Source organism: Lactuca virosa, chromosome 3, assembly GCF_052849685.1.
Source record: "Lactuca virosa cultivar CGN04683 chromosome 3, Lactuca_virosa_CGN04683_v6, whole genome shotgun sequence".
Lineage (NCBI taxonomy): Eukaryota > Viridiplantae > Streptophyta > Magnoliopsida > Asterales > Asteraceae > Lactuca > Lactuca virosa.
Window position 1 is genome coordinate 152636935 of NC_136428.1, and position 72089 is coordinate 152709023.

Here is a 72089-nt window from a genome sequence, read left to right on the forward strand (position 1 = left end):
AATTAAAGTCCGTTAAAAATTCATAATTTATCTATCCGACATCCTTTTTTGACTGTCTTTATATCGTTGAGCTCCTATTAATGAGATCTTCAATTCTCATTTAGGTTGTGTCGGCTAAAAATCGATCGATCTAAAATTTGACTTCCGGGCTGCATACTGCTATGCCAAATCTTAGAAAAATCATAACTTCCTCAAACGAAGTCAAATTTGGACGTTCTTTTCATGTACGTTCTCGGTTTAACGTATTCTACGACTTTTGTTTAGATTGCTAAGACTAAAAAGTGATTTATCAAAAATTCACTTTTTGCGATTCGCGGCGTCGCGCTTGTTTACTCATAAAACTTCGACGGGTCATAACTTCTTCATTATACGTCGGATTTTAGCGTTCTTATATCCCCGAAATCCTTGTTACGACTACTTCAACTTTCTTTGTAGATATTGGGTCTATCTATTATTTTATTTTTTACGCATATTTTTATTATTATTTTATTAGATCGTTATAAGCATGTATATTGCACATAAATCACACTAATCACATAATACTCATATAATAATTCTTCGTTACTTTAAAATAGGTTACAATTGCTAACTCTAACTATTACATCATTATAGTAATGTTTAGCCTAGAAACACAGACGTTACAGTTCTCTCCTCCTTAGGATGATTCCGTCCCAGAATCATGCATCAGCAAACAGATGTGGATAGCACCTCATCATGTCACTCTCTGTTTCGCAAGTGAGGTTCGGCCCATTCGAATGTTTCCATCGCACGAGCACTAATTCGACCATCTTACGTCACAACTTCTTCATCTTACAGTCAACATTTGCTTCAGACTCTTTGACTAACCAATTTTCTTCATCAATCCTTAACTTTGAAAGTCGAATCACATCGGGAGCTTCTCCCAAAAATTTCCTCAAATAACACACATGGAAAGTGTTATGAATACCATCTAGTTCTTTTGGCAATTCCAGCTTGTAAGCTTGGTTCCCAATGCTCCGAAGAACCTTGAATGGCCCAATAAATCTTGGACTCAACTTTCCTCTCTTTCCAAATCGCATAAGTCCCTTCCATGGTGAGACTTTAAGCAATACCGAATCTCCAACGTCGAATGCCATCGGTCGTCGCTTTTTGTCAGCATAGCTCTTTTGGCGATCTTGAGCTGTAACATCCTTTCTCTAATCACTTTTATCTTTTCAGCAGTCTGATGGACTATTTCGGGGCCCATAAACTGCTTTTCTCCGACCTCAAGCCAACAACATGGCGTACAACACTTCTATCCGTACAAGGCTTGATAAGGTGCCATCTTAATGCTCGAATGGTAACTATTGTTGTAGGAAAACTCTACCAGGGGTAAATGCTCATCCCAGTTACCTTGAAACTATATGGTACAAGATCTTAACATATCTTTCAATGTTTGAATTGTTCTTTTGCTCTGACCACCAGTAGAGCAGATGGTAGGTTGTACTTAAACACAACTTTGTACCCATTTCCTCTTCTAGACTCTTCCAAAATCTTGATGTGAAACGACTGTCACGATCCGATACAATCATTAAGGGAACACGGTGAAGTCGTACTATCTCCTTCACGTAGGAATTTGCAAGCTTATCCATAGACCATTTCTCATTGGCTGCTATGAAGTGTGCACTCTTAGTGAACCGATCCAGGACTACCCAAATCATGTCGTGACCGTTCTCTGTCCTGGGCAGTTTAGTCACAAAATTCATGGTCATGTCTTCCTATTTACCCATAGGTACAGGTAAAGGTTCTAAACTCCCATATGGTTTCTGATGGTGTGTTGTAACTCTCGCACTTGTTACACACTCTACCACATATTTTGCAACATCGAGCTTCATCGTCGGCCACCAATAGTATGGTTTCAGATCCCTATACATCTTAGTTGTAACACCTGTTCCAGGAATTGCTTAATGGATGCAAGTTTTTAGGGTTTTAGTGTCGGGACTCAGCGAGTTGGGAGCCCCAAATCGACGAGTAGAGTCATTTAAAGGATCGCGGGATTTCGACCCTACTCGACGAGTCGGAAGGTTCCGACTCGGCGAGTAGGTGCTGTAAAGGAAACCCTAAATTTTAGGGCTTGGTACCCTATTTAAAGGACTTAAGTCTCATTTGCAGCCTCTCATTAGTACCCTAGAGACTGTTCACGACCGCAAACCCTCTTGTGAGAGAAGTGAGAGCTTTGGTGAGGTGATTTTGTGAATTTTGGGGAGGATTTCAAAGTTGGAAGAAGAATCATCAAGGGAGAAACATTAGATCAAGCATCTACTTTGTTTTGGGCATCTTATTGAGGTATCAATTCATTACATTGACTTATAGACTCTTAGATCTCTCCTCTTTCAAGTAAATGACCATTGTTGGGGCAAATGGAATCCAAATCCAGATCTGGACGTATCTCTAGGAAGAGGTTCCAGATCTGGACCTTCTTAGGTCCCCAATATCATAAAGTTGCATCTTTTTGGTAGCTTAATCCCTCTCCATGCATGAAAACCTTGTTTGAAGGTTAGTTTTGGTGTTACGGCCATGTGAGGCCTTGCATGCACGTAAAGTTTGCAACTTTACGTAACATCTACACTAGGATAATATGGATATGAAGTTTAGGACCCTAAGCCCCACTAGAAAGGACCGAAAACGTAATGGACTAAGGGAACTCGTCTAGTCACTCAAGTAACTCGGCGAGTCGGGAGGGTTCTCTCATTCACGGTCAAGGGTTCACGGCCAAGGGTGTTCGGTTGGGAGTTTATGGCCGTGAACATCAAGGAACTCGACGAGTCTCGTGGGTGACTCGGCGAGTTGACGAGTAAGCAAGGAACCCGATGAGTGGTTGATTGTACTCAACGAGTCAAGGTCAATATGGACTGTTGACCTTGACTATAAACATAGACTTTGACCAGGTTTGACTCGGAGGATAATTAGGGGCTGAGTTAAGATATTTACTTATTGGTTATAGGCAGTTTGGGAGGAGCAGTGTGGGACATAACTGACTTCAGTTTTCCAGTTTAACCGTGAGAGGTGAGTCTTCTCACCATACCAATGGGTCTAAGGCACCAAGGCCGGCCCATTTTATGATAGTTGGTATACTTGCTGAGTAGAGGTGTGTAGTATATTTATGTCGTGATATGTGTAAAGATAGCATGTATGGCTAATGGTAGAGATAGCTTCTACAGCTAATGGTAGAGATAGCCTTTGGGGCTAACGGTAGAGATAGCCTTCGGTGCTAACGGTAGAGATAGCCTTTATGGCTAGGGTAGAGATAGCCTTTGTGGCTAATGGTAGAGATAGATTTATAGCTAATTGATCTGTATTATGTAGTAGGGGTAGCTTTTATAGCTAACTGATATGAGATATGTGGTAGGGGTAGCTTTTATAGCTAATTGACATGTGATATGTGGTAGAGACAGCTTTGACAACTAATATGACATTTGTGGATTGTGTGTTGGGTATGCTCTGGGGGACTCACTAAGCTTCGTGCTTACGGTTTACAGTTTGGTTTTAGGTATCATCGATTTGGAAAAGAAGGGCTTGGATTGATCGCAGTGCACACACCTATGATTTCCGCATGAATGTTTTGGGACGAACTCTGATGAATGTTTTACTTAATGATGATTTAAAACGTTTGAGATAAATGGTATCAATGTTTTAGCTAAATTAAAAATGAAATTTTTACTCTTGATTTTTGGGTCGTTACATTAGTGTTGTTGGGATGAATCGAGTACATGGTCTTGTGAGCTTCTTCCATCAGAAGATCTCTTATTCCTCCCATCTTAGGCACCCAAATCCTATATTGGAATACCTTCAATCCTTGACTATTTGTACCAAATACCAATGTTTTGCCTAAATGTTCTTCCTTTCGGTCATTTTTCTCCAAAGCTTCTTCTTGAGCTTTCTTAATGCTTTCCGCAAGCGTCGAGACAACTTCTATTCTTAACGCCCTTGGCCTTTTTCTTTCTAGGTTTACTTTTTGACTTAGAGCATCGGCTACGGCATTTGGTTTACCAGGGTGATAAAATATCTCACAGTCGTAATCCTTGAGTAACTCTAGCCAGCGCCGTTGTCTCATATTCAATTCCTTTTTATCAAAGAGATACTGGAGACTTTTATCATCAGTGAAGAGTTTTCACTTTGTACCATAAAGATAATGCCTCCATGTCCTTAATGCATATACTACCGCAGCCAACTCTAGATCATGAGTGGGGTAGTTCTTTTCGTGCTCTTTCAATTGTCGAGATGCATATGCTATCACTTTATCTCTCTAGATCAGAATACAACCTAACCAAACTCCAGATGCATCACTATAGATTGCGAAGTATTCAACTCCGTCAGGTAAAGAAAGAATCGGTGCTTCACACAACTTTTTCTTTAATTTATCGAATGCTTCTTCATGTTTCTCACTCCATGTATATGTAGCTCCTTTATGGGTCAAAGCTGTTAATGGAGCAGCTATCATAGAAAAGCCAGGGATAAACCTTCAGTAATATCCGGCTAATCCCAGAAAGCTTCGAATCTCAGTGTGACTTTTTGGTCATTCCCATTTCATCACAGCTTCAATATTTGTTGCGTCAATCATTATTCCTTCCTGGTTAACCATGTGACCCAAGAATTGGACTTCTCGAATCCAAAAATCACATTTGGAGAACTTTGCATACAACTTCTCCTTCTTCAAAACTTCTAGTACTTCTAGTAAGTGCTTGTCATGCTCCTATTGGCTCTTTGGGTAAATTAGAATGTCATCTATGAACATTATCACGGATTTATCGAGGAATGGTCTACAAACCCTGTTCATCAAATCCATAAATGATGTTGGAGAATTGGTTAGTCCAAATGACATAAATAATAACTCATAGTGTCTGTATCTTGTTCTGAATGCGATCTTCTCAATATCTTGCTCTCTCACCTTCAGCTGATAATATCCTAACCTAAGATCGATCTTGGAGAAATAGCCCAAACCTTGCAGTTGATCAAATAGGTCATCAATCCTTGGCAATGGATACTTGTTTTTCACTGTTTCCTTGTTCAGCTCTCTATAGTCTATGCACATCCTCATGCTTCCATCCTTCTTCTTCACAAATAGCACCAGAGCTCCCCACGGTGATGAACTAGATCTAATGAAACCGTTTTCCAACAAATCCTAAAGTTGCATCATAAGCTCCTTCATCTTCGTCGGTGCTAATCGGTATGGTGCTTTCGCTATTGGTGTCGATCCTGGCAAAAAGTCTATTCAAAACTCCATTTGTCTATCAGGGGGAAATTTAGGAAGATCTTCAGGAAAGACTTCTAGATAATCACACACCACTGGTATTCTTTGTATGTCTTTCTTCTCCTTCTTTGCATCGATCACAAATTCCAAGTATGATGTGCATCCTTTGGACAAAGATTTTCTAGTTTTCATCAGGGAAATGATTCTAGAATTTACTCTATGTTTGTCCGCATACACCATATATGACTCTTTTCCAGGTGGGTTTACTCTCACCATCTTCTTTCTGCATAGTATCTCGACATCATTTGCACTAAGCCAATCCATTCCTAGTATGATGTCGAATCCGTTCAACTCAATGGGTAACAACTCCTCGTGGAATTTATTCCTGCTCAAATCGATGACGATGTTTTTAATGCAATCAGTAACAGGCATTAATTTGCCACTAGCAACTTCTACAACTAGAGCATTATCAAGTTTATCTACAGGCAATGCTAGTCTTCCACCAAATTTATGCGACACAAAGGAGAAATTTTCTCCAGAGTCAAACAATATATTGGCAGGCAATCCATTTACAAGAAAGGTACCTGAAGCGACATTTGTTGCATCCTTTGCTGCTTCCAGGGTCATCTGGAATGCTCTTGCCTTTGGCCTCGGCGGAACATTAGGCCTTGCGGCCTCTTTCTTCTTCGAGAAGTCCTTAGAAATGTGCCCTTCTTCGTTACATCCATAACACACCCTCTTGCTGGACGTACACTCATTGGCGTAATGCTCAGTTTTCCTACACTTGTAACAAGTGACTTCCTTGCCGCACTTTCCAAAGTGCTTCTTTTTGCACTTCTCACACCATTTTGCTTCACCTCCTCCTCCTCCAAATTTCTTGGAACCAGACTTCGAAAACTTGCTTTTCTTGTTGGACCTTGAAGATCCATCAAACTTCCTTTTCTCTCCTACCTCAGCTCTCTCCAGACCCTTTTCCCTTATTTGGGACTAAACATTCTTAGCTGCCCAGATGGCGGCTTTCAAGGTGGTCGCTTGTTTGACCATTGGACCAAAGTCTACCGGTAATCCATTGGCAAACGTTTTGACCTTGGAGAGTTCAGTTGAAACTAAATACGGAACAAGCTTCATTTTCCATGTAAAACTTGCAGCATACTCAGTGACGCTCATTCTTCCCTTCTTCAGATTCTGAAACTTGTTGTTGATCTCCAGAAGATCCTGCTCGTAGAAGTACTACATTTTTAGTTGCACCAAAAAGTCTTCCGAAGACATATTGCTAGCTACTCCCTTGGGCATGGTATCAGCTAGTAGCTTCCACCAGCTCAATACCCCTGACTTTAACAGTGTAACCGTGAGAGCGGTCTTCTGTTTGTTGCTGCAGTCGCAACTTTCAAACATCATCTCCATCTCGGAGATCCAATCTATGACTTCCACCGGTGTTCGGCTTCCAGAAAGACTCGGCGGTTTGGATGCCATGAAATCCTTGTACTTGCAACCACATCCATCATTTCTTTATTGGGGTGGTTTCTTCTAACCACTCGTGGCTCAGCTTGACTGACAGTCTAACTATACTTTCCTTCATCCGATTGTTCAATGTTAAGTTCAGGTTGCTCAATAGGAACAGTAGGTTCATCCCTATTCTGTTGAAGTAGACACCTTGTTTCTTCCATCTAACGATCCAACATCATTTGCATCATTGCTTGTACTCCGACCATCGTGATTGGTTCGGGTGCAGCTGCTACCTCTGGTGCATGCTCAATCACAGGTCACTGATTAGAATTAGCATTTCCATTAGCGTTTCCGAATCCGCTTCGGGTTCTAGCCATGTTGATCTATCCACCAAAATCGGTGAATTTAGATCTTTATTTATGACAGACGTTTAATCCTCTTTGTTTATACGAAAAGTTACATGCCAGTTCTAATATCGTAGTCAAATGTTTATAAATCTGAACACATAAAGTTTCCAGATCCGGTTTGCAACAGACCATAGATCCGATCAAATAATATCATATAAGGCATCTTTATAGCTATAACATAAATCATTTAGCACATATAAGCAATTTAGGCATCTTTCCTAAAATAAGTTATTGCTCGTGTCTAAAATATAGCGGACACTCATCTCAAAATCATCGCTTAGCATTCTAAGTTTAAGTCTAGAAATCCTACAAATTCCTACTTCGCTTAAACTAATGCTCTGATACCAACTGTGACATCCCCAATTTCACAGCCAGAAAAGACCGATTTTGTTTATGCTTTATATAAAAATCAGACTACCTTTCTGAAGAAAATGTTGCGGAATTTGTTCCCAAAAATATGATAAAGGTTTTATCAAAGCATTTCGGAAGAAATGTATTTTCATTATATTAAAACGTCGAGATGTCATTGTCAATACAGATCAAAAGCATAAATAGAAACAACATAGGCCATACAACATTTATTTATTTCTACTGGCCTATAATCCATAATCTCTCATCAGATCATCGCATCTATGCTCTTGTGTCACTACCTGTAATACAAGAAACTGAGTGGGTCAAGCGTGGGAGCCTGGTGAGCACATAGGATTTTCAACCCACAATAATTAAGTTTATTAATTTCATCAAATCAATCAACCCGATTACCCGGTCCCGTTATCCTCACTTTCTGCCCTAAAGCAACTAAATTAAGGGACCTATATCATCTACCTATCTTTACCCATCATAATTATAGGTCTAAAATACATATACAGTCTAAATTGAATAAAACATGTATATTTTGTTCATCCAGCATAGATATTAAGAACACAGATAATATGCACACATAGCATGTAATTATATTAAATACTTCATATCTATGTGTAAGATGAAAATAACTATGCACTCACTTGTTAAAGTGATGAATATAAACTCAGGCAGCGCCTCGCTTCTAACAATTTTATTTTCCTTCGACGAAACCTAGTATCATTACCACTAGATTTTAGTCTAATATTTATTGCGACTAATTATTAATCTAGATTTATCATTAACTCAAGGTCTACGAACAATATTGTTTTTCATGTACTATATAAGTGTTAAACAATACTTTTCAACTACTATGTACAGACAGGGGCCAGACATGAAACACCGGGGGGCATGACCATTTTAGCAATTAAGCCATTCTGAAATTCAAGAACCCAAGCGGCCCTTCAAACCAGATTCCCCATACCATGAGCAGTTAAAAGGTATTATAATAACACTTTGTATAATTTATAATACTTAGATCATTTATTGTTTATAGGTTCATAATAGCGATAATGAACTTAAACATAAGTTATGCTTAAAGTAGGGTAAGCATAACTCACTTACAAGGGGGTTTAGCTAGGAGTCGGGCTCTGTAGGGGTACAACTTCTGAGCCGAAAGCACTTCTTCTCGTAGCCTTCTGGCGCTCCGGGACTCGCTAATAAATCCTAAGAAGGGCTAGAGAAAAGCCTTAAGGCTTTGGGGGGATTTGGGAGAGAAGAGTTATAAAGGTGTGGAGAAATGGGGTGATTTGCGCCTCTATTTATAGGCTGGAAACTGATCAACACGACGTGTTAGAGCTCCAACATGTCGTGTTGAGGTACCAAGTGTCACCATCTGGTGGCAAGGCATGGGGAAGAAGCTGTGGCAAGGCATGGTTCTGGAAGTCAAACAATTTCCATATGATATCTTCATCTATCAAAGCAAATATATGCAAGACATGTTGAAGAAATTCTTTTTTAATGAATGTAAACCAGAAAAAACTCTCATGTCCTTTCCTACAAAGATTCATGCTGCTGCTAATGGTATTGATATTATTGGTACCATGTATCGAGTAATGACAAAGTCTTTGCTATATCTTACAACGAGTCGTCCTGACATAATGTTTGACACCAACATGTGTGCTCGCTATCAAGCCAATTCAAAAGAATCACATCTTAAACTAGTCAAGCGCATCTTTAGATACCTAAAGCATTCTCCAAATCTAGGACTTTGGTATTCTCGTGACTCACCGTTTGAATTGGTTGGTTTCACTGATTCTGATTATGCATTTGGTTCTTTAGATCCTAAGAGTACATATGGTGGCTATCTCTAACACCCATAAAAAAATCAGACCAATTTGAAACTTTTTCAAACATCCAAAAGCCATACGTTATTACAAAATGTTTTCAAAATAGTTTAATGTCAGAGTATCCCAGAAACCATAAGTCCAAAACATGAGGATGTGTACGGTCACGCCTTCGCCTTTCCGAGACATCTGAATCACCTGAAACAATAAACTGAAACCGTAAGCATAAAGCTTAGTGAGTTCCCCCAAAATACCCATACCCACAACAATACACATATAATCATAACAGCATACTATGGGTCCAGTCAACCATCGGGTTGGAATACCCTAGGCCCTCAACCATCCGGTTGGAATGTCAACACACTATGGGTCCAATCATCATCGGGATGGAATACCCCAGGCCCACAACCAACAGGTTGGAATGCCCACATACTACGAGTCCAATCATCCTCGGGATAGAATACTCACGGCCCACAACCAACAGGTTGGAATGCTCACATACTACGAGTCCAATCATCCTCGGGATGGAATACTCACGGCCCACAACTAACAGGTTGGAATGCCCAGGTCTATTGGCTTTCACACAAAGCAGATAAGCCTCAACCGCCAAACAAACATGTGTACATATAACAGATAATCACATAACAATCTATAGACAACAACTGATTTAGCGGATCATGCCACATACCACATAATATTATCCTACCCTCTAGGATACCAATCTAACAGATCATACTAACATAACATATATATTATTCTACCCTCTAGGATACCGATCTAGCAGATCATACTAGCATAACATAATTAGATAACAATCCAAAGGGCCGACCTTGGTGCCTTAGACCCTTGAGTATAGTGACGATAACTCACCTGGCACTGCTGAAGTCCCGCAGATACAAATCCAGCTGCCGGTTGACAGATTCCCGAACTGTCAACATCAAACAATACCCTAATTAATAATTAGGTTTTAAGCCCAAGCTCCAAATCACACTCCAAAGGCCCAAAAGTCAAGTAATGGGCCAAAGCCCAATATATGGCCCAATTTTCCAAATTGGGCCCAACCCTTCACATGGGCCTTACCCTTAGGCCCAACCATCTCTCCTGGTCCAGTTGGCATTCTAGTGGCCCAATCTCTCATAATCATAAAGGCCCAATTATGGCCTAATTTTCCAAATTGGGCCCAAGTCTCTCACATGGGCCTTACCCTAAAGTCCATCTAATTATTTTGGTCCATTTACTTGTTCTTGGATAGCCCACCAATAGTCCAACCACCAAGGCCCAATAGGAAGGCCCATAACAAGACCCAAGTGAAATTAGGGTTTTCACATGAAATGACGATTAGGGTTAAGTGTTTCTTACTTAACCCATTAAAGACTTAATCCATTAAGTCCAATATTACCTTAGGTTAATTTGCCAATGATTATTATTTAATATTTCCAGTTTATTAAATAATTCCCGTATGTGTCCCGATCAATTCCCAAAATTAGGGTTTTATGCCATTAGGGTTTTCCAAACCCTAATTAGGGTTTTCCAACCCAATACTAGCCCATTAGTCCATTGGTTGGGCTTTTAGGTCACTTTGGGCCTCATTGGGCCCATTAGGGTTTCTTTGGGTCCACTAGGCTTTCTTTGGGCCCATTCTTGTCCAAGCATCCCAAACGAGTCCAATACACAAACAAGGCACACCGCCACCCAACACGGCGGCTGGTGGCGGCAGGAGGCGGCAGCCACCACCTCACGGTGGTGGTTTGAGTTTTCTTTTCATTATTCGCATCTCTAATTTCATGTTACAATGCTTTAATCAAGAAAATAACACACACACAACCACCTTGTGGTGGCCGGCGGTGGCACGTGGTGGTGGTGGCTTTTTCCAGCGAAATCCGGCTAACAATACATGCAACATAATACATCAACATCCACACACCTAAACTCGTGGCAGAACACGCACACAGCCACCTTCCACGGTGGCTGGTGGTGACAGAAAGTGGCAGGAGTCGGTGGTCATGGCGGTGGTCAAGGCTCAAGGGTAATAGCAACACACGAACACAAATGGTACCTCCAAGCAAGCTATTCACGGGAAGCCGGTGGCCACTTTGTCCTACACGGAACCGGGCAGCGGCGGCGCAACGGAGGCTCACCATGGTCTCGTTTCTCCGGATTCACAGAAACGACTTGCTTCCCTTCACTTCCGACTGGACAACACCCCCACCGACGGTCTTTGACTCCAGCAACAACAGAAACGGCGACAACGGCTATGGCGGCCGACATCGACTACGCAACGATGGTTGCAGCTTCGCTCTTTCACTCGTCACGGCCCCGTCGCCAAGATCTCGACTCGTTGAACCCTCCTTTGCCGGCAGCAAACATGGTGGACATCCGGTGTCTCCGTCGTCGCCTGCTAAACGGAAACGGGAGTGAAAGGGGGGAGGGTGGTGCGGTGCCGGTGATGGGAGACATAAAGTGGCAGCGGGTGCTCTCATTTAGGGTTAGGGTTAGAATGATACTTATGCAACAGTTATACACCGTCTCCTTCAAACTTTCCCCATAATGACACCTTTAGTCCTTCCTTACCCTTTTTCTTTCAATTTCGATCCAAAAATTACCATTTCCACCCTGCCTTCTAAAATCATTACAAAATGAGTCCAATATTTACTCTTTGACCCCTGCTTCCATAATTTCTTTCCAAAATAAATCCCGAAATTACACTTTAACCCCCGGAGATTCAATTCTTGTCATTTGGCTTCCCAAAACCAACAACCCACTAATTGTTAATTAATTTTGGACAATAATAATATAAAACAATAATAAAAATTACTTCTCGGGGTTCCGGGTTTATTATTTAATTATTATATTTTAAATGGGATGTTACAACTCTCCCCCACTTAAATTTGATTTCGTCCTCGAAATCGTTTCTTCTCATTCCTTACACGCCAAACAACTTGGACTACAATCCCGAGCATAACCCTAGCCTTTCAGGGTTCTAAAACCTGAAGATAAACAATTCCTTGCAATATGATCACATTTACCCAATCTGAATTCTGAAGTCTCGAGAGGGTCCGGCCCCCTGACAGACCGCCCCTACTGGATCATTGCAGAATTCATTGCACTTAACTCCCAACTGGCTACTCAACTACTGATAGCCTAAGGTCCCTACTAGAGTACAGAACCACAAATCATACTATACTACCGAGAACTCTTTACTGTAGAAAAGAGACTCGATAATCCTTCTGGAGAAATCTAATTCTGATGACAATATTTCCAAGGATATGATGAACAATGGGAGACAAACTGAGAGGTGAACCCTTAAGTTTCGACAAGACAGTGCTTCCTTTACTCCCGAACCATCATACAGATAACAATCATCTCACAAGCATGAACACTCATAAGTGGCCCAATCAGCCTCGGGCTGGAATACCAGGCATGCCTACAACGGGTCCAGTCATCCCTAGGATGGAATACCCTCGTATCACGCACATGTTTGGTCCAATCAACCCTCGGGTTGGAATACCAAACACGTCAGGTCCACTCAATCGTAGGGTCCGGTCATCCTCACGATGGAATACCCTAGATTGGAATACCACTATACACATAACTCGGGTCTAACCTATAACTTGAAATCCAAGGACCTATCCTTGCATCTCATCCAAAATCCTCTGATTCGTCACAACCGAGTAACACTCATTTGAAATACCGGGTTCCGGCCCGGTCGCGGAGCTAAAGGACTCCCATATAGTTGCCTCACATGACTTCCGAACGAAATCCTTCCCTGGAACTAGTTGCCACTAATTATCATGACACTGCGACTCTAACAACCTCCTGATCTAACCGGTCAGATCCATGCATCGAATCCTGTCATTACCAAATCCACGGCTAAAAGCGATTGCCACATGACCAAAGGTAGCCTTTCATCACAAGTAACCTTAAGCAATCCACCGCTTCCTTGATCTCATAACTATAGTGACGTTCCTACAGTCTTATCACTGGCTTAACCAGGTCTAATCCCTCTGGGGCCCCATAAACCCATCCGTGGACTTCCATATCCTCACTGTCACACCCGAACTGGTGGTTACTATTGTCCCTTCCGCGTCCTAACAACGCGTTCAAGCTATCTACAAACCTAGTGAATGTTGCGGCTACACCCACAGACTTACATCACTCTAGCACTACCTGCTAACATGGTGTATGCTACGGCTACACCCGCAGACTTACAACACTTCCATACTACCTGATCGCTAGTGAATGCTACGGCTACCCCCGCAGTCTTACAACACTTTCCATCCTGGTCGAACATGCACTCGACCTATCACACAACTAAACATAATTCAGGGCTAGAAGCCCAACCGGATTCCCCAAATTCCGCTATCAAGCACCAAGATAACGCGATTCACATGCTAGGGAGTTTTACCGAACTCCCAACTCACACAACCCTCAAACCAAACAGCCACTTGGGTTGTCTTCCTTCCTGACAACGATTTGAAACTTATCCCATTTTCAAAACTGATCCTGCTTCTGCATTCCGGGTCGATTCTGCCCCACTTAGATTCAACTAAGTCTTCACAATACATGAAAATTTGAGAATTCCCAATCCTTCTCACTTTCCAATGATCGATCTGATGACAACCAGGCCTTTCCAACTAGTACTCCCTTACTAGCCAACTACAAGTGATCACACACTTCTATGAACTAGCTGAACACTTCCTGAATCCCAATGAAACCGACAATCCCTAATTCCTAAATGATCCCACACTCAAATATTGAAGTCCAAAAGATAGATGCTCCAACTAACATCTCAGCAACAAGCTACTTCCCTTGGCGTTTTCCTCCGCTAACCAATAACGGTTACTGAACTACTGAATCCTGACAATGCTGAATAACCATCATGTGGGACCCTGTCCGCAGACCTCCCACATAATACCCCTCTTACCAAAGTGCTCCAAACAAATCTCCCGCTCTCGGGCTCTAGAAATCATATCATTCAGGGTCTCGCACCCTGACTCACTCATCAGCTCAGTCGTCCATAGTTGAACTGCAGATGCTGAAGCCCTTCTTCATCAAATCTAACTGTATGATCAGTCTCAATGTCTCTGAATCCCTTCTTCATCAAATACTTCCTTCAGTTTAAAGGTGATGCTCAGTAAGTCTCGCACATCGCATATCACTGTCAACTCAAAATAAGAAAGATCTGTACCCGGACAAAATGATATCTTTGCTCTTAGTGTCACATCAGGGCCCTTCAAATGATGCAACAGAGTGATATGAAGGCAAAGCGTTTAGCATTTCTTACTCTTTTAAACGATATGATACTCTTCATCATCCTCCGTCATGGATGCAAGTATTCATTGTTAATACAATGATTATTGTCTGTCATCTCTTGGCATCAAATCTTTTAACACTACGAGTACCTTGCTGATGACTTTGGCAACTCAAAGGCTTCAACATTACATCCACTTAACTTGTTGGTTACAAACATTGTGATGCTTCAAATCTCTCCTTTTGATAAATTTGTAGCTTGGTATCCATCTGAATGATCTCCACTTCAAAGGATAAGAACATCTCTCTTTTTCTCCATGTCTAGATGCTTAAATCTCTATATTTTGATGTGCTTGGAAGTGTGAAATGTATGATATTTTGTCTCTCTTTTATAGAAAGAGGTTTGTGTGTAGGAAGAAATTGTAAGTTCCCAATTTGCTTGTGTATCAATCAGATCCATTTGATGGTGCGGAATCCCAATCAAACTGATGATGCCAGATCAAATGCAGAAGAAGGAGAAGAAGAATAATATGAATCTTGTGTGATTTGATTATAATGGAATGATGCTCTTTACACAAGATTCACTTTATCTCTCTATAATATGCTCATCAACCACTCCTCACCCCTAACACCTATATATATACTTGGTGAACATGGGCCGTGAAAGGTTCACGGCCGTGAACCAGTTCACGGCCGTAAACACCCATTGGGCCGTAAACACTTTTCGGTCCTAGACGGAAAATTACATTTCCTAGAAAAGCAGTATAAACCAAAATTTTAGACCCAACAATCTCCCCCTTGGTTTATAGCTTTCTTTTCTAATGACCCAACAAACTCCCCCTAAAATGCAGCTGGCTCTTCTTGTCAATCTTCATTGGGAGCTTGGCTTCAGCTTTAATCTTCAAATTCTTCACAACTTCAAGATGAACTTGATGAATCTTCAATGAATGACTTCATCTTGAGTAGTTGGGATTTTCTTCAAAATTTGACTCTGAAGGCACGTTGGGTGAGGAGGCTTCTTGAAAACGAATCTTGAAAGATGGCGCTTTCAGCTTGAGAATCTTCAGAGAGAACAATAGAGAGATCTAATCTTCTGGATCACTTCAGCAGGTACAAAAATAGCAGCAAATTGATTGAGGAGGCTTCAATGCAATCTGTCACATAATCTTCAAGTCAGCTTCACCTTGCTTCTGGGGTAGAAAAATTGAATGTTGAAAGAATAGTCTTCATTTCTTGCTCCTTCGAATGAGAATTCTTCGATGATCACGGACGAAGCCTTGGCTCTGAAAATCTCGATACAGTCTCCATGAGTCTCATCTACATCTGAATTCACTTTTCAAGACAAATCAAAACCTAAAAGAAAACTTAGCACACAATATTTTCTGGATTTTTGATTTTTCTGAGCAAGAAGTAAAACAGAAATAACACTATTTTTGGATTTTATTTAATTTTCTGATTTTTGTTTGATTTTTGAATTTTTTTTAATTTTCTGATTTTTGTTTGATTTTTTGATTTTTTTTTTTTTAAATTCTCCCCCTAAATTTGTGCATAGAGGAAAACTATGAACAAATTTAACAAAAACAAAAATATTTGGGATCAAAGTTGCGAGACAGTCTTAACTTTGTTTATCAGTACCTTCACCTTCATGAATAGATCTGGTCAATTGCTGGTATTGTGGTCCACTTGAACACGAAGGATATCGACAAATTTTTCTAAATAAACCATTTAGCTGACGACGACCACGGGTATTGTTGTCCACTTAAATTAAGCAGCGAGATCTACAGACAACCTCTTAAATGGTTCAATTTTAGTTGCACTAGAACATCTTCCCCACTTTCCAATATACCCTGGTTATCAAGAACTTCCTAAGGACTCCTTACTTTAGGTGAGTAAACAATTATTAACGAGGAAGTCAGATTAAGAAATAGGTGCATATGTTGTGTCCCAGGTCGGATCTCTTTCAATCATGCAGAGGGGACAACATATGACTAACAGAGATAGAGGTATTGAGAGGTAGAATGTTACATATACTGTGTACGAGGTCGGATATTCCGATCACACAGAGGGGACAGCATATGGCTAACAGATAGAAAGAATTTTATAGATAAGGAGGTGTGTAGAATTAGAGTTGCATATGTTGCAATCTAGGTCGGATCTCTTCCAATCACATAGAGGAAGAAACATAATACTGACAGATAGAAATCAAGAAAATAATTTCCTACAGACCTACTTTATCAGAACCCTCTAGCCGCCCTATCAGAACTAGAATTAAGGACATAAGTCTATACATCAAGGAAAATTTGCACCACTGTTCTAGATGCGTATTAATTTAGTGTATCCCATGGGTTCCCATGTTTATCTCACTGCTCAATCTACCCGAGAATCGTATGGTCAGTCCAAACAATCCTATCTAAATCCACACTGTCAAATCCTTCGTGCCTACCAGCACATTGAACACAAAGTTTAGACAATTCAGATTCAGTCCCTTACACATGTTTTAGACTGCCCGTTATCACTTTATCTTGATATCACTTCCCAAAACAACACCTACAAACGAAAAACTATAAGAAAGAAAAGATTGTCTTTGAAAACGAATCAGTTTAAGATAAACTCAGAATTATCGAAAAGAAAACTCAAACCGTAAGTCACCGACTGAATTTGCATCCAGAAGGTCTGAGAACAGCATGTATAATCTCAGAACAGATCCGAAAATTCTTCACATCTGAAGCACAAAACCCATGAATGACCCCTTCCTTTCTTCCTTTCCCGCAAAGGACACATACTCTTAAACAAAGTTCTGAGTGTTGTACAGTTGAGAGATGTCCCCTATCATGTGCATGGAACAACCACTACCAACAAACCGAAGTCTGATGATATGCCTCCATAGCTGCTCCGACACAGAGCGGGATCCGTTGGTCTTTGGAACCCAATCCATTTTGAAACTGGGTTGACCTTTGTCATCTTTGCAAGGTACTCTCTCCCATGACATGTCCTGCTTATCACAAACAGAAGATGTAGAAATATTAGAATCATTAGAAGATTTGGGAGAGTGAACCTTTGGTACCCATCTGTAGTTGGGTTTAACCCATTTCTTGTTCGATCCGATGGGTGCCTCGGTACTTGCTTTTGAACTGGAAGCCGATCGATGAGATGACTTTGACCTGACCGGTCTTGGTTTCACTGGAGCATCTCTTGGACTGGACTTCTTGGCTGACATTCCCTTCTTGCCTTTGGGATTTGGATTCTTGGCCTTAGAAGTTGAACTCTTGCCCTTCGTGGCATTCCAGTTGCCATTTTCTAAACGTGACCTTGAGGGATTTCTTTTGGAAAATCTCCCTCTTGGCGCGTCACGCCACCCTTGTGCATAGTAGGGAACATATGCGCGATTTGGACAGTTTCGGGCAATGTGTCCAGGTGTTCCACAGTGAAAACATGTCTTTTTCTTCACTGGGAAGTTGTTTCTTCCTGCCCATGGTGGCGTGTCCTTGCCTCGTTTCTTATTGTTCCCACAAGCACACTTGCAGCAAGTCGTCGGTTTCGCTTGTTTTAGTGGCTTGTATTTTCCAACAGCAGGTTTAGAAGTAACTGAGTTAGAAGCAGCAGATTCAGAGTTCAAGGAGTCATTGGTTAGACAGTCAACAGAATTTGCAGAACTAGAATTAGTTCTGTTCTCCTTGTCCTCATCCTCTACTACTTTACCTGCACATGAAGTAGAAGCATCAGAAACATTCACCTTAATAACCTCAGTAGGCCCAGATGGTTCAGTCTTAACTGAAACTAGAACAGGGGTTTGGCCAAAATGAGTAGGAATTTCTTCCTCATTTGTCTCAAGGGGTGGGTTATAGTTGTCATTGAAGGGAGGTGGTACACTGTGATACCCTAACCCCTTAGTTTGATTATCTTTGAATGTTAATTGTTTTTCTATCATGAACACAACTACCTCACTTGACACATCAAATTTCTTAAAATTGAATTCAGCATCTTTATATTTGGCTTTTAATCCATCAAGTTCGGTAGTTACAACATCAAAATCTTTCTTAAGATATCTATAATGGACACACTTGTCACTATATTCTGCCTGTAATTTCTTATAATCATTTGTTTTGGCCTCTAATTGATCTTTCAATGGTTTCTCGTCTTTCCTAAGTTGGTACCCTTCGTATTTTAGTTCCTCGTTCTTTCTACGTAGTAATTCATAGTGTTCACGTAAATTCTCCAAGGAAAGTTCATTGACTTTGATTTTTGAAGAACTCATTGTTTACCAAAAATGTCTTTTGACTTGAAACCTCAAAAGTCAAATTTAAAAAGTTAAACTTGAAAAGTCAAACTTAAAAAGTCAAACCGAAAAGCTAAATTTGAAAATTTAAAAGTTAAACGAAAAAGTCAAAGTTTGAAGTCAAAGGTCAAACTTTAAAAGTCAAAGTCAAAATTTTAGGAAAAAGTCAAAAATTAAAAACTAAAATTTTGGGTTAAAAATGGAATTTTTAAAATAAAAGGAATTTGATTTTTGGGCTTAAAGTGTTAAAATGCGAAATTAGGTGCGAAACAACGAAGCTTTATGAATTAAATCGGAAAAGAAGATATCATCTATCAAGCTAGATGAGTTGGAAAGGCGCCTGTTTGATGAATTGGGGGACCTGGGTTCGAATCCAGGCAACCCCAATTTTTTTTTTAATATGAAACTGATGCGAGGACGTGCACGCGTGCGAGGATGCTGGCCGAGATCGTCCGAAGCCGCTGAGCCGTGAACCCGAGGCGAGGCTGGCCGTGAACCTCGGACCGCAAACCCCCGAGCCGTAAACGTCTGTGGGCCGTAAACGAACTTCGGGTCGTGAACCCTTCTTGGGTCGTAAACTATTGATCTTCAAAGGCCGTAAACACTTCGCAGATTACGTGAAAAACAGCTTTTTCACCTCTTGTTGCTCCAAAACTCGATCAAAAACTCGTTTTTATTAAAAATGCAAAGAACAAACCTCCCTATTTTGCCAAGATCTATCCAAAAACGCAGAAATCCTTCAAAAATAAGATCAAATACGCTCCAGATCTGCAAAAATTGATTGATACAATCCAAGCTCTGATACCAATTGTAAGTCCCCAATTTGCTTGTGTATCAATCAGATCCGTTTGATGGTGCGGAATTCCAATCAAACGGATGATGCCAGATCAAATGCAGAAGAAGGAGAAGAAGAATAATGTGAATCTCGTGTGATTTGATTAAAATGGAATGATGCTCTTTACACAAGATTCACTTTCTCTCTCTACAATATGCTCATCAACCACTCCTCACCCCTAACACTTATATATATATATACTTGGGGAACATGGGCCGTGAACAGGTTCACGGCCGTAAACACCCATTGGGCCGTAAACACTTTTCGGTCCTAGACGGAAAATTACAATTTCCTAGAAAAGCAAAGTATAAACCAAAATTTTAGACCCAACAGAAATACTTTATGAGCATTCAATTCAAAAGATACACCATATTAGGTCTTTATATTCTTTTCTGAAAACGCATGTTTCTCCTTTTTCACCATTTCTTTTGATTATTTCTTTTAGTCTTCATTTATTTTCTTTTGTTTCTAATTTTGTCTTGTACCATATTAAAAGAATTGATGGTGAATCATTAATTCTAGACTAAAAATGCAAAACTCTATAAGGCTAGGAGTTGAACCATTCCCTCTTGATGGGTTAGAAATTATCTATAATTCACACTGATTGAACCTCGGTATGATTAAGACATCCTATATCTCTCACTACAAGTATTCTATCATAAAACTTATTGATTCACTATACGATACCATACACTGATAAAAGTTAAATTATGTGTCAATGGTTAAGCTATGTATTGTAGTTTATCACATACACCAACCCTTTTTTGCCCCATTTTCTTCTTACAAGTTTTGTGATTCAGCGTAAGATATCAGGAGCATATTTTGGTAGGAAGGTAAGAAGTTTTTTATATGCATATTTTTTTAGCAAACCAACAAAATGAATCAAAAGTAAGATGATTCATAAGAAAAAATTCCAAAAAAACACCTTCATGATTTGTTTTTCAATAAATGAAACGAAATTTCATTTTTATGATAATTTTAGTAATAACAACAAAATCAAAATAAAAATGAATTATCAAGATATTTTTTCGAGAATATCATCAGTATATATATATATATATATATATATATATATATATATATATATATATATATATATATATATATATATATAATTCCCAAAAAAAACATATTTATGATTCATTTTTAAGTAAATTAAGAAAAAATTCACTTTTATGACAATTTTAGCGAATAACAACAAAATCATTGTATAAATGAATCATCGAGATGTTTTTTTGAGAATTTTTTCTTGTGAATCATCTTACAAATGAATCATCTAATGATTCATTTTGTTTGTTCGCGAAAAAAATATGTAGAAAATAAACTTCTTACCTTCCTACCAAAAATTTCCTTCTTATTTGATTTTGACTATATATATATATATATATATATATATATATATATATATATATATATATATATAATGTTTTTTGTTTTGCCTTAATTAAAGCATTTATGTTATGATGTGTGAGATGATATCTAAAAATAATATTTGAGTGTCACTAGAAAAATAAAAAATCAAAATAATATTAAAATAGAGTTTTATAATATAGTAAAAAAAACAAAAACGATAAGTAGAAGAGGCAAAAAAAAATAATATTAAAGTAGAGTTTTATAATATAATAAAAAAACAAAATGTCACTACAATAAATTAGAGTATTACCGGCGACAGCTGTCACCGCTAAAAATAGTTTTTGTTGCCGCTAATAGCTGCGACGCATAGGTATTAGCGGCGACAACCTGAAGGAAAAAGTTAGTGCTTTTTTCTTATTCCGTTAGAACGCTATGATCGAACGGATGAGACTCGTCTGACGTTGATGGCTATTATGTGACTATTAGCGGCGACGAATGGCATTAGCGGCAACATGTAACGCGTCAATCACATGTCGCCGATAAAGGCGTCTTCGCTGATGCTCCCATTTCTTGTAGTATATTATGTATCATATAATAAGTTAACTATTTGAGGTATAATGGTATGATATAAAAAAACTAAAGCATGATTCTATAAATCATAAATATATTAAAGTATGTTGAATCATCGATCTTTTTTAATAGCAACAAATTCCATTGAAACTAAGGTTCTAAATAACATGAAACGTGGTTTGGTGGAAATGTCAAAATTAAATAATGACAAGCCTTGGCGAGTCATAACGTTTTTCAAGGCGTGACTGTTCTATATACATTAAAAGAGATAAATCATATAATTATTGATTTTTATCATTAATCTTTTTAGAAGTGTTATATTAATATTGTAACATAAAAATGTTAACAAAAACTCAATTATTTTAGGCCCGATAAAAAAACAAAAAAACTCGTGCTTTGAAAAAAAAACTCACCCCATAACACGATAAGGCATGCCTTGACATTTTATTTAAGCGTTACGCTTAACAAACCCGTCTTAGGCGTTTTCATAATGGCTACATCACGCCTCACACTATGGTGCGCTGCTTTTTAGAATCATGATTAAAACTACCCAAGGAGTTAGAGAAAATAGAAAAACGAAGAGTCACATAACATTTACACCTATTTGAGGATTTTTAATCAACTCGATCCACGATACATTTAAACGTCTAAATCTATTAACTATACTTTAATTTGAAAGAAGAAATCACAACATAATCGAAGAGCTCCCCTTGCTTAGGCTTTGCGGCTTGAAAAACAATCAAATTTCTGAACCGTGCGTCCTTGTTGGAACCGAAGCGTTTATTTTGAGATCCAAATCACACGTCGACGAGACAGGTCAAATTAGATGCCCGCATAGAAAATGTGATACCAATAATTTTATACAATCAACAATAATGAAATTTCATATACATCTTTTTTTTTTTGGAAGTGGTGGAGATATATTAACACCTGCCCATAAAGAATTTTGGAAGTGGTGGAGATATATTACCACCTGCCCATAAAGAAACAAGGCAGGGTGAAAAAACATCACAAAACAAACAAATCAAACAACACAAATCAAACAAATTATAGAATGTCAAAAGCATTACAACCCCAATCAATCTATTTAATTAACTGTGATTGAAATTACCCCTATATTTCATCCAATTAAAAACCAAGGTAATGATGTTATCCGACAAATTCACTAAGGACATCCGAGCATTATTGAATGGCTTTAGTGCACGATTATATTAAATGGAAATATCATAGTGAAAGTACAATTCATCCGGTTGTAAACGATGTATATATCAACCATGAACGTTATCGCTGACATCATTTCCCTTTTAAACAATTAAATCGTTGACGTTTCAGATGTGATGATACTATCAGGATGGCTGCACCTTCATGTCGCCATAATTAATCAATATTTTTATTAAATATCTTTTCCTTTTGAGCGGCAAGTGTTTTATAAGCGATTCTGTCGGTTTTCTACAAATTAATCGTCCAGATTAAGAAGCCTTAGTAATTGTCTCCCAATGCTAACCCAAACTTAACTTTTTATCATGCATTAGCATGAACGAAGCATATTGGTAGTATGTTTATGTTTTCATATATCTAGTTCCATGAAACCTACCAAAAAATAGTATTTTATAGAAAACAACCTAAAGTAATTGCCGAAACTGGACCAAATTTCCAGGTACTCTCGACAGTGACCTTTTAAAATATCGACATCATCCACCTGTTCTTTTTCTTACTATATATAGACATCACATCACAAAGATCGTCAGTGTCAGCACTGGATCGTGTTTCTGCATATTCATCATCATCAAGAGAAAACTAACATCAAGGTGATGAAGGGTAGTTCTACCCTCGTTTTGCTATGTGTAGTAACTGTTGCAACCATAACGAAGACCACCACAGGAATGGACATCCATGGAGGACTTTTCATCTTTGGAGATTCTTTACTGGATGTTGGAACTAATAACCACTTCGATGATAGCACAGCGAGGGCTGATCACCCTTACTATGGCATCGATTATCCTGATTCCGTCGCAACAGGGAGATTTAGCAATGGCCTCAACAGTGCCGACTTACTTGGTACGGAAAAAAACAATTAATTTCATGATTTCACATCGGCGAGCGGAGTGCTATATTCATAAATACGGCATTTTCAAAGGGAAACAGTTAACAGTTTTTGTAGGTATATAACGTGTAACGATGTATTCAGGAACCGCAGAGACATGGAATTTTAGGTCATAGTTAATTAGATTTTGGTTTTTCGTTACGCATAACTGATATGATAATAATCTTAATCTTCATGTTTCGGACTGATCAAGCTCTATTTTTATCAAGGAAAAGTGGTAATTTAACTTGGTTTATTGATGTATGCAGCTTGGTACATGAACGGTTATGATTTTAGTCCGCCACCTTTTCTCACTCTGGTTGAGAGTCCGGACACTTTCCTGTTACAGATAATCCGTGGCGCAAACTTTGCTTCAGGAGGATCAGGTATTCTAGGCGACACTGGACGTGAAAAATTCGTAAGTGTATCTACATGCACATGCGTATCAATCGTTCGTTTCTTAAAATTATTGTAGTTTTATGTTGTTTATAATCTATACATATCTATATGGAACTTTATTCACGTAATCGAAAAACCATGCATACTCATGGGTGTGGTACATTCTTCCAATATTATGTTTTGAATCTGCTGCAAACTTAATTAATTAATACTTGGACAGATAAGGGTTGTGCCTCTATGGGAGCAAATTCAACAATTTGCGACAGTTCGTGGGAATATGTCAGAGGTATTAGGGAATGGGACAGCTGATCTTTTCATACGGATGTCCCATTGCATTATTAGCGTCGGAAGCAATGACTTTTTCGAGAAACAAAACTCACTATTTCGGAATGAGACACAACCACAGCAACTCATCGCCAATCTCACCGCATCCTATGCCATCCATTTACAGGTAATTTTCGGAATGAGATAGAAAGCCTAAAATGCTTAGAGAACATCCACGATATTAGAATGGTTAAATGTAGTGGAATTTGAGTGTTCTCTGTGGAACCAAGCATTTCCGATGATAATCACTTTCATTTTCTACTCTACGTAAATATTGGCAGAATTTGTATGATCTTGGAGCTAGAAAATTTGGAATAATAGGAGTTCCACCGCTGGGTTGTTGTCCAAAGGAACGCTACATTAATTTACAGATGGGTGGCAATGGCAGTTGTGTAGAAGCCATGAATGAACTTGCACAAGCTTTCCATGCATCAATTGAATCCCTCTTGCAAAATTTCAGCTCAATAAATCAAGGAGTCGTTTACTCACTGGGAAACACCTATAACATCATCATGGATTTCATTGATAATCGTCGTGCAAGTGGTAACAAACACTCTCTAATAACCTTCAATAAGACCATTTTTCCGATATTGATATGCATATTCAAGAATCTGGTCCTAATGTTTTAGGATTCCAAGTGGTTGAAACAGCTTGCTGCGGAAATGGGACATTTAATGCAGAAACCGGGTGTGAATCGGGATCAAAACTTTGCAGAAATCGTAATCATTACATATTTTGGGATGAGTTTCACCCCACTGAGGCTGCTGCTCGACATGCAGCTCTTACACTGGCTTACGCTGATGGACCAGAGTTTGTGACACCTATGAATTTCAGCAGTTTGGCGAAGGCTTAGACCAACATGTAATTATTTAAAAAACCTGTTTGTTTGATTTTCAGTGAATAGATCGATGTGCAGTCGACTGGATTACTAATTTCACTAGTTTTCTATGGGCAAACGGGTGTGGGTGAGGGTAATAAAAACGAGAAACAATATTGTTTTTATCATTGTGTATTGACGGATTATATCATAAAACTTGTTCAATAATTTTAATGGAACCACCAAATATTTTATTAGTATTTGCATTTTTCATTTGTACTTTTAATGGTAATGTTATTATAAAAAAGAAACCCAGCAAAAAACCGGAAGATTACAAGGAACAAACAAAAAGAAAATACACCTACATTCTAACAAAACTTGTTCGGAACATTCCTTGTCCTTTCCCCTAAATTCGTCATTTGCAACAAGGTAAAGTACTTTGTTGTTATTTAAATACCATCGTTTTGATTCCTGAATGAATGAATTGTAAAGATGAAGAACAAAATGCTTATTGAATTAATTATTGAAACTATTACAACTCTAATCTATTTATACAAAGAAATTAGAACACTAACCAAGTTTTAACTAATCTAACTGAATGTCTAACGGACTAACTAATCAGCTCAACTAACTAGTTTGATGTGGCATAAATAATAACATCTCTCCTCAAAGAGTGGGACACTCCCAATTAACTTGCTTAAATGCCTATAATGATCTATGTTAGGTAGATTTTTTGTAAATAAATCAGCTAGTTACAATTAAGTAGGAACATATTGTAGAGAAATCAACCTATCTTGCAATCTTTCTCGAACAAAGTTGCAGTCGAACTCCATATGCTTTGTACGTTCACGGAACACTGAATTTTTAGCAATGTGGATTGTTGTCTAGCTATCACATTTAACAGGGGTAGGACTAACTTTAGGAACACTCATTTCATGCAAAATTCTTGATAACCATGCCAGTTCAGCTGTCACCCTTCACTACTAGAATATAGGCCTTTAATGATGCGCGAACCATGACATTCAGTACTTTATGATATGCAAAAGTGTGTGCCCTAAAAATAATGTTATCTCCCTAAAAATGTGAAGGATTTAGGACATGCATAACAAACAATTTCAATTATGAAACATAAAGGAAGGTTTTCCATTTACACTAATATGCTATGAACTTGAAGGAATTAAACACTTATATGTTAGGATCGAGACACTTAACACACCACTCTAAACACACGAACAACAAAGATTTAAGGTGGTTCGGTCTATTTCTGACCTACATCCACACGAGGTAACTAGGAGTTTATATTTCTTGGTGCTAATCTGCACTCACTCTTTGTTGCTTATTTTTTACAATACAGATGAGACTAATATATAGAGTCTGAAGTAAACAATTGAACAAGAAAAGCAGCCATGAAACATGCATCCGGGAAATATGGATCACCTCTCCTTTTCCACCTTTTTGACTTGCTTTTCAACCACTAATATTTGAGTGGTATCATGATTTCTGCCACTAATATTTGAGTGGCTTCACCAACTCAACAATCTCCCACTTGAAGCCACGGAATAATCTTCACATGTGCTTCAACTGTGCATTTGTATTTCCGTAAAACTTTTCATCTTAGCTCCTTCCTAGTTACCCAGCCTTCTCTTCAATTTACCTGAAGGCTAGTTGAAGCTTCCGTTAGCTCCAACACATCAGTCATGGCTAAGTCTGCCACTAACCTGTTCTCTGTCTCCACCGGCTCCCACTGAAATGAACTGCCCGATCCTGGAACATCCTGAGAACAAACGACACTCTCCATGTGAAACAGATAATCTGGAGAGACTTTTACAGATGGAATACTGGTTCTCTTAACCCACTGTGTTCTGGGTATTCTAGCTGAAGCACAACCCTTGCTCCCACTGCTATGAATGCCCTTGACTGGTTTTTCTGAACCGTTCCAAACACGTTCAACCTGAATCTGACCTGTGACTCTGGGTTTGCCATCTGCAAAGCAAACCTTCTTCTGTCCACGAGACTCTATGAACCGGATTTTGTTTTTCTTCTGAACTGGGACGGTTACTCCCTCAGATGGTAATCTGACCATATATAATGAACCCTTCTTATGTCCACGAGCTATCACAAGATTTCCTTTGACAACCTTCCACTGCCCATTCCTGAACTTAACCTCGTGTCCCTGTTCATCCAACTGCCCAACAGAAATCAACTGTTTCTTCAGACTTGGAATTACCCGGACATCCTTCAAAGTCCATGGACCAACTGGAGTCTTCGAAACTAAGTCACCTATGCTCGTCACATCAAGAACCTCATCGTTCGCCAGTCTTACCTTACCAAAATCTCCTTCTTTCAGATTCTGTAGTGCTTCACGGCTGTGGGTAGCGTGAAATGAAGCACCCGAATCCATAACCCATGAATCCACATTGCTCTCCACACTACAGATCAAAACATCATCATCTGAATGGTCTACTGCAGCGTTAACTTCTTTCTTGTCTTTTGGACATTGATTCCTAAAATGTCCAACCTCTTTACAGTTCCAACAAGTCACATCATTTCGAGTCCTCGACTGACTCCTTCTCATGTTCCCGCTCCCACTACCTCTGTTATTTTTTCTACCTCTGACTGCATTCAATTGTTCACTTGATGATTCCCCGGAATTTCTTCGTCTGACGTCTTCGCCTAGAATTAAATCCCGAATTCCCTCAAAAGTGAGCTCTTTCGATCCTGAGGAACTAGTAACGGCTGTAACTGTTCCGGACCAACTGTCAGGTAATGATGATAACAGTAGTAAAGCTTGAACTTCGTCCTCAAATTTTATTCCCACTGACCCAAGTCTGGATAAAATCGAGTTCAAATTGTTGATGTGTACTGTAACTGAACTTCCTTCCCTCATCCTCGTGTTGACTAGCTCCCGAATCAGGAAGACTTTATTTGCTGCCGACGGCTTCTCGTACATATTAGACAATGCCTCCATGATTCCCTTTGCCGAGGTCTCCTTCAAAATGTTGAAGGTAACATCCTTTGACAACGTCAGTCTAATAAATGCCTTGGCCTTCTTATCCAAAATCTCCCAGTTTGCCTGTGTTATCGCCTCCGGTTTTTCACCTAAAACTGCGTCCAAGTCTTTCTGCACGAGCAAATCTTCAATTTGCATCTTCCACCAACCAAAATCTTTCCCATCAAACTTCTCAATCTGAAGCTTACTGTTTTCTACCATTTTCTGAAAGATTAGGGGCTAAATTGCAATTTTCTGAAAGTTCAGGGGCTAAACTGCAATTTTCTGAAAGTTCAGGGGCTAAACTGAAATTTTTCAAATCTGCTACAGTGCCTGCTGACGTCACCGCTGACGTCGTGCTACAGTGCTTGCTACAGTTTCTGTTGACGTCATCGCTGACGTCGTGCTACAGTGTCTCTCTCTCTCTCTCTACATGTACTGTAATTTTGTATTTACAGGTTGAAGATGAATGGAGCAAGCTTCCACATCAATTTACATGCACAAATTGATGCAAGTATCTCTCTCTCTCTCTCTCTCTCTCTCTCTCTCTCTCTGTTTATTATATTTTATAAAGCACACTTTTGGGACAAAAAAATCTACAGGTTGCTACCACATGGCAATGATGGACATCATCATTTGAAAGAGAATTGTTTTTCCATTGGTGTAAGAACAAGAACAGTGTTATCCTGGTTGATAGATTCCAGAGTTATTCAGGTCAATGAAATTATCAAATATAGGAATCTGAAGGACAATTTGGTAATTAAACATGGTATACTTACGTGAGATGGTATTCTATGTGGATACTGTGCTAACGTGTTTTTTTGTGTCTAAATTCAAGATTCACAGTTGTTTCACCCAAAATTGCCCTTGTTTGAATCTTCTCATGGAATCTGGAAAATCGTTGACTTTGTGTCAATTGGAAGCATGGTCAATGGAATATAAAGTCAGAAATGGTCCCACACAAACTGTAAAGGTTCAAGAAATCGATAAAAATGATGATAGTTGTGGTCTTTGTGGCTATGGAGGCGATTTAATATGTTGTGATAGTTGTCCCTCAAGTTTTCATCAAGAATGCTTATGTTTACAGGTTTGTTTTGATTATTATTATTATTATTATTAATATTGGAAGTTATAGACGTTTGTTTTTACCTTTTTAGGAGCTACTTGAAGGTGATTGGTATTGTAGAAATTGTTCTTGTTGGAGTTGTGGGAATGTGTTTGATATTCATGAGGCCCAAATAAGAAGTGTTTAGACATGTTTACAATGCAAACATAAATGTAATTTTTTCACTAAAAATAATTTATATTTCGTGTTGATGGTTAACTTTTTGACTATAATTGTGGTGCTTGTAAACAGACCACAAGGAATGTGTCATGGAGACGGAAGTTGGAAGTGGGATGGAACCTTCTACATGGTTCTGTAGTGAAAGCTGTAAAATGGTAGGAATGGAATCCACAATTCCGACTTGAATAGGAGTCGAAAAATACTTCAATCGGGTTTATAATTTTAAGTTCATTTTAGCATCTATCTTTTAAGATTCACTCAGGCCTTGAAAGTTGGAATGATGAATTCCATCTCTGATGGTTTCTCGTCGACACTTTTGAAGCGCACTCATGGAGACCAGAATGTTCTTTCCGATCACCATTTTATTGCTTTGAAAGTGGAATGGAGTCTGAAACTAGAAGTTTCCCTTACAATCATGGAGGAATTCTTTCTTCCCATGATTGATCCAAGAATCGTAATCGATTTGATACTCCAAGTACTCTATAATCAAGGGTAAGTAAGTAATCTCACTAAATTGCTAAATTTTGTAATATGAGTGCGTAAATTAGTAAAAAAAAATGTAACTTTATGCATAAAATATATGTAGGTATGAATTCGCATGTTTAAACTATGAGGGATTCTATACAATGGTATTGGAGAAAGATGACATGTTACTGAGTATAGCATCCTACTTAATCTGCTAAGCTATATATGAGTGTTTATTATAGCATCCTACTTTCATTTCATCTTATTACACAAAAGAAGGTTAAATGTAAAAAATAACAGTCTACTTTCATATATTATACGTTATAGTATCCTACTTTCATTTCTTATTACAACATTTCACTTGCTTTTCAGTAAACATAACATCTTTACGCTTACTCAGGTAACATAGTATACTCTGATTTATCAATATGTGAATCTAATGGTGGCATGATTCAAATTTGCAGGTCTTATTGGTGTGTGTAGTGTCAAGCAAAGTAGCTCAGATGTTGTGAAGGTGGTCACCAAAGTTCTTTCGGTTCTATTACTATTTTTTGATGACTTTCATCTCCTACACACTTAATGTATTACATTTATCTACGATTGGAACGATTATTTGTAAATCTATATATAATATATTTTTAAACATTTAAAATTATGATACGCAAACATGTGTGTCATAATTTCATGTTGTCAGGTTATTAGTAAATCTATATATAATATATTTTTAAACATTTAAAATTATGATACGTAAACATGTGTGTCATAAATTCATGTTGTCAGGTTACGACACGCAAATGCGTGTCGTCTTCCTTTATGACAGGATCTTCCTTGACACACAATGTGTGTCGTAAATGCACGTCGTAATTTTACGACACGTAAAAGTGTGTCGTCTTCCTTAATTACAGGGCCTTCCTTGACACACGTTTGTGTGTCATCTGTGGCTTTTATGACACGCAATGCATGTCATTAAAGGGTATTTTTGTAGTAGTGCTTTTCATGCTTTTGTATTCAGCTTCAGAAGAGGACAATGAGACCGTGATTTGTTTCTTGGATTTCGAAGAAATAAGGCTTCCACCAAGTAATATGAAAAATCCACAAATATTCCTTCTTGATTAGGGACAAGCATCCCAATCAATATCACAAAAGGCTTGAAGATTGAAATCATCTTTATTGTTAAAAAAACAAGCCTTGATTAAGATATATATATATATATATATATATATATATATATATATATATATATATATAAGAGTATGCATAACAGCTTCAAAATGTGGCAGCTTAGGATTGGGCATGAATTGCCTTAGATGTTGCATAGTGAATGCCAGATCAGGTCTGGTATGAGTTAAAAAATTCAATTTGCCGACAAGTATTATATATACTTCATGATTAGGCAAAGATTCCCCTTCATTAATCAAAAGTTTGAGATTTGAAGGTAGGGGACAGATTGATTTTCCAGACCATTTGAACTCTTTCAAGACTTCATTAGCAAATTTCCTTTGTGACAATATTACCCCTATAGAAGTATACAAAACTTCAATCCCTATGAGGAAGTTTAGGTAACCCAAATCTTTTATTTTGAATTGAGAATCAAGAAATGCCTTGAGACTTGTTACTACTTCTTCATGATTTCCTATGGCCATAATGTCATCGACATATACTACTACAAATGTGACATGTGAACCCATTGATTTATGACACAATGAATAATCATCTTTAGAATGTTGGTATCCTTTATCTTTTAAGGCTAAACAAGTTTTAGAATACCACTAACGTAAGACTTGCTTAAGCCCATAGAGTGATTTTTGCAATTTGCATACTTGATTTTTTTCTTGCAAAACAACTCCTAGATAGAAATTCATGTAAATTTCTTCTTCAAGATCACCATGCAGATTATCCTATAGATCCTGTATTCATGCCTATTAAAAAAGAGAATCATAGTATTCATTCTTATGAAAATGGTAACAAAGAGATGCGTTTGATGCATTTGTCACTCTTTCTTTACAGTAGTTGTGAGAGCACAAACTGTTGTTATTTTGACTACAGGTGAACAAGTCTATGTATAGTTAATCCCCTCCTTTTGAGGATATCCTTTGACAAGTAATCTCAATTTACATCTTTTAACTTGACCATCTACTTTATATTTGACTTTACAAGCCCATTTGCAACTAATGGATTTTTTTTCCTTTTGGCAAATTGGTAATTATCCATGTATTATTGGCATCCAACGCTTCAAATTCCTTATTCATAGCTTCACTCCGTTCTGGAATATTAACAGCCTCTTCTTGTTACAAAGGTTCAAATAAATGATCAACACTTTTTATCAATTATTTGCTATGATCAGATAAGGTTGAGAAACAAACATGTTGACTGGAAGCAACTCAAGTCATGGAATGCATAAACGATGAAAAATAAGCAGAATTATAATCTTAAAGATATGATGGTGTTCTGGATACTCTTTTTGTTCATCTTATATCAATCAGTTCATAAGAATTTTGTTGTGGGACAAAAATTAGAGCAAGGGCAGAATCTGTATTTCGAATAGAAATTGATGGATTTGTAACTGAAGTTAGTTGATTTTGTGAGGCAGAAGAAGCATCGATTAAGGGTGAAGGGGAATGAGAATGAGAAGTTAATGGTGAAATAAAAGAAGGGATTGAGTCATCATTATGAACATGTAATGACTCTGGAATTGGAAACATTGGAACAAAATTTGGTTGCATGAAGTGGAATGGAAAGATGAATTCATGAAAATTCACATCTTTGGAAAAGACAAACTTTTTAGTATCTATATTATAGAGCTTATATGCTTTCTTCTCAAAAGGGTAACCAATGAAAACAAATGAAGATGCTCAAGGGATAAATTTGTCCCATTTTTCTTGGAGTATAAGAGGATTCTAATCCATTTATTTTACTAAATGGTGTTTCTCCATTTAATAATTTTGTTAGAAAACGATTGATGAGATAGGTTGTTGTCAAAACATATTCTCCCCAAAAACTTATAGGAAGATTTAACTGAAACAAGAGACCTCGAGATGTTTCAAGAAGGTGTTTATATTTGCGCTCCACAACTCCATTTTGATGGGGTGTACTTTGACAGTTGGTTTGGTGTAAAATTCCTTTTTGTTGAAGAAATTTGATCGAATAATGTGAATTTTCTTATCAAATTGGGTCTCAATCAATGCAATGAATCCTTTCAACACTTGAAATGCATTGATATTTATGCTCAAAAGATGGATTCATGTTGATCGAGTGAAATCATCAACAATTGTTAAAAAAAATATATGAATAACCATCATATGTCTTGGATTTATAAGGCCCCCAAGTGTCAATATGTATAAGTTCAAAAGGAGAATTTGTATGAATGTGACTATGATGAAATAGATGTTAGTGTTTTCTTGATTTAGGACAAATGTCACAAAAGAAATCATGGCTATCATCATATTTACTCAACACATTAAAAGTTTTTAACTTATACATTGGTAAATGGCCAATACACTTATGCCATAGAGAAACAGAGGTATCACTTGAAACAAAATTACATAGAGAATTGGAAAAATGACAAATGTATTCAACGAAGCCTTATTAATAACAGACATAGTTAGACTCTTATTTGCTTCTTATGTACAGTGAACAAAATACAATCCATCACGATGTCTACCAAGAACCAGAGGCCTCTTCAAAGTGAGGAATTGTAACAAGAAACAATGATGTTCTAAGAATAGAATGAAGGATTTGAGATCTTTGCAAATTTTACCAATGGAAAGAAGATTATACCGAAACATAGTCACGTACAGAACAATTTGAGTGAACACATCTTTGGCGATATGAGCATGACCAATTTCAAATAAAATGGTCTTTTCACCATTAGGAAGAAGAACATAATGTGGTACAGTAAGTTTACAAATGTTGAATAATAGAGATCTATCAAAACACATATGATCACTTGCATCGGAATCAATGATCCAGGTAGAAGTTTCATTTGTGATGTGATGACATTTATTTAGATCAAATGGAGTATGATAATTACCAGCGAAAATGACACTGGAATAATTTTTTCCCTGAATGTGTTCTTGAGAAGGTTGATCGGTAGTGTTAGATCCTGAGTTAGGCCCATTAGACTTGATGCAATTGAGCATGGAAATGAATTTTTGATATTGATCGTTTGTAAATGCAGGTAGAACACTTCCTTTTAATGTTGAATAATCTTTAGTAGGCTATTGAAGATTGTTAACATTTGGACAACACTCCTTGTTTTGGTGAACTAGAAATCCTTTAGAAATCCAGCTAATCGATAACACTTATTGATTATGTGGCATGTTTTCTTATCATGAGTACACACTACATGCTTCTTTTTTCATAGTTTGGTTTGGATTGAAGATTTTTCATTCTTATATTCATCGAAGCAGAGTCAGTCATGAATATAGATGAAGATTTAACTTCTCTCTATTTTTTTCATCTTAAACTAATATAGCGTAGGCTTAAGCAACAATTGGAAGAGGTTTCATCATCAAAATACTACCTCTGGTTTAACAATAACCACTATTAATTCCCATAAGGAACTTAATGAGTTTTAAATTTTGCTCAAATTCACAAAGATTTTGTGCAGCACCATAGTTATACGAAGAGAATGAAGATAAGGCACTCAGTTCGTCCCACTGTTTCTTAAGTTTTGTGAAGTAAGAAACAAGATCGTTATTAACTTGAGACAAGTCTGAGATATCCTTTTGAAGTTGATAGAGTTTTGCTCTATTGTATTGACCTAAACGCTCATCCAAATCCTTCCATATCCTAAATGCAGAACATGAATAGAGAACTGATTCAGCGATATCACTAGTAAGAACATTGAGGATCCAAGAGGTCACCATGTCATTGCATCTCTGAAATAGATCTAATTTTGGATCATCATTGTCAGATTTTGGTAATTTTCCATTGATAAATCCAATCTTATTCTTCGCAGATAATGAAATGAGAATTGCTTTACTCCCTGAACCAAAATTTGATCCATCAAATTGTTTTCAAACTAACAACAAGCTAGGGTGATCTGATGGATGAAGATAAAAAGGATCAGAGAAATTTGTATTTGAATTCGAGTTTGGATTCGGATTGGAACTAGATTCAATAATGGGAATATATATGAAGAATTGTGTAAGTGTGACAAAATCGAATGCGGAAATGAAATGAATAGATTGATCAAAAGAAGAACTGTGATGACGGATCGGGAATCATTCTCTCTAATACCATGTTGATTCATGAATGAATGAATTGTAAAGATAAAGAACAAACTGCTCATTGAATTAATTACTAAAATTATTACAAATTTAATCTATTTATAGAAAGAAATCAGAAAACTAACTAAGCTTTAACTAATCCAAATGAATGTCTAACAGACTAACTAATCAACTCAACTAACTAGTCTTACATGACATAAATAATAATACGCTAAAGTATTGTGTTGCTATTTAAATACCAGCGATGCATCACTAACTTTTTTTGGAACCAAGGAGAAAATGAAAAAAAGAGCCAACACATATAACAAGAACTTAGATGCAGGGTAAAAAACAATACAAAAGGTTTTTAAAAGACAACAAATTGCAGGCAATTCAAAGGATGATAGCCCCAATTAACCCAACGTAAATCCCTCTTATTGTCCCTATATTTCATCTAATCAAACACCAATAAAATAATATTTTCACACCTTTGGGGGAGATGTGTTTCTGTTTTTGAAATCCAGTTCGCTTCTCGCCTTCCATAAACTCCATATAGATCCATACACAATCTTCAAAAACAACTTTTTTTTGTTTTGGACAATTTCCCCAGTTTTCAGCATAGTCTATATACCCTTCACGGCATCATAGATATGAGGATGAATGTTGCACCACCTATATATCCAAAACTAAGTCTCCCGAGTGAAGGGGCAAGTGACAAACAAATGGTTCGTTCTCTCCTGCATATTGTTACATAATCCACATGTTGTTGAGTTAACATTTATACCCATTTTCTATAATGCCAATATGGTGGGAATTCTATCAAGAATAACCTTCCAAATAAAACAACTAACAGTGAGTGGGACCGTTCTAACCCATCTAATGGTGTCATTGCAACTGTATGGATTCATAAAATCCACAAGCATCCTAAGACTTCTCACAATGTATCAACCATCTGAAGCAATCATAAATTTGCATCTATTTGGGTAATTTTGGATATAGTGTTGTCTCATGGCATTGTTCATCTACTGGAGTTCTTGTGCTTCAATAGTGGTGTTGGGGGGTTTAATCCAACTCCATACCGGATCAGAACCAAAATGATTTAGACGATCTACAACCTTACAGTTCTTTTTTTTTTCAATGGCAAAGAGAGTATGGAACTGGTGTTGAAGTTTAAAATACCCCATCTACAAATCTTTCCAAAACATATCCTGAATTTTTAAAATACATGATATTCAAACCCTTTTAAAGCCAATCCCAATAGCAAAACATCACTTGTTGATTGTTTAGTAGGAGACCAGTCCGTTAAGTGTTCTACCACACAAACATTTGACATATCCTCGTCGAACCAGCTGAGTGAGAGTTAAGTTAGAGCTCTCATTCATAAATTATCTTTTAGAGTAAAGTTATTTTTGGCAAACTAGATGAAAAGTTAGATTTTAGCTGAAAAGCTAGTCTTTGTCGAATAAGCTAGTTGGTTGTTGATAATTAATTTGTAGCTGATAAAATAATAATATTTGGTAAATCCTAGTTGATAAGATATACGGCTTGTGAAATAACATAAAAGGACATTTAGATGTATAAATTAAACTAATGTTACATATATTATATGAAGCAATTTAAGAAATATGAGAATCCTATGTCAAATAACTATGAAAATATGAACTTACTGACATTGTAAATGACATAAGAAAGGATGTTAGATAAATTTAGCCATGTTTTATAAAGTTTTAACAAAAATAGCATCCATTTTCATATATTTGAAAACTAACCAACATGTCGGAATATGGCATTTCAGACCCAATGAAAACAGGATAAGCCTATTTGTGTGTTTCTATCCTATATAAATGGGACTCACAGCTTACATCGGAAAAAGACAAATGGTGTTAAATATGTTCTGAAACTCTTTTATTGTATTTTTATATATGTAGGTCGCTAAAATAACACCTATCATGGATTTATTATTTTATTACATCACCTCATATTTATTTAGGAATGTTTCCTAACTATAAGGGTTTTTATTACAACACATATTGACGATTTTCTTTATTTCTTACCTTCAACCTCTTCAAATGACATCCTCTAAACATGTTTCATTCATGGATCAATCTACAACATCTGTCATGTTGAGTATCAAGCCAAATCAGAACATGATAGTAGATCTCAATGCATTAAAGTACAACAAAATTGTGTGTCCTTTGATCGAATGTCTTAATCATTATCGGTTAAATAGGGCTTTGCTTTTGTCTGAGAATGTTCCAATGTCTGCTTTATTGGTGGCTTATTTGAATGCAATTTACAACAAAAAGCTTAAAGTGATGAATTTTGAAGTTCATGGTCATAAAACATCCATTACTAAAGCTAATTTTTGTAAATTTTTAGGTCTAACTCTTGTTAAAGGTTTTTTAAATATTGAATTGGTTGCTTCTATAAGTATAATGTTGGAAACAGGTGGTTCTTCATGTACAAGAGGGATAAATGTTGGAAACGGTTATCATGTCTCAGAAGTCAAATATTGCATGTGAAACTCAATCCTATTTTTACCAAGCTGTAACATCCTAATCTTCAGGTATGAATTTAAAGCTTTATATATGTATTTTTACAGGGCAACTCGACGAGTTGGGAGGTGCCAACTCGTCGTGTTGAGATATAATGGTCGCGTATTTTTCAAGACCTACTCGACGAGTTGCAAGGCCCCAACTCTACGAGTTGAAGGCTGAATATGAAACCCTAATGTTTAGGGTTTTGCACCCTATTTAAAGACCTTAAGTCTCATTGTTGGCCTCCCTTATCACCTCCTTTGTCCATAGAAACCCTAATTCGTGTCTCATCTCTCATTTAGAGTGTGTGTGAGATTGGAGTGTGAGTTTTGGTGCTCTTTTGGAAGGAACTTGAAGCTTGAAGAGGATTGATTGAGAGGAAGGCTTTAGATCCAGGATTTTCACTGTTGTTGCATCCATATTGAGGTATAAATTCGATATCTTGATCATTCATTTGCTAGATCTCTTCACTTGAAAGTTTATGGTCATTATTAGCTTATTTTGGGACCATTCTTGGATTTGAGCATGTTATGAAGCTATGACTTCAGATCTGGACATCTCATGGCCTCCATGGACTTAAAGTTGCCAACTTTATCAAATCTTGGCCCTCCTTCAATCCCTAAGTCCCTTAATAAGCTTTGTTTGGGTTTTTTAGCCCCTTGATGCCATGCATGGATGTAAAGTTAGCAACTTTACTTGGTATCTTAACCCTAGGGGACCAGATCTATGGTTTGAGGCATTAGATTCACTTGGAAAATGGCTGAATGCATTAAGACTATGAGCACTCGACGAGTTGCCTAGCCAACTTGGCGAGTTGAATCGGGTTTTCCCGTTTGTGGATACTGTAGGAAGTCGACGAGTTGTTCTAACAACTCGGCGAATTGGTTCGGGTTTTTTTTTCTCGTTTTTTTAAGTACTGAAGGAACTCAACGAGTCGATGGATGCACTCGACGAGTTAGGTCAACATTGACTATTGACTTTGAATTTGACCATGGTTGACCTAGTTTGACATTGAGGGTATTTAAGGGTATTTTGGGATTTTGATGGAGTGAGTCACATGGTGATTGTAGGCAGTTAAGTTTGAAGCTGTGATTTGAGAGTTGGATCTTGTCAGTCAGTACCGCTTGTGAAGTGAGTTTTCCTCACTATACTTAGGGGTCGACGGCATCGAGGTCGGCCCATTGGATTGATATCCTAGTAGTTATTGATATGTTGAGTATGATTTAGATATGCATGCTAGTTTGATATGCTAGTCCGGTAGATCTGTAGGACTACCTATGATATTGTCTGATTATCCGTATGTGTATTTATCTATTACATGTCGACATGTTGTATGGGTTGGGTTGAGGTTGTACTGCTTCATGCTATAGCCAACAAACCCTGGAGAACGTCAGATATGAGTTGAGGGCCAAGGAGGGCATGCCAAACACATACTGTTGGCTCAGGGGTAATCCAGTTTGTAAAGTTGTGGACCCATTACATGTTGTCATTATGTGTATTATTTGTTATGTATCGGTATTTTGGGGGAAACTCACTAAGTTTCGGGCTTACAATTGTGGATTTTGTTAAAGGTACTCCGGATGATCGCAGGAAGGAGAAGGCTTGATCGTGCACCTCCTTGCATTTCATATTATGATTTCTGGGATTTCTCTTATGCTAAACTATTTTGAAAACAATTTGTAATAAATGGTGGTTTTTGGATATTTGAAAAGTTTAAAACTTTTATGAATTTTATGGATGTTACACAAGTTTAGTCATCTCTCTAATGTTATGAGTAGCGGTGCTACTCGCAACAACGGGAGAAGGAGTTGAACTTATGAATGTTGGAGAGGGAATTGAACCTATCAATGTTGAAGAGCCTATCAATACTGAAATTACATCTTCTAACATTCCAACTCCAACAGTTAATATTAAAAATCCTTATCAGACTATGAATATGGAGAAGTCTGATGCTTCAAAGATTATTCTTGATAAATGATCTATGGAAGATGGGAAAAAGCAAGCACTTGACATAAGGTTAATGTAGATTTTGGTTCAGCAAAAGGAAAAGGGGATGTGATTTTGGAGGAAGATACTAATCCTTTACTCACTGAGGAAGAGAGAAAAGCTCAAGTTGCAAGAGACAAAGAGCTTGACGAGTTAAAATCTATTAAGGAAGCTCTTGATCAATTGGATGCTGAAAAACAAAATGTTGCTGATATTAAAGCATCTAAAAGACCATTATTTCCTGAATGGACTATTGATCGCATTGAGAAAGAAGCGATTAAGAAGGTGAAACCTTTTTTGTTGGAACCAATTACATCCTTTTTAGTGAAGAATGATTTTAATTCTCAATTGTATTTCCCAATGACTACTAAAGCCTATGTGTTTCAAAGTTTGGATAAATTCGTAGATATTCCTTTGGGAAATGCGGTAGTAAATAAGAAATTATTCAATTTCTATGCAAAGTAGTCAAGACCTTAGTTTGCAATTTAGAGCTTGAAATGAATTTTTGGTTTAAAGGTTGGGAAACCTTTTGAAGCTAAAGGATTTTCGAACATAGCTTTCAAAGGATTCATAGGAGTTAATCATGAAGCTTTTGATTTTACACCTACTGATCTTCCACTGATGAATCAATATGATTAGATTGTTCTTCTCAACATTGTTGTCATAGATCCTGTGAAGTATGAGCCTATTTTTTGGATTTTGATAAGGATGATAAGGGGTTATATTCAATAAATATCAAATATGGAGGTCGAGATTTCGAAATTGTTGAACATGAAACCAATTCTGAACCCATTCCCACAACCTGGCAGACTGGAAAGTCTTAAGGTTGGATATATTCAGAAGGAGCTGTGGGGAGTGGTTTACAAAACTTCAGAGAATGGAGTTATGTGAAATTGTATGATGTTCTTGCAAGAAAAACATTGATATCTAATAACGCCTCTCACCAATGTTCTTTCATAAGTTGAAGTTTGCAAGTTGAATACTTCATGTGATGTGAGGTGTGTCTCGAATATGATAAGATGGTGGGTGTTGGTTCATATGATTCTATTGAACACAATTCCAAAGGTTTTTTATGAGAAGATGTGGAGACAACATTCGTAGCTTGACACAAAGGGGGAGATTGTTAGGTTTCAGATTTTGTATTACATCAAGTTTGTAAGCGACTGTGTTTGCAATATACTTTGTCTTGTTATATAGTCTTCACTTTCGTATGCAAAATTTGTTGTTTATATTTCACATATTTGTTCATGTTTAGGTTCGTAGTTTTGTCGTTGACTTAGGCATATTCCTTTCTTACTCTCCTCTCAGGCCTATATATAGGAGAGTTAGTTAATAGAGAGAGTATCTTTTGGCGTGAATAGTTCCCTACTTCTTGTACCGAACCGTTTACTTACTCTCTAATGAAATCGTGATCTTATTTACATTCTTATGTTCTTAATAAATCATATCATCATGATGTTCTCATATTAGAATCTATTCGTTCCTATTATTCTAACAAATATCTATTAAAATGATAGCATTACTAATATTTAATGTAAACCATTCGTTATAAATTTAAAAAATTTAAAATCATATCAAATTGTTTTACCAGCTTAAACACTCTATGGGATCAACTTTGTAAATATATTTTAATGATTCATCAAAAAAAATTTGACTAAAGTTAACGTTATTTTTCATATACCATGATCAAGGTTCTAAATAACTTTAGGTGTGACTTTGACGACAATGTCAAGTCTCAAGTTTTTACGAGTCGTGGCGAGCCACGTCATTTGTAAGGCGTGACATAAGGGAAGTAATTTTGTATATACTTAATATTTTATATGTATTTTCTACTATTATTCATATTTATATACATATATGATTTAATGCGGCATTTTATTAAAGTTTGACGTCAAGTACAAATCTTAGAGTCATGACGAGTTTTTTAAAACCTTGACCATAATTATTAATTGACTTATAGTTAATAGTTAGAGCATTTATAATAAGAAATTTTTTATAAGTTTTTTAAAAAGCTTTTTCAAACTAAAAAGTTTTAGAAAAATGAAAAAGAAAAAATGAAAAAATCTAGTATGAGTTTTTTCATTGAGCTTGTTAATAAACAATCTTTTTCTTTAACTTTTTCCAATTATATAGTGGATCTTATGGTTTTTTTAACCGATTACAAATATATAACTATATATGAGACATGAGGCTGAACGAAATGGGTGGAAGGTTTTTACGCATAGGAGATGGCCACATCAGCTATTTATTAACTTCACTAGCTTCTCACAAGCCTTAGGTTGTTATAGGTGGTCTCGGAAGGATATTCTTTGTGATTGTTCTTGAGTCGATCTCGAAACTGTCTGATCTTTTTGTGACCAATCTCGAAATGGTCCTATATTTTCTCGGATTGGTCTTATCCAATCTTTTCCTATGAGGACTTTTTTTTAACATGTGTTTTTTTTTATCTGGTCTGATTTAAGTTCGGTCTCAGTCTTTTTCGAGACCGATTTAAAACCATTCTATCTGTGCAGTGGGGGAAGGGATGAAAACCATAACAAAAAAATATTATAGTCCGAGTGAAAATAATTAAATAGCTAAGAAGATCGATATCGGTTTAAAAACCGTTCTATCTGTGCACCACTAGCAGAAGGGGTGAAACCATAACAAAATAATATTGAAGTCCGAATGAAATAATTAAATAGCTAAGAAGATTCCATATTTTTCCAAAACAAGAGGATTATGTATGTAATTTAGTCTAATTATACATTATATAAATAATTATTATTAATTGGAGTTTTTAATATAATAATATCATACTAATTTCTAAACATATTCTTTTAATATTTTTATGAAATAGCATTTATTCTTCAAACAAAAAATCTGTAATTTTAATCCGAATTGAAATTAGACCGACCATTCATCATTTCATCCTAAAAAGGTGAAGAAAAAAAAATTGAACTACGACTAATTCAATTTTAATATTATAGTTTTTACCCTTTTACCCTTCGTTGCGCGCCACGTCATTTTTACCACAAAAGTGCAGTTCCTTGTCACACCCAAGGAGTGGTGACACACTTTATTTTAAAAAAAAAAATTAAATAAAAACTTTAATTTCTCCCCACCCGATCACAAAACAGTCAAATTATCTACACCCAATCACAAGCCGCGGCCATTTTTTACCGCACTGCGGTTTGAACCGCATCAAACCGCACCCAGGTGGCGGTGTTTGCAGCTTATGTGGCGAAACCGCACTTCCTGGAACCGCACCAGACCCTGCAGCCTAATTAGAGTGGACTTATGTGCATATCTTGCTTGTAAATGTATATTCCTCTTTATGGAAGTAATCAACACGTGTGAAGGAGCAGAAGTGAAAGATCGCCATCTTTCGAACTTATCATGATGACTCACACAAATTATCCAAATATCCTGTCGCTCATCATTCACATTCATGGCGTCCCATCCTTCATCTCTCCATATAACCACACTCTCCCCCATACGAAACTCCATCTTCTTCACACATTATATCATATCCAAACAAAGCCCTACCTTCACTATTCATCATGATGATGACCACTGCTACACCGATTGCCGTTGCTTCCCCAATCTCATCGGCCCCTCGTCTATCTCCTTCCCAATGCCTCGCCAATCCAAGGTTTTACTCGATTCAAACGTCATTTCTGCAAATTAAATTCGATAATAAGCTAATTGTATGTATAATTGGGTGTTTCAGATTCGAATTGACGACGAAGGCTCAGTTATCGAATCAACGCACCCGTAGAAATAGCAATGACATCGGCAACAAAGGCAGAAACTTGAACTTCAGGTCAGCCGAGAAATTATATTCAAATCCTGAATAGATACTGATGAACATGATCCAGTTACAAATTTCTCAGAAAACATATATCTAGATCTCCTTTCGATTTCCATCAATTTTGAATTCTGAAAATCCATATCGATTTCCCTCAATTTTATTCGAGTATTTTGGGCGTGGTGTCCTTTACAGTTGGATGGCTACAGTCGGAGAGAATGTGATGCCAACAACACCGGTGACGCCTACATCGGTGCCGGTGCGTGTGGCTCACGAGCTTCATCAAGCCGGCCATCGTTATTTAGATGTGAGGTACTCTAATCGAAATACGAACTCAATGGGTCTTCAATTCATTCTCTAATTGCTTCACCATGTAAATGATCATGAACATTTTTTGTGTAGAACTCCTGAAGAGTTCGCTGCTGGACATGCTATTGGTGCCATTAATGTTCCTTACATGTTCAGACTCGGATCAGGGATGACCAAAAATCCCAACTTTATTGACGAAGTCTCATCCCACTTTGGGAAAGATGATGAATTTATCGTCGTAAGTTCAAAAACCTAATTTGATCGATAAGTTTTTTTTCCTTTAAGCATTTGTAATCTATCTTTTGATCACTTCGATTCATGAACATTTAGGGATGCCAATTGGGGAAAAGGTCGCTCATGGCTGCCACAGATCTTCTTGCTTATGTAAGTTTGCATGCATTCAGACCTTCATAGTCGAGTATATATTGAGTAGGAATTTTGAAATGATGGAATTTTTTGTTTAATTTGCATGAATGCAGGGTTTTACAGGTGTAACGGATATAGCGGGTGGATATGCTGCGTGGAATCAGAATGGGCTTCCGATAGAGTCTTGAAATTTGCAAAATGTGAATAAAAATGGAAGCAAATAAGAGGATCATTGTTAGTTTGTAAATAAAAACAAGTTTAGATGGTTCTTGATCCATATGCATGTATGGATCATAACATTGTATACAAAAATTATGAACAAAAAGTTTTATTTAGTCAAGTTTCTAGACCTCGATTATATCGAAGAATGCTGGTGTTGAATCTCCTAAATATCAAAAGTAAAAAATGTTAATCAAACAAAGGTGTGTTAGTATTGATTATAGATATATAATTTAAAAATAAATTGTGTTGATGATTGTTGATACATTTATATAGTAGGATTCTGTGATTATTGGAGTAAGGTGGTGTTTTTTTTTTTACTTAAGTTTAAAGTTCACTTTTTTATTATATATACGTAAGTTGTAATGATGTTATTAGCTTATTATATTATATAGACAAAATATGATTTTACTTAAATATAGACAAAATCATCATTATCTTGAAAGAATATATTGTATGTCATTAGTGGGATTTCCAAATTAGTCGATATGTCCGAGTGGTTAAGGAGATAGACTTGAAATCTATTGGGCTTCGCCCGCGCAGGTTCGAACCCTGCTGTCGACGTTTTTTTATTTTCTGAAGTTGTGATACATTTTTATTATATTTTTGAAACTAGTAGTGTTTTATTGTGATACATTTTTATTATATTTTTGAAACTAGTAGTGTTTTATAATTTGCTAAGGCTCAGTTAAATTATGGAGAAATGGAGTGTTTTATAGAAAAACAAATTAGATAAGAATTTTAAAAATTGTATTTTTTTACCATATTATTTATCTATCTAAATACAAACTCAACCAATTCACAATTCACACCAAAATCTCTTTTATCTCTTCTTTACTTAACGGATTCATCCTTTAGTTCCTATGTATAGAGATGAATATTTGTGCAAACTGCAAGTGCTTTAACACTTGGATTCAATGTTGAACTTTAGGATGAATCATCAATCTCTTCCCAAATTGATTTCCCCTAGCAATGTGAAGCTCTCAATTCTCACAAATCGTTCCAAAGGAGAAGGAGAGTCCAATTTAGGGTTTAAGTTCTAAATTTTTTTATCATTTGTCAAAATTAGTCTTTCAACTTCATGTTTTTTAAACATGCACCCTTGCCAGGGATTTCCTTATCATTTCTAATCCTCTAACTTCTACTTTGACCCAAACAATCAATATAAGTCCAACATCTACTTAAAAAGGTTAAATCATGGTTAAACACATCAATGTCAAATCAAGAAATCTAGCCTGCTATTTATAAGAGATCTAAACACAAATACACTTTGGTTATTCTCAAAGTTTTGCCAGAAGATTTTTTTAATTATCCAAACAATCATTGAGATCATACTTTATCCAAAACTAGTAAGGTGGTTCACACGTTGCCCCATGTTTATTAATCATATATTTTCCACAGAGTTTTCTGGATGTTCTCCTACATAGGATACATTTCTATAAATTTGTTATTATGTGACCATTCTCTCTAGTTTTGTGAAACGTATGGACAAATTCTATAACTTTGCTTTTGGAAAGGATTATCTCTGTAATTTTGTGAAAAATATGGAACATTTCTGTAACTTTGTTATTTGGAAGAGACCATTTATGTAAAAAAAAAAAATTAGTAACATAGGACCTTTCCTGTATAAATAATTCTACACAGGGACCTATTCTGTAACTTTCTATTAAAAGAGGGACTATTCTGTAAGTCAGAGGGTACAATTTTGTATATAATTTTTTATAAACCAAAAGCTCAAATAACTCCAACTGAAGAAAAAACGAAACCCACAGTTGTAGTCATATAGCAATCTAATCTAACCATGACTCAACTTTCATGTCAAACTAATAAAGTTATATAAAAGAAGTCGTATCATATCAAGAACAAGTAAATTTTGATGACATGAACACAAATTTTCCAAATAACACAGAAAAAAACAAAAAAACAAATTACATCTCTTGCTTCCACTACTTCAATGGTGCCCCTTTTTTAAAACCCGAGAAAAATCCACTATTCGATTTCCCCTTTTGCCCCTCTCCCGCATTCCCAACCTATCCACGTCATCACATTACCTTCTTAAATCTTAAATCATTAAAAAAAATTCAAAATTCAAAATTCAAAATTCATACCTCTTTTGCTAATTGCTTTAGTTTGTCTAAAATTTGGGTGAAGTTGGGTCTCAATGACGGGTTTTGTTGCCAACAACTCTCGAGCAACTCTTTAAGCTTTGGATGTGTCTCCTTAGGGATTGTAGGCCGTAAACCCTGATGAACAAAATATAAAATTACCATTTTGCCCAACAACACACTCACTGATCTTAATCAACCCTGAGGGGTGTTTGGACATTTGAAAAAAAAAAACCAAAAAGTGATTGAATGAATACCTGTTGTACTACACCAACTGCTGCTTGTAACGGGGTTAAGTATGAGTAGGGAACCTGTGGAAACACAGCTCATGTGAAAAGTAGAAATCTAAAAAAATTACACTTCCGGTCCCTAAACATAGCTGATTTTTGCAAATTTGGTCCCAAAAATGAAAAATCAGCTATACACAAGGACCAAATATGTAATTTACTAAAAAAAATAAATAAATAAAGAAGAGACTTACTTCGCCTGTTAAAAGCTCCCATAGAACTATCCCGAAACTGAACACGTCAGCTTTATGATCATACGGTTTGTGCTCGATAACCTTCAATTCATAACGACTGTTACTAAAATACAAGAACCCATCAAATCAAAATATAAAAATATTTCCATATTATATTATATTACACACAAAAGGGTATTTTCGTCATTTTCAAACATCCAAATTTACCTCTGGTGCCATCCAACGGTACGTTCCAGTTTCCGCAGTCATTACTCCAGATTGCGTCTGAACCCTCGCCACCCCAAAATCAGCAACCTTAACAACCTGTGTAAGTAAACATGGGTATTTTCGTAATTTCAGTCCTATAAATAATAAAAAGGAGGGTATTTTGGTAATAATTCTTACTTCGTGTTCATCCATAAGAAGGTTTGCGGTTTTTAAGTCTCGGTGGATGATGTTATTTTGGTGGAGGTAGGACATGCCTTTGGATATATCGATTGATATTTTGAGTAATAAAGGAAGCTTAAAAGAACCACTTTGCTTGTGGAGAAAGTTATATATGCTTCCACGTGCCATGAACTCTGATATCACAAAAACAAAAAATCGCATTTAAAATATAAAATTTAAAATTATTTTTTAAAGGGTTTTAAAATTAATCATGTTACCAGTTACAATGCATAGTTTTGTAGGCTCTGTACATGCTCCGATAAATTGAACAACATTTTTGTGTCTAATTTTCCTGCAACTCAAAAGGGTATTTATGAAAATCTATATAAGTTAGAAAAAAGGAATATAATTAGAATATTCTTTTTGGAATATAAATAAGTACAAACCTCATAATAAAAACTTCTTGGGAGAATTCTCTTAGCATATCAGCATCGATTCTTTCTGGTTTAAGAACTTTAATAGCAACTTCCTGACTACAATATGTGCCTTTATATCTGAATAAATTACAGATGTACTTAAAAGATGTAAGATTATTTGTAAGTTTATAAAAAAGAGGTTTAAAGTTTAAATACTTACAGGTCACCAAAAGTACCAGATGCAACTTTATTTTCAAATTTTAAAAGACTTGCATCGATTTCCCATACATCAGTTCCATCAGTGGGTATTTTGACATGATCATTTGAAGGGATAGAGTTACTTGGAGAAGGGGTAGATTTGGAAATTGTGGATGGAGAAGGTTTTTCAGGATATGATTCCCCCTGTAGAAAAAGTTTAATTTTTATAAGAGAAAACTCTGATCAAATAAAGATGTGATAATAAAAACTACCTTAGCCTTCATTATCTCCCTTGCTATTGCAGTTCTGAGCTGTGTGGTTTCCTAGAAATATCAAAAATCAATCAGTAAAATATAAGGTGATGTTTCTTTTTGACTTAACCAAAAAGGGTAAAATGGTCATTTACCAATATTAAGACCATACATACCTCATGAGGCCAACCATCTACAACAAAGACATCCAAGGAGAAGCCATCAGCAGTGGAGAAAGCATGTGCTTCTTGAATATTCAATCCAGCCTCAGAAAGTAAAGAAGTCAACTGTAGAAATAATAAAAACGTAATTTAATCTAAATTTCTTATTGTAAGAAAAAACAAGTTAAAATTGTTATAGTAGTAATCATAAATCATATGCAATCATGCAATCATGAATCAACTAGCTAGTAGCTACCCATTGTTTAGGTGTACAATATGTTAATACATAACCGTGAAGCTAAAACCACTCAAAGTCAAAGTCAAAGTCAAAGTCAAAGACCTACATAGAATTGTTGACTTACGAGTCAAAGTCAAACCCACCATCTGCAAACTGAATGCTCCATGCCTTGTTAAAAGACAAGGGTCAGATTTTGATGAAGATTGAAGATACAACAAATTTGTAATTTGAGTAGCTTTTTTGCATGCAAATATGATAACATGTTTCCACTTTTTGCATAAAATTGCCAAAATGCTCTGTTGATTTTCTGTTACATGAGAAAATATCTCCAATTCTTCCATATGCCTCTAATAGTTTACTTTTTCTGTCTGTTTGTTTTATATATGGAACCATATGTACACTTTCACTTCATAATTGGACTTAGAATAAGCTAAATAGTAAATATGCATCACGCCAAGGGTAAAAGGTGGAATTTTTAATACCTGACTTAGGAGCTTTGGTCTGTCTATTGTTGAAAATGTGATCTCATGCATAGGCCTGCACTATCCCAGTTTAAAAGGTAACATTTAGTTAAAAGATTTTGTACAAAAGCTAATAAGTAATTGGAAAACTGAAAAGTTAATTAAATCACTTTGGGAAAAATAATCATCTTGAATAAAAGAATACAAGCCAGCAAGAAGAGGAAGAAGAGGAAGGTGAAATAACTTTTTTTTTGTTGAATGGGATGTCATAGGGAAGGACATGTTAGTAAATTTACACCATTTTTAACTATAAATTATAAGTTAAAATGTATTACCTAGAAAATACTGAAGTTGAATTTACATCATTGTCTGCATAACTGTCCTGATGTCTAGTGGCTTTAAGTGCAAGCCCTTCAAGGTTCTGTGCTGAACCAAAAGATGGAGGGTGCACTCTAAGGAATTATATTGAAGAGGTAGAAAAGAAAATTAAATTAGAAAATAAAGATAATTGATATTTATCTTTTCTGAAATCAAACAACATTCAAACTATCAGCTTGTAACAAGAGTCACAGATATAAAGATGATAATCAAGCATGAAAAGAATAAGCAGAAAATAACAGATATAATTGTTTTATGTCAATACCCGTTTCTGTTGCTGTAAGGTGAAGGACTCTGAGCATCTTCTTTCATTGAGGGTTCCATATTGTCCAAATCAGGTGTGTTCCCATCTGAGGCAGGATGAACCTATATAAGATATTCCTTGCATAAGAGAGAAGTGACATCAACAGATAATCAAGAAAGCAACCTGTAGATTTTCAAGAAATGGTGGGATAATCTTTATGTGTTCCTTCAACATATTCATATCCAGAGAGAATCAAAGGACATTAATTACTAGCAGATGTCATTCTCAGAAGTCAGAACTCTAGGTAAGCGAAGGCCAAACCTCAATTTAAATCAATAGATTTCCACAGTAACTTATAAAATCCCCAAGCCAACAACCATTGGAAAGCGACAGTTGACGAAATTTGATAAATCGAGAAAAAAAAAAAAAAAAAGAAGTAACTTTTCAGTTAAATTTCTACCTGCACTAAGCGGACTTCAAATGCAGGTCTATTAGCAGGATTTTCTGCCATCTGTAAAACCCTCTTATGCGTGATCACATCTTCCGCTCTCTCTACGTTCACATCCAGCGCATATCTGTCCATCAGCAAAAGGTATACTCTTATAAAAACCAGACACATCACATACACGAAAAGAAGTCGAAGACTGATTCCGTTAACCTTCGATACGCATTCAATTATCATATGATTAAACACGTACAGACATACATAGCTCAACAAACCTCTGTCCATAGCTCTCAAGAGAAGTAGACCATGACTAATCATCTCAATTCGAACAAAAAAAAAAGCAATTTAAACGGTCACAAAAAGTTTACATAAATTACCTCGGAGGAAGGCGATTAAAGTGAATCCAAAGCTGGTCTTCGAAATCAGGTTGTTCGGTATCCTCATGATTCATGTCGTACAATCGATTAAGGACATCGTTATAAACCTCAAGTTTCTGGCGTCGCTGTCGACTCTTTTTAGGCGATTCCACTGCCCTGCTACCACAGCTTTCATTGTCTTCCATGGCCATCGAGGATCAGATTGGAGGTGTAGGATTAGGAATCAGAATTTGGCTGTGATAGAGATCTGTGGGTATGAAGTTTTTTTTTTTGGATGTTTTGGGTGATGGATGAGGAGGTAAGAAGAGGTTTTAACTTTTAAGCAACGAGTGTGGAGGTCCGTACGTGAGAGAGTATGATATGACCTAGCTAGTAGGCTATCACGGAAGGTTGGGGTTGGTAGGGCCCACCACCCTGCTGATTCGGATTCCCTCTGCTACCTCACTTCATTTATGAATTATGCTTATCTATATCTATATACCCTTCTCGAAAACGATTTAGATTGAAACCAGCAGGCCCACGGACCTCACATGGTCTAGAACTTTTATCTGCCTGATAATAAAAAATGTTTAATGATTGAATTTTTCGTATAGGGTCTTCAAAATCAAGGGACTGAATTTATAAAAAAGCTAAGAAGACTTTAGAATATAGAGTAAATTTCGTCCCTCGTCCAGGTGTCAAAATGCATGTTCAATCCCTATTTTCAAAAATTAACTCGGATCGTCCCTCGTTTGGTTAAAAGTTGCACGCTTCATCCCTCCGGACATAAAAAGACAATTTTGCCCTTATTTATTTCTTTTATGATTTATTTTCTATTTAATTATTATTAATTAATTAATTATTGTTTTTTATTGTAAAAATAATTATTTATTTTCTTTAATAAAAGAAGACTATAAACCCTAAACAGATTATCTCCCTCCCCCGTTTCTTCTTCTGTGCGCCGTCTACAGTGTGTATCTTCACCGGACCAGGTCATAAGTCCATCGGAGAGGAGGAAGATTCAGACCGGAGAACCAGGTTCAGATCGAACACAGATCGTCTCCATCGACGACTCTCCTCTACGTGTACAACCTCTTTCCCACCCTGTACAGTCTCCTCCTAAAACCACCAGTCAAACTCCAACTGTGGTGGCAACACACAACGGAAGAAGAGATTATCGGTGGTGAGCTCGATCTGAAACCTCCAAAGTGAAATCCTTCCTAAAAGCCCCAAAGTTCTTGATCTGAAACCACTAATCTCGTCCCGATTTCTCAGGTCCCTAGCACAGGGGTGGCGATGGCGACTCTTTCTCTCTCTGTATCGCATCAACAGACACACATTGTGTGTTAGTGTTTTCAATTTCTCTGATCAAGAAGAAGATGAGGAAACAAATAGCGATGAATGGTCAAAGATTTCAGGAAAAAAATCAGGTGAGATCAGATGGAAAGAAACTGGTGTGTATATTTCAGGTTTCAAAACGATGCAACACCATTTTTTATTTCTGGAACAATTTTGAGATTTCTGAAACAGTTTTCCGCTTCTAGAATCATTTGGGTTACAGGTTTCAAATTTCTTATTTTTATTTTTGAGTTCTGGAGAAGAGCATATCGGGAGAGGAAGATAAGGGGTTGGTGTGCACATTTCCGGTGGGGCTCCATTTTCCGGTGGTGGTGCCGGTGGTTAAGTGTTCAACAAAAGAGCAAAAAATATAATTTTTTGTTTAAAGTTGGGTGGACCTATAATTCTAGTTAAAGTATTTTTCATTAATTAAAAATAATGAGAAATGTTAAAAATAACTGAAAAATAAAATTGAAAAGGGCATTGTAGTCATTTCATGTCTCGCAAGGGATTAAGCGTGTAAATTTAAACTAACGAGGGATGAAACTTGCAACTTTTAATCAAACGAGGGACGGTCCGAGTTAAGTTTTAAAAATAGGGACTGAACGTGCATTTTAGCACCTGGACAAAGGACGATTCATGTAATTTACTCTAGAATATAATACTTACATAGACGAAAGAACAACAAAAAGATCAAACAAGAATATATTTTTTGGCCATAGACGAAAGACATCACCGTTTAGTTCCTTTGGTATTGCATCTCGGTTAGAAGATTAAGGTGTTGTTTGTTTTTCTTAAAAAACATCTTCAAAACTCTTATTGCTGCGCGGCGCAGCACACGCACAACACTTTTTGTTCCGAAGCAGTTTGTTTTTCGGAAGTCTTCGGGGCTTAAAACCTGTGCCCTTGTGCTTCTTGGGGAAGCACTTGTTGTACCTCTTCCCACCTTTTCCCACCCCTTCAAACCTAAACCTAAAAAATCCAATCCCAAAAAACAATCGGCCCTTTTTTTTCCAAAAATCTAACAACGAGGTGTGTTGTTTTTTAAATAAGTGTCCATGAAGTATATTTAATATTACGTTTATGGTCCTTTACTTATATACTATATTCTATTTTCATCCCTTTAACATTTAATACATTAAATTTATATCCCTTTAACAGTTTTCTACAATTTGATTTACATAAGTTAATTTATTTTAATGTTGTTTTTTAAATTAGTTTATTTTAAATTTTTAATGTCTGCAGCAGTCTGCAGATGTTAACAAAAACAAACACGCTTCTTATTACAGCTTGCAGCCGTTTGGTCCACCTCTTCTGCTGCAGAGGTTTGCAGAGGTGGTCTGCAGACTTTTTGAATTTTTGCTTCGGAAAAACAAACAGCACCTAAGATGTTGTTTGTTTTTTCTGAGGCAAAATGTATGTAGTCTGCGGACCACATCTGTAGACATTTGCAGTAGAAGAGGTGGACCAAACGTCTGTAGTCTGAAAAAAAAAAAAGACTGCTTGTTTTTTAACGTCTGTAGGCTGCTAAAATAAACTAAAATCTAATTAAACTGATCTTTTTAAACTTAAAAAGAGTTTTTCAATAATTTTATGACTTTATTATAGATAATTAACAAATGTAAATCGACTTTTATGTATTATTATATAAAAAGTGAAAATAAAATGGTACGAATTAATGTATATATTCGATAAAAACCAACAAATTTTGGTCGCAAAAATATACCTAAATATTGTAATTAAGGATAAAATAATTTAACATGTAAAATGGATTGAAAGAAACTTTGATTTTAAATGAAATTTTCAAAATTTTCATTTTACCTTTTCAATTAAATCAATTATAAACTGATCATAATTATTTATTCCAAGAAATGAATGATATTGCATTAAGTAATGTTTTATAAATTTTGGCACAAAAAATATAAGATAATATTAAGATTTTTTTTCATATCTATATAAGCAGCTCTAAGGACCATTATTGTAATTAAAATTGTATTTATAAATTTGTCACAAAAGTCATGATTGTGTCGTCGAACATTTTTTCTTTAGGTATTGTAACTTTTTTTTCCAAATTGTTTATCATAAATAAAGTTGGAATAAATCTATGTTTAAAAAAACAACAAAAAAACTAAAATATATGTGTTTTTAGGCTAGAAGATGTCTGAAGAGGTTTGAAGACTCTGGTCCACTTCTGCGCCAAGAAGAGGACGCGCATACCTTTTTAGGTCTGCAATCTTCGGAAAAAAAAACAGTCTGCGAAGCCTAATGTCTGAGTGTGGTCTGCGCGGCACAGACAGAAGAGGCCAAGAAGACCTGCAGACAAAAAACAAACAGCACCTAAGATTGGTTGTTAAACACCTTTGGGTTTTGAGCATTCTAGATGATCTGGAATGCAACACAATCTATTACTTTTCACCTCAATGAAAGCCTCTTAGACGTGTTTATAGTAGCCAAAATTATGTTGTCGAGATCCCACCTATAACATCTAAACCACGCTAGGAGCGTACATATACACATGTTTCATGTCAAAAGGAGCAAGTGATGAGATGGTCAGTGTCTTCATCATTAGAATTGCAAAGTAACGCAAAAAGTGTAGGAATCAACCCAAAGCACACATCCTAACAAAACAATTTAGTTTAAGTTGAATACAATTTATTTTGTTTGAAACTGTCATTGATCGGGGTGAATAATTTGTCTTCAGTTAGCTTTAGTAGAGAGTTGACTATGAAAAAACAAAGGCGTCTTCAGACCAAGCCTGCAAATCAAGGATAAAGGTGAAGAATAAACTATTAATGATCACAAGACAATCAGTCAGTTCATCATATCATTGTAATCTAGATCATAATTCGTGATTCACAAAATGTTAGTAGTTCAAATTTGTTTTTTCTTTAATCAGCATGTTCTCAAATCAAATATCACTTTCCAAAGAAGTTTGTACAAAGAAATTCAATTCAAACCGACAACATATTAGCACTAAATGGAAAATTAGTTCAAACTGGTCATGGTTATCTCTAAAAGGTTTCATAATCTAACCATGAAAATAATATCGAAAAACAACTTGATAAATTAATTAGAGATGTTAACATGTTGGTTAATTAATTAAATTAATAAAATACATATAGATTTTGTAAAAAATGATGTGTTGGTTTATTCCATCAAAAGGAAACTAATTCAAATGAATTTATTCGGTACAAAAAAAATGGCCATTGATTGTTTTGGTGAAATCTAAGCTTTAGAAAGTTATACTTATAAAAATAAAAAATGCTAAGGAATGCGGAAAATACCAATATGGATAGTTAAAATAGTTATTGACTTGTAAAGGTAATGAACATTTTCACTTACTAAAAAAAACCAATATGGCCGTATGTGGTGGGTTTTGATGATTTAGCATCCTATGTGGTTTATAGATTCTCTAAAATAAATTATCTGTATTAATTCAAAAAAGGAACAAGTTTGTTCCTTAATCTTGAACAAAAAAGGTCTCCAAATGTCTTCTTTATGTGGTTACTCTCAAGTATAAAGTTCTTCAACTTTGTACTATGAAAATTCATGCGACTGTGGATTTCTATCTCGAATTCAAACATCAAAAAAAAAGCACTACAATAAGGTGTAGGTTATGCGCCAATTCAATTGTAGTGTTTTCCATCTCGATGTCTCCCATTTAATTTGAAGCAACAATCTTTCTCTAACGATGTGATTTCCTTTAGAATAATTAAAAAACAATGTTCGTTTTTGGGATTGGCTTGATCCACAACCAGATTAAGTATATGTATGATAAAATAAGAACTTGAGGTTGTCAAAAGTGAACTAAACAACTACATAACAAAATTCGATGTTGAGGTTTTGGTTATAAGAAAAGAGTTTGATGAAATCAAGAAAACATTTTTAAACATAAAAATATATTGGTTGTTTTTTTTGTCATGTATGTTTTTAGGTCCTTACTTTGATTAGTTATAATTGAATTTAGATACTATAATGAAATGTAGTTTGACAAATATTATGAAATTTAAACGTTATAATCAAATGTTTAAGACCTTGCTAAGAGGTGTAATGTTTGCAAATTTAATCCATAATCTATGATGAAATACATGTTCACATAATGTCACATTAGAACAAAAGAACTAAAAAGTTAAATATAAAAAATATTTCATATTTTCATTGCAACCATAACTAAAGGATGTAGTTTCATACAATGTCATATTAGAATAAAAAGTTAATATATTCAATAAGACAAATCTTAACTAATTCCATTGCATCAATTGTCACACCCCCAAACCGGAACGGCAGAAACGTTCGGGGGCGGAGGACGTCATGTACAATATCATAACAATTGCATAATAGTAATCAAAGCAAACACAACCATTACATTAATAGAATATAGGATTTACATCTGTTCGATACATTGTTTGTATGACATCAAAATGTATAACAAAAGTATAAAAGACGCGACTCTAAAAGCTCCGTCTTCTCAAAAATTGTGGGTGTACCTGTCTACCGGTTCCCTGAGAATACAAGTGGTTTTGAAAGTGTATCAACATTTAAGTTGGTGAGTTCATAAGCATGATTTTGAAATGGAAAGCTTGTATTTGTTCTTTGAAATCGTTAGTATGTTTCTTCAGAAAATCCAATATTTTCTTTAGTAATGAAAAGTAGTCTTAGACCTTAATACCAAAGTGTATATTCCTTACTGTACTCTGAATTATTATATGTAGTACTAGTGTACTTGATACTAGGAAAGTAGTGTATTGTAGTAATGTTTGTAATGAAACTTTTGTATGAAAACCTGGATACCACCAGTAGTAATGTATAGTAGTGTACTGTATGAAAGCCAGGATACCACCAGCTGTAATGCATAATAGTGTACTGTATGAAAACCTTTGTAGGAAAGCATGGATACCACCAGTTGTAATGTATAGTAGAGTACGGTATGAAAACCTTTGTATGAAAACATGGATACCACCAGCTGTAATGTATAGTAGTGTACTATAGTTTCATTAATTATAATAAAACTATTGAAGTAGTTTCAATCCCGTAAACAAATGTTTTAGTTAATACTATTGTGAGTTTCATATAACCATGATTGATATGACCTAGTGACCTCTACGACGTTCTTCAGGCGTCTGAAAGTTATGACATTTGTCACCCCAAGCATGTCGGCCTTACTGTAGCTAGCAGTTCAGGTGTGGGATTGTCAGTCCCATATAGATCTATACATAAATCTCACGCTCTCCCTCCAGAAGACTTTGGTTATATTGTATAGGATTTTGTTCCGTGACCTGATGGACACAATTGAAGTAGTGTCTCACAACCCTGTATTAACTAGTTTACGTGTAGTGTTGTAGTGTTCTCTTGTACTTGAAAATTTATGTATAACCTTGTACTAATGTATTGTAAAGTAAAATAATTATACTTAAATAATTATTTAGTAATGCATCATTGTACAAGGAAAATAGTGTAGTGTTCCATAAACTATATCTACCATAGTTTATATGTTTGTTTCTGAATAATGTTCTTGAACTAGTAAAATAGTGTAATGTATCCCAACTATACCTATTATAGTTTGTATGTATGTTCTTGTTTCGTGTATTGTACTTGGTAAAAGTAATGTAGTGTTCCCAAACTATACTAATTACAGTTTAATTGTATGATCTGTATTGTACTGAAAACTTTTGCAATTTAGATGTATGAAGGAAAAACACCATTATGCTCGACATGGTACAAAAGGGTTAAAATAAATATTTATCTTTATGAAATGTAGTGAATTCTCTGTTTGGATCAATTGCAATGGTTTTGAAACTGTTTGAAATTGTTTGTATAAAAACACAGAATTCCTTGTGTTTTACTTGTATCCCCCCCTAAAAACATTGAAAACAGTAAAAGTGTAGGGGTATGAAGTCACCTCTAGTGCGTGTTTGAATTGGGATAGTGGAACTGTAGGGATGATCCTCGAGTTGGCGTACGCGGAACTAATGGTATCCTAATAATATTTAAGCACATAATTATATTTAAATTAGCGAAACCATTAATTAAAGTGTTAGAAAACACTTGTTTCGTGTTGAGAGTAGTTACCGAGAATTGTACAAGTGTTGAGGAGGGTTTTCGGTCCTAAACCTCAGCCGAAAATAGGTTCTCGGTTCCAAAAGGGGTTCTCGGCCGAACACAGGTTTTCGGTCTTGGGTGTTTTCGGTCACTTGAAGATTTGAAGGATGTTCTTGGTGTTCTTGGTGAAAATATGAAGATTTGAAGGTTTTCTCTTGAAGATTTAAATGTTCTTGGATGATCCTTGGGAGCAAAATGAGAGTATTTTCGAGTGTAAAAGGTGAGAAATGGTTAAGTTTTCGAGTGAAAAACTTATATACGGTTGGGTTTACGGCCGGAAAAGAGTTTTTGGCCGATATCTGTTTTCGGTCAGAAGGTTTTCGGCCGAAAACGGTTTTCTGTGCGAGGGTTTGCAGTTTCGAGGGAAAGATCTTGGTTTTTCGAGTGTATTTTATTCTGAAAACTTATATAAACATTATTTATATAATTTAAATTATTTTCCAACCCTCACGAACTTAACGAAAAAAATAAAACTCGGATTTTATTTATCGGATTTGACTTTTGTTGACTTGGAAAGTATCGGGTTGTCACATTATCCCCCCGTTCGAGGGAATTTCGTCCCGAAATTCTTTCTAAAATGAATACATCATGGACTAGGAAAAAGATGCGGGTACTTCTATCTCATTTGATCCTCTCGCTCCCAAGTGAATTCAGGTCCCCGCTTGGCATTCCAGTGAACCTTCATTATTGGTATGCGACTTTGTTTCGTTCGTTTGACTTCCCTATCCATGATTTCCACAGGTTCTTCCACAAAGTTAAGATTCTCGTTTATCTCGATTTCATCAAGTGGAATCACAAGAGTCTCATCGGATAGACACTTCTTTAGATTTGACACGTAGAAGACAGGGTGTACGTTGTTAAGTTCTTGTGGTAGACCGAGTTTGTAAGCTACCAGGCCGATTCTAGCAAGAATCTCGAAAGGCCCAATGTACCTTGGATTTAGCTTTCCACGCTTTCCAAAGCGTATCATGCCTTTCTAGGGTGAGACCTTCAACAGAACGCGATCACCAACCTGGAATTCCATAGGTTTTCATCTCTTGTCTGCATAGCTCTTTTGTCTATCTCTAGAGGCTTTTAGTCGTTCTCGGATTTGTAAGATCTTTTCTGTGGTTTCTCGAATGATTTTCGGGCCAGTGAGAGTGTTTTCAGGGACTTCCCTTTAGCTAGTTGCGCGTCACCCACCTCAGCCCAGCACAGAGGGGATCTACACTTACGACCATAGAGGGCTTCAAATTGGGCAGCCTTGATGCTAGAGTGGTAGCTGTTGTTATATGAAAACTCGACAAGTGGAAAATGGGTATCCCATGCTTTATCAAAGTCGATCACACAGGCTCTCAGCATGTCTTCTAGTGTTTGGATGGTTCTCTCACTCTACCCCGTCAGTTTGAGGATGGTAGGCCGTGCTCATATCCAGCCTAGTTCCAAGAGCCTTCTGAAGTGACTGCCAAAATCGCGAGGTGGATCTACTATCTCTATCCAAAATAATAGATATTGGCACATCGTGCAGTCGTACTATCTCTCGGATGTAAGTTCCAGTTAGCTTCTCCATCTTGTCTGTTTCTTTGATTGGTAGGAAATGGGCGGACTTGGTTAATCTATCGACGATTACCCAGATAGTGTCATGACCACTCGTAGTTTTGGGTAACTTGGTTATGAATTCCATTGTAATCCGTTCCCAATTCCACTCAGGTATCTCTGGCTGTTGAAGTAAACCTGAGGGCTTTTGATATTCTACCTTAACCTTGGCACAAGTTAGGCACTTTCCCATGTAGGTAGCGATCTCTGCTTTCATGTTTGGCCACCAATAGAGTTTCTTGAGATCCAATTACATCTTATTTGAGCCTGGGTGAACGGAGTATCGAGTCTTGTGGGCTTCATTCATGACAACATCTCTGTAACCACCAAACTTCGGTGTCCAGATTCGATTCATGAAGTAACGAACTCCGTCACCCTTGATTTCTAAGTTCTTTTCCATTCCTCTTAAGGCTTCATCTGCCACACTATCTGGCTTCAAGGCTTCTAACTGAGCCTCCTTGATTTGTGTGGACAGATGTGAATGGATTGTCATAGTTAGTGCCTTCACCCTCCGACCTGAGTACTCCTTTCGACTAAGGGCATCCGCTACTACATTGGCTTTACCGGGATGATAACGAATTTTGCATTCGTAATCATTGAGTAGCTCTACCCATCGTCCCTGTCTCATGTTAAGTTCTTTTTGGTCAAATATGCGTTGGAGGCTTTTGTGGTCAGTGAAGATAGTGCACTTGGTACCATACAGGTAATGTCTCCAGATTTTTAGTGCAAAGACTACAGCTCCCAACTCAAGATCATGAGTGGTGTAGTTGACTTCATGTTCCTTTAGCTGTCTCGAGGCATAGGCAATCACCTTTCCTCGCTGCATAAGTACACAACCTAGCCCCTGATTGGATGCATCGCAGTAGACTACGAAGTCTTTTGTCCCTTCTGGAAGAGACAAGATAGGTGCGCTGCACAGGGCTTTCTTCAGTGTTTGAAACGCGGTGTCTTGCTTTTCTCCCCAATTAAAAGTTGCACCCTTCTAAGTCAGGGTAGTAAGCGGTTTAGCGATTCTGGAGAAATTCTGTATAAATTTGCGATAGTAGCCAACAAGAACCAAGAATTGGCAGATTTCTGTAGGCGTTCTCGGTGCTGACTAGTTCTCGATTGCCTTTATTTGGAAGGGTCCATGTGTATGCCCTCTTCGCTGACCACGTGACCAAGGAAAATTACCTTCCTAATCCAAAACTCGCACTTTGAGAATTTCGCGAACAACTTCTCCGCCCGTAATGTTTCTAGAACTTGTCTCAAGTGCTAACTATGTTCTTCCTCGCTTCGTGAATAGATAAGTATATCATCTATGAATACTATCACAAATTTTTGTAGGAAGGGTCGGCACACCCGATTCATTAGATCCATGAATATCGCGGGTGCATTGGATAGACCAAAGGGCATTACTACAAACTCGTAGTGACCATAACGAGTTCGGAATGCTGTTTTGGGAACATCATTCTCAAGGACTCGTAACTGGTGATACCCCGATCTCAGGTCTATCTTTGAGAAGTAACTGGCTCCTTGGAGTTGATCGAAGAGGTCATCTATATGCGGAAGAGGGTATCGGTTTTAATAGTGAGCTTGTTCTGTTCGCGATAGTCTATGCACATTCGGAAAGATCCATCCTTCTTCTTAACGAACAGGAACGATGCTCCCCATGGAGAGAAGCTCGGTCGAATGAATCCTTTGATGAGCAGTTCGTTTAATTGGCTGGATAATTCTTGCATTTCCGCTGGTGCAAGACGATACGGGGGTAGCTCCAGGGATCAAGTCGATTCGGAATTCGACTTGACGTTCAGGAGGGACTCCTAGAAGATCTTCATGGAAGATATCAGGAAAGTTACAGACTTCGGGGATGCTCTCGACGTCTTTAACTTCTTGTTTTTCATTTACTACATGGGCTAAGAATGTGTGACACTCTTTTCGCAGGTATTTTTGGGCTTTGATGCAAGATATGACGCGAAGGTTCGCACTGAGTTTGTCGCCTTAGATAACGAAGGCTTCGCCATTTGGCAGATTGAGGCGAATGACTTTTTCATAGCAAAGGATATCAGCACGGTTAGGACTTAACCAATCCATGCCAATAATGACGTTGAAGCTTTTTATGGAGACCGACATAAGGTCAATTGAGAAAGAGTGGTCATTTAGAATGAGAGTACATCCTATGAATATGTCGTTAGTGCTCCCTTTCTTCCTGTTAGCCATCTCGATGGTGAATGTTTCGTTTAGTGGTTGTGGTTTGTGTTTGAGTAAGTGTTTGAATTTATGGCTAACGAAACTCCTCTCTGCACCACTATCAAATAGAATGCATGCATAAGAGTTATCGAAGAGGAACGTACCCGTGACTACGGTGGGATCCGCTACTGCCTCCTTTTGACCCATCGCAAGTACCCTTCCCGTATTGTCGGCGTTTCTTGCTTTCGGGCAATCCCTCTTGTAGTGACCGGTTTCGCCACACCCATAGCAAGCCTGGCCTATTCCAGCTTCGGGGGTTTGAACATTGGGCTGCGCTGGCGTCTTGCAGAAGCGGATTGTATGCCCCATCTTGTTACAGTTGGAGAATTGCATCTCGCGGCAAGGCCCGTGGTGGTGGAAGTTGCATTTGTTGTACAGGGGAAGGTTTCCAGCATATCGATTGGTAGGTGCTTGAGTAGTGGGAACAGCAGCAAGAATGGTAGCAACATGGACTGCCACTATTTGCTGTTTCTTGGAGGGCTCTTGCGAAGATTGGCCTTTCCGCTTGTTCCAGAACTTCTTTTTACTGCCACCCTCTTTGGGCTGTTCAGGGATGACAGTCACAGGGTTGTGGCGATCCCCATGATCCACCAAGGTCTGTGCCAAACGCTTGGCACTGTCAAAAGTGAGTGGTTTGGTAGCTAAGACATTCCCTTGAGTTGGGGGTGTCAATCCCCATATGTATCTTTCAACCTTCTTGCTCTCCGGGGTGACCATCCTGGGACACAGAAGAGCCAGTTCACTGAACCTAGCAGTGTAAGCAGCGACATCGGAGTCCTTCATTTTTAGATTCCAGAGCTCCTGCTCTAGTTTTTGCATTTCACCCCTCGGACAGTATTCAGCTAACATTAGTTCCTTCAAATCGTCCCAACTCATAGCATTGGCTATCGGGAGAGTCAGGGATTTGACTTGGCTATTCCACCAAGTTAGAGCTCTATCGTTGAAGGTGCATGCTGCAAATTTCACTTTGCTGGATTCAGGGCACGCACAAATTTCGAATATTGATTCGGTCTTCTCGAACCAACGGGTTAATGCAATGACACCTCCAGTGCCATCGAAAGATTTGGGTTTAGTATTTGTGAAATCCTTATAGGAACACTCTCTCGGGTGTCCTTGGCTACCTCCGAGGTTAAGAGGATTGGTACCACTACCCGATCCGCTAGTGTCGCTTGTACTGATCTACGATATGGCGGCAGCCAAAGCGGCGGTTACTGCTGCTTGGAAGACAGCAGGGTCAAATTGGGGTGGTGGTGGCGGTGGTGGATTCTTCGAAGTGTTGTTTTTCTTCCCGTTGGACTTCTTTGGAGGCATCTTTCTCTATAATGATTAAAGAGAAAGTAACAATAAGTCCTCTATAGTGGTCAAGAGTCAGGTGATAATGAATGAGATATATCTCATCCTGACAGTTATAGTGTTCTATTAAGCGATTTACAGTGGAAGTCTACTAATACAAGTAAACAATCGCCATAAATTTAATAGTAACATTTGGAATGAGTTTGTATAATGAGATTTGTGCCAGATCCCCCTTAAAATCACATAGTGTACACAAATTATATATAACTAAAACCAAATAGACCTTCGACTAAGTGATCCTGCTCTATAAGTTATATATAACTATAAGTGATCTTACTTATATATAACTTATATGTGTACACTTAGCAAGTTATAGATCTAGCAGTAAGAGTCTTTGTTTTCACGTGTTTGGCTTTAGTGTTATAGTGCTATAAAATACTCCTATAGTATTTTAATTCTATGTTCGGTTCCAGTGTTTCCTTTGTATAGAGTTTGGTAAGTTTTAGACTTGTTGCAACACCACTATTACTCCCAAACACATGTTGGTCGTATCTCAAATAAATATAGTTGATCAGGCTATATTTATACTAGATATGATTACATAACTATCCAGGTTTAACCGTAGTGTACAACATCTAAATACTTTTGTTTTGGTCTTCTTGTGATACTATTTCTGGTATGTATGTATACTTGTATACTTCCTATAATATACTTAGATTTTAAAAGTATACTTTTAGTTCAGAGCGCTTCGGCCCATAGTGTTTATAGTTGTATATCATGCAAGGTTTGATATACTTAGTTCACTATAAACAATGCTCTGATACCAATCTATCACACCCCCAAACCGGAACGGCGGAAATGTTAGGGGGCGGAGGACGTCATGTACAGTATCACAACATTTGCATAATAGTAATCAACGCAAACACAACCATTACATTGATAAAATATAGGATTTACATCTGTTCGATACATTGTTTGTATGACATCAAAATGTATAACAAAAGTATAAAAGACGCGACTCTAAAAGCTCCGTCTTCTCAAAACATGTGGGTGTACCTGTCTACCGGTTCCCTGAGAATACATGTGGTTTTGAAAGTGTATCAACATTTAAGTTGGTGAGTTCATAAGCATGATTTTGAAATGGAAAGCTTGTCTTTGTTTTTTGAAATCGTTAGTATGTTTCTTCATAAAATCCAATATTTTCTTTAGTAATGAAAAGTAGTCTTAGACCTTAAGACCAAAGTGTATATTCGTTACTGTACTCTGAATTATTATATGTAGTACTAGTGTACTTGATACTAGGAAAGTAGTGTATTGTAGGAATGTTTGTAATGGAACTTTTGTATGAAAATCTGGATACCACAAGTAGTAATGTATAGTAGTGTATTGTATGAAAACCTTTGTATGAAAGCCAGGATACAACCAGCTGTAATGTGTAGTAGTGTACTTTATGAATACCTTTGTAGGAAAGCATGGATACCACCAGCTGTAATGTATAGTAGAGTACGGTATGAAAACCTGGATACCACCAGCTGTAATGTATAGTAGTGTACTGTAGTTTCATTAATTATAATAAAACTATTGAAGTAGTGTCAATCTCGTAAACAAATGTTTTAGTTAATATTATTGTGAGTTTCATATAACCATGCTTGATATCACCTAGTGACCTCTACGACGTTCTTCAGGCGTCTGAAAGTTATGAAATTTGTCACCTCAGCCCTGCCAGCCTAACTGTAGCTAGCAGTTCAGGTGTGGGATTGTCAGTCCCGTATAGATCTATATACAAATCTCACGCTCTCCCTCCAGGAGACTCTGGTTATACTGTATAGGATTTTGTTCCGTATCCTGATGGAAACAATTGAAGTAGTACATCACAACTCTGTATTAACTAGTTTACGTGTAGTGTTGTAGTGTTCTCTTGTACTTGAAAATGTATGTATAACCCCGTAGTAATGTAGTTGTAAAGTAAAATAATTATACTTAAATAATTATTTAGTAATGCATCCTTGTACCAGGAAAATAGTGTAGTGTTCCATAAACTATATCTATCATAGTTTATATGTTTGTTTCTGAATAATGTTCTTGAACTAGTAAAATAGTGTAATGTATCCCAACTATACCTATTATAGTTTGTATGTATGTTCTTGTTTCGTGTATTGTACTTGGTAAAAGTAATGTAGTGTTCCCAAACTATACCAATTACAGTTTAATTGTATGATCTGTATTGTACTGAAAACTTTTGCAATTTAGATATATGAAGGAAAAACACCCTTATGCTCGACATGGTACAAAAGGGTTAAAATAAATATTTATCTTTATGAAATGTAGTGAATTCTCTGTTTGGATCAATTGCAAAGGTTTTGAAACTGTTTTAAATCGTTTGTATAAAAACACAGAATTCCTTGTGTTTTACTTGTATCCCCCCCCCCCCTCTAAAAAATTGAAAACAGTAAAAGTGTAGGGGTATGAACTCACCTCCACTGCGTGTTTGAATTGGGATAGTGGAACTGTAGGGATGATCCTCGAGTTGGCGTACGCAGAACTAACGGTATCCTAATTGTATTTAAACACATAATTGTTTTTAAATTAGCGAAACCATTAATTAAAGTGTTAGAAAACACTTGTTTCGTGTTGAGAGTAGTTACCGAGAATTGTACAAGTGTTGAGGAGGGTTTTCGATCCTAAACTTCAACCGAAAACAGGTTCTCTGTTCCAAAAGGGGTTCTCGGCCGAAAACGAGTTCTCGGCCGAACACAGGTTTTCGGTCTTGGGTGTTTTCGGTCACTTGAAGATTTGAAGGATGTTCTTGGTGTTCTTGGTGAAAATATGAAGATTTGAAGGTTTTCTCTTGAAGGTTTGAATGTTCTTGGATGATCCTTGGGAGAAAAATGAGAGTATTTTCGAGTGTAAAAGGTAAGAAATGGTTAAGTTTTCGAGTGAAAAACTTATATACGGTTGGGTTTTCGGCCGGAAAGAGTTTTTGGCCGAAATCTGTTTTCGGTCCGAAGCTTTTCGGCCGAAAACGGTTTTCTGTGTGAGGGTTTGCGGTTCCGAGGGAAAGATCTTGGTTTTTTTAGAGTCTTTTATTCCGAAAACTTATATAAAGATTATTTATATAATTTAAATTATTTTCCAACCCTCACAAACTTAACGAAATAAATAAAAGTCAAATTTTATTTATCGGATTTGACTTTTGTTGACTTGGAAAGTATCGGGTTGTCACATAAATGTAACACATGTTTGTAACTAATGATACATAGGATTGTGTAATACCATTAAACCTTGGTTGTAAACTTTATTAGCTATGTTATAAGACTATTTTGACCATAAGGGTATCTTTATCATTTTTATGAATGTTATGAAATTTCAAAATCTTGTCTTGTGATTATAATTGATACATTATTGTAAACCACTTTGGAAGCTTAGTAAGTTGTTTAGAAACAAGTGTACGAGGTTAAGGAAATTTGGAAAGTTTGTTAAATGTAGATAATTTGATGACACTATTACACGACGCGTAAGACCTGAAATGGGATATGTTGAAAATATTCTAAGTGTTTTGACATAAACCTTAAAGAACGTTGCTATATTAGGGATTGACAGATAACACGAAATGTAATATAGGAATTATGCGACATGTTGAAAAGAAAATACAATGTTGAGGTGAGGAAGTGATGAGAGGCGACACATAAAATCTTAATAATGTGACGCCAAAGAATGAGAACATTTGCATTCATATAGTAAATGTGATGCGTAGAACCGAATATTAAAACATGTACTTAAGAGCTTAAGTCGATCATATATCTTCAGTTTCGTACAAAAACATCTTCGAGAGCTTCAATGGCAATTTTGATGAAATGGATCCAAGAGAAGGAGCTAAATGCAAGTAAACCTCAAAAGAATCAAGAATTTAACTTTAGTACTATGATCAAATGTATTATCCTCTTCATTTTGAGCTTGGATGAGTTTTAATAGAGAAATTAAAAAAGTGATGAAAACCTAGTTTTGTGTATATACATCACAGGAAAAGTTTAATGGATGGGCTTTTACTTTGATTATGTCCAAACCCGTAAAAGTTTTGTAGATTTGAATCTTATATTACAATTTGTTTACGAATCATACCTGTTAACCCTTTTATTAAATGGATTAGATATAGATCATTGTTGATTCTCTCTACTTATATATATATATATATATATATATATATATATATATATATATATATATATATATATATATATATATACACACACACACACACACATACACACACACACACTAGACAAATAAGCGCGCGTTGTGTAGAATAGTAATTATGTTATTAATACTAACCATGAAATAATAGTTTCTTACACTAATTTGTTATGTAAAATTGTAATGATTTTGAATCATGTTATAACATCTATTAAAAATCATATCATTTAATGGTCGCTACTCGCAGCTGACGTGTGAATAAAACTAAATATAATTCTCGATTTACATTATTTTTAATGTTATGATTAACTAATTTATAAATTACTTATTTGATTTTTTAAGGTAATGTAATCCTTACTTCTAAGAAAAGAGTGTTGTTCTTTCCATGTGTCATTTGCTCGGCAACCTCCCCGAATTTATTCCCGCTCAATGTTTTCAAGTTAATTTCCAAAATTGCCCTTCATCTATTATAAACCTCTAAACCTCAAGTATAATTAATATAAGCTACAAAGCTACGATTATGTAACACCTGTTTCAGGTATGCGTCAATTCATTATATTTTTTAAGTTTTTATTCTTGTGTACCCACGGCGTGGTGGATATTCACCACGGCGTGGCGTTATTTTCATGATTACGGGATTTAATGACACGACACGGTGTGGCCATAAGTGCCACGACATGGCAGTTGATTTTGGAAGAAACCCTAATCCTTGGGCTTTAGGCCCTATTAAAGGACATTATGGCTACGATTTCATGGTCATTCAGCCTCTATCACCCTCTCAAGATCAGAAGCCCTAACCATAGCCTCCATTGTTGGGTGTTGAGCTCTTTGTGGTGTTTTGTTGCATTTTGAAGGAATGAGAAGAATGTGTTAGCCCAAGGATCAAGCAACAACTCATCTCCATCTATGGAATCACTCTCTGGACCATTTGTAAGTCCTCAAGTTTCTATCTTGATGATTCTTTGGTTGTAGATCTAGTTTCTTAGCATATATTGGTCCATACGAAATGTTTGGTTGGTTTGAAGTGATAAGGGTTGCAACTTTATGACTCTCTTGAGTCCTATGAACAATATATCTTGTAGATCTAGTCTTTGGTTGGGGTTCTTGACCTTGCATGAGTTTTCACTCACTTTTAGCTCATTATGACCTAAAATGGATTCTAGACATGCATTGGACATGCATGTTTATAAAGCACCCACCTTTACGCTAGATTTGGTATTAAAAACTCTTTTGGAAGTTGTTGGGTTAAGGGCTTTACAAATTAAGGGGTTAATGGTTAAGTCCTTGTTGTATTTTGCCTTATTTGGACCTAGAACTTGAGATCTTGATCTCTTGGAGAGTCTTAAGGGATAAATTTGGAAACTTTATCCATTTAGATCATATAACGGACCACATATGAGCTTTGGAGCTCTTAGAGTCGAAGAAAACAGCTTAACCCGTTAAGCTGTTAGAAACCTAGTGCCCACAGCGTGGAGACTGGAAAATGCATGTTTGTATTGTAGTATATGGGCCACGACGTGGTCATGGATGGCCACGACGTAGCGGATGACTAAAGTCAATGTTGACCATTGACGTTGAGCGTTGTCTTTTTTGATTGAGTTGACTTTTTGTCAAACTCCTAGTTATGAAACCCTTTTTACACTTATATATTGTCAAAATCATGTCTATACAAATATAGTTATATAAATAAGGTTGAAAGGACTTAGGACTGAGGGTATTCGGTTGTTTGTCTGAATGTCATTTGAATCTTAGTTATATATTATGTATATGTGTATAGATATAAAAGTTCTTACATCAGTTCAATACCTTTGGTTAGCAAAGTTGTACAAACATGATTCAGTCATACAAACAACATCACTAGTAAACTATAATAGGTATAGTTTAGAGGATTACTACACACTAATTCTAGAACAATGAAACATACAAGAGTCAGTTCATACATGAGTCAGTTGAAACATACTATAACGAGAAACAGAGAGAACATACTACACACTAGAGAACATACTAAACACTAGAACAGAGAGAACATACTATACAAATACAAGAATACTATAACTTTAATGTGAGCCACTACTTCATGATGTGGCAATACTGCCGTGTCACGTTTTGTAACCAGAGTCTCCTGGAGGGAGAGCGTGAATTTGTGTATAGATCTATACGAGATTGACCATCCTACACCTTGCTGCTAGCTATAGTGGGACCTGCAGGTCTACGGGTGACGAATGTCATACCATTTCGACGTCTAGAACGTCGTGTTTTAATAGTCAATCAAGTATGGTTATAATCTTATCACATTTTACCTTAATTAAACAAACAGGTTTAAGGTAGTTAGTATATTGGTAGTTACTTATATATAAAGCTACAGTACTTCTTTATTTTTCCCATTTCATTCACATTGTGATCTTCTCACATAAACGGTAATGAAAACTATATTTTGGTAATGATAGTCACACTTGGGAAAAACACTCACTTTTACAAAAGAACAGTTGGGTCTTGGTAGAAGACTACTTTAGTAGAAAATATAGGATTTTCTAGAAGTTTACAAAGGTCTTACATCAAACACTTACAAACTTTTACAATGAACATTTACAAACACTTTCATCAAACTTATACAAGCAATGACATTAAAATACTTATGAACTCACCAGCTTTAATGCTGATCTACGCTTTCAAAATAACTTGTATTCTCAGGTCACCAGTAGACAGGTACCGATGACCAGGTTTTGAGAAGATGGAGCACGTTCAAGACTCATCTCTTATTTTGATTCATATTTTGGTGTCTTATAAACCATACAGAACACACTTGTATTAAAATTATATTATTAATGCAATGGATGATGTTGTTGCTTGTTTTACTATTATGCATTGTTGTGATATTGTACATGACGTCCTCCGCCCCCGAACGTTTCCGCCGTTCTGGTTTGGGGTGTGACAGATTGGTATCAGAGCTTTGTTTATAGTGAATTGAGTATATCAACGCATAAAATATATACAAACTATAAACACATCGGGATTAAAATACTCTGACCAAGAGTTTATACTTTTAAATAATAACATATTTAACCAAAGTATACATACCTGCATTCATACAAAAATCAGTGTCACTAGGACAGAACAAAAGTATTACAATTTTTGGACAACACAAGTAGGCTTGGGGACGTATAATCGGATCTGAGAGTGATATAGCCTGATCAACTATATCTTTTCGAGAAGTGATTAGCATGTGCCTAGGAATGTTTGTGGTGTTGCAACAAGTCTAAAAACTTACCAACACTACTACAATGAAAACATTAGAACAGAACATAAACTTAAAATATTATAGGAGTATTTTGTGTTACTATAATTACTTATGTGCAAACTAAAAAGATCTTTATTAGTATGTCAATAGTTGCTGAGTGGATACGCTAAGGTTATATGTGACTAAGATGTCATAGACTTAGAATATGTGATCTTTGCTTTACTTCCTGTTCCTTGTTTGGTTGTGGACTTAGAGTTAGGATCACTTATTCGAAGGTCTATCCTGTTTTGGTTACATATGACTGGTATGCACTACGCAAATGTTGGAGTAACTGGTAAGGATCATCTTATACTTATCTTAATTAGTACGTCTATTAATTATTTCTTTTACCCCTATTCTCGCGTAGATAACATGGCTGGATTCCATCCCCATGGCAACCCGTACTTTCCCAACCAAGGTAACGGTGGATGGCTCAATGATGAGCCAGAAGAGGAGCATGCAATTCCATTGGATGATGACTTCGCAGAGAACTTCCCAGAGGATTCTGACTCCGAGCCAAAAGTCAATGATCTACCTCTGGTAGCTCCAATCCCAAATCTTAACCCTCGTCCGGCTTTTCAAGGCTCGACGCCTCTGTGGGCGGAACACTTGGGAACATGGAGTCAAGAACAGGGTCAACCAATGCCATACAATGGAGACCGAAGCTTCTACAACCTGAGCGAGGGAGGCTCAGTGGACAGGATCCTGCCTATTTTGGTCCGCATGGTTGCTCGTAATGAAGAGCAGGGTAGGACAGCCATCAATCGAGTCATGCAGGTTGATGCCAATGCGGTAGTCAATACTATCCGCATTTATCGATTGGAAGATGCTCGCGAGAGAGCTGCGAGAGACAATGAGTCTATACTGCAAGAACTAGCTGTGACTCGAGCTGAAGTCATAGAACACCGTGTATGCCAGTGAATGTATGAGCGACGCCTTCTTGATATGGAGCGTCAGCTGGCTGATTTAAGGGTTCGCCCGAGGGGTGCCCGTCGCCAGTAGGAGAATGCTTTTCTCATCCTTTCTTTTGGTTAAAGGAATAGCCTTCTTATCTATGCTCGAAGTAGCACTTTTCCCTGTAAATTCTTGTTCATCTTAAGACCTTGAACTTTCAGTCTATTAGGTCTTTATGCTGTCAAAATTTTCTTATCCTGGTTTGATGTAAGACCTACTCCTAGGTCATTTTCCCAAACTTGTTACATCTTTAATACCAGTATTATTGACAGATATCTAATATCATGGGAAATCTTTATTCAAATGCTTCCATCCTTCTATTGCTAGATCTCTATTCAAACATACTCTCATCTATTTGTTGGGCTATGGAGAGTTAGTCCATGATTCACTTTCATCATACTCTTTATTAATTTCTTACCAATATCTTCACCTGTTTAAACTTATAGCTACAAGATGCCTCCACGTCGATCATCGAGACGCACTACTCCGATAACTCCGAATCAACAAACATCACCACCTCCTCCACAATACAATCCAGCAGCTATCCAAGCTGCGGTGAATGCGGCTGTTACGGCAACCCTAGCTCAGTTTAGCGCTAGTGGAACTAGCGGGAGTGGAACAACTGTTCATTCCACTCAAGGTGATGATCCAGTGCGTTCTAGAGAGTGCTCGTATAAGGACTTCACCAACTGCAAACCCAGGAACTTCAATGGGACTGGCGG

At 36.7% G+C, this 72089-nt stretch overlaps 5 protein-coding genes and 1 non-coding gene across 7 annotated transcripts; 4 read left to right on the forward strand and 2 right to left on the reverse strand.

The window, feature by feature from the left end:
* Positions 1-23305: 23305 nt before the first annotated feature.
* LOC145162683 (GDSL esterase/lipase At4g28780-like) lies at positions 23306-25275 on the forward strand. Its single transcript, XM_079081753.1, has 5 exons — positions 23306-23590; positions 23885-24033; positions 24235-24465; positions 24620-24881; positions 24968-25275. The coding sequence occupies exons 1-5, from the start codon at positions 23344-23346 to the stop codon at positions 25189-25191; spliced, it is 1113 nt and encodes a 370-aa protein (XP_078937879.1). The 5' UTR covers positions 23306-23343; the 3' UTR covers positions 25192-25275.
* Positions 25276-28910: 3635 nt separating this feature from the next.
* Positions 28911-30112, forward strand: LOC145164183 (increased DNA methylation 1-like). The gene is made up of 5 exons (XM_079082910.1): positions 28911-29231; positions 29302-29314; positions 29502-29584; positions 29692-29921; positions 30016-30112. Exons 1-5 carry the CDS (start codon positions 28911-28913, stop codon positions 30110-30112), a joined length of 744 nt encoding a protein of 247 aa, XP_078939036.1.
* A 4311-nt stretch (positions 30113-34423) lies between these two features.
* On the reverse strand, positions 34424-37180 carry LOC145164184 (uncharacterized). Its single transcript, XM_079082911.1, has 2 exons — positions 37159-37180; positions 34424-34881 (listed from the first exon to the last, which is right to left on the reverse strand). Exons 1-2 carry the CDS (start codon positions 37178-37180, stop codon positions 34424-34426), a joined length of 480 nt encoding a protein of 159 aa, XP_078939037.1.
* A 5915-nt stretch (positions 37181-43095) lies between these two features.
* On the forward strand, positions 43096-44432 carry STR16 (sulfurtransferase protein 16). Its single transcript, XM_079085749.1, has 6 exons — positions 43096-43261; positions 43340-43432; positions 43613-43729; positions 43820-43964; positions 44057-44110; positions 44206-44432. Exons 1-6 carry the CDS (start codon positions 43170-43172, stop codon positions 44278-44280), a joined length of 576 nt encoding a protein of 191 aa, XP_078941875.1. The 5' UTR covers positions 43096-43169; the 3' UTR covers positions 44281-44432.
* Positions 44433-44793: 361 nt separating this feature from the next.
* Positions 44794-44875, forward strand: TRNAS-UGA (transfer RNA serine (anticodon UGA)). The gene has a single exon. It is a non-coding gene; the product is annotated as a tRNA-Ser (tRNA).
* Positions 44876-46122: 1247 nt separating this feature from the next.
* On the reverse strand, positions 46123-50872 carry LOC145166721 (serine/threonine-protein kinase STY17-like). Of its 2 annotated transcripts, XM_079085750.1 has the most exons (16): positions 50433-50869; positions 50071-50185; positions 49632-49732; positions 49324-49440; positions 49010-49064; positions 48305-48415; positions 48150-48200; positions 47900-48081; positions 47710-47817; positions 47542-47615; positions 47282-47457; positions 47105-47200; positions 46898-46978; positions 46674-46727; positions 46420-46554; positions 46123-46341 (listed from the first exon to the last, which is right to left on the reverse strand). In XM_079085750.1, the coding sequence occupies exons 1-16, from the start codon at positions 50621-50623 to the stop codon at positions 46258-46260; spliced, it is 1731 nt and encodes a 576-aa protein (XP_078941876.1). In that variant the 5' UTR covers positions 50624-50869; the 3' UTR covers positions 46123-46257. The 2 variants fall into 2 exon arrangements, with proteins under 2 accessions (XP_078941876.1, XP_078941877.1); XM_079085751.1 differs by lacking the exons at positions 46123-46341; positions 46420-46554; positions 46674-46727 and having other exon boundaries at positions 46898-46994; positions 50433-50872.
* Positions 50873-72089: the final 21217 nt, after the last annotated feature.

Excerpts from the sequence above, each read along its gene's own strand:
- LOC145162683 (XM_079081753.1), top strand. The coding sequence starts at position 23,344 with ATGAAGGGTAGTTCTACCCTCGTTTTGCTATGTGTAGTAACTGTTGCA. Across the intron at positions 24,034-24,234 it reads ACACTGGACGTGAAAAATTC|ATAAGGGTTGTGCCTCTATG; the intron begins GTAAGTGTATCT and ends ATACTTGGACAG. Across the intron at positions 24,882-24,967 it reads TGATAATCGTCGTGCAAGTG|GATTCCAAGTGGTTGAAACA; the intron begins GTAACAAACACT and ends CTAATGTTTTAG.
- LOC145164183 (XM_079082910.1), top strand. The coding sequence starts at position 28,911 with ATGGTATACTTACGTGAGATGGTATTCTATGTGGATACTGTGCTAACG. Across the intron at positions 29,585-29,691 it reads GTAGTGAAAGCTGTAAAATG|GCCTTGAAAGTTGGAATGAT; the intron begins GTAGGAATGGAA and ends AGATTCACTCAG. Across the intron at positions 29,922-30,015 it reads CAAGTACTCTATAATCAAGG|GTATGAATTCGCATGTTTAA; the intron begins GTAAGTAAGTAA and ends AAATATATGTAG.
- STR16 (XM_079085749.1), top strand. The coding sequence starts at position 43,170 with ATGATGATGACCACTGCTACACCGATTGCCGTTGCTTCCCCAATCTCA. Across the intron at positions 43,262-43,339 it reads CAATGCCTCGCCAATCCAAG|ATTCGAATTGACGACGAAGG; the intron begins GTTTTACTCGAT and ends TGGGTGTTTCAG. Across the intron at positions 43,730-43,819 it reads CATCGTTATTTAGATGTGAG|AACTCCTGAAGAGTTCGCTG; the intron begins GTACTCTAATCG and ends TTTTTTGTGTAG.
- LOC145166721 (XM_079085750.1), bottom strand. The coding sequence starts at position 50,623 with ATGGCCATGGAAGACAATGAAAGCTGTGGTAGCAGGGCAGTGGAATCG. Across the intron at positions 46,728-46,897 it reads GGGAGCTTTTAACAGGCGAA|GTTCCCTACTCATACTTAAC; the intron begins GTAAGTCTCTTC and ends GTGTTTCCACAG. Across the intron at positions 46,555-46,673 it reads CAGTTGGTGTAGTACAACAG|GGTTTACGGCCTACAATCCC; the intron begins GTATTCATTCAA and ends TTTGTTCATCAG.
- LOC145164184 (XM_079082911.1), bottom strand. The coding sequence starts at position 37,180 with ATGTCATTTGAAGAGGTTGAAG. Across the intron at positions 34,882-37,158 it reads GTCATTTGAAGAGGTTGAAG|GGAGTAAAGCAATTCTCATT; the intron begins GTAAGAAATAAA and ends ATTTTGGTTCAG.